Source organism: Lathyrus oleraceus, chromosome 5 (assembly GCF_024323335.1).
Source record: "Lathyrus oleraceus cultivar Zhongwan6 chromosome 5, CAAS_Psat_ZW6_1.0, whole genome shotgun sequence".
NCBI classification, from domain to species: domain Eukaryota; kingdom Viridiplantae; phylum Streptophyta; class Magnoliopsida; order Fabales; family Fabaceae; genus Lathyrus; species Lathyrus oleraceus.
The window spans coordinates 11,236,660-11,308,748 of NC_066583.1; the positions used below are offsets into that span (position 1 = coordinate 11,236,660).

Genomic DNA, 72,089 nt, shown 5'->3' on the forward strand with positions numbered 1-72,089 from the left:
CCATGGGGCACCTTCTGCTACAAGGTGATGCCGTTTGGTCTGAAAAATGCCGGAGCAACATATCAGCAAGCGATGGTGACTCTGTTCCATGATATGATTCATCATGAAATCGAGGTTTATGTTGATGATATGATTGCCAAATCTCAGACAGAAGAAGAACATTTGGTGAATTTGCAGAAACTGTTTGAGGGTTTGAGGAAATTCAAGCTGAGGCTTAATCCAGAACAAGTGTACTTTTAGGGTGAGTTCTGGAAAACTACTGGGTTTTGTTGTTAGCGAAAAAGGGATTGAGGTGGATCCGGCCAAAGTGAAAGCGATACAGGAAATGCCTGAGCCAAGAACAGAGAAACAAGTATGTGGTTTCTTAGGGAGGTTGAACTACATTGCAAGGTTCATCTCTCACCTAACAGCCACGTGTGAGCCAATATTCAAATTGTTGAGAAAAGGTCAGGCTATCAGGTGGAATGATGATTGTCAAAGGGCGTTCGAGAAGATAAAAGAGTATTTGCAGAATCCTCCTATCCTTGTGCCTCCGGTCCCAGGGAGACCGCTGATTATGTATTTGACAGTACTGGACAATTCCATGGGTTGTGTTCTCGGTCAACACGACGAGACAGGTAGGAAAGAGCATGCCATCTACTACCTGAGTAAGAAATTCACAGATTGCGAGTCGAGATACTCAATGCTTGAAAAAACATGTTGTGCACTTGCATGGGTTGCGAAGCGATTGAGACAATACATGTTGTCTCACACAACCTTACTGATCTCCAAAATGGATCCAATCAAGTATATATTTGAGAAGCCAGCTCTCACCGGAAGAGTTTCTCGTTGGCAAATGGTACTGACAGAGTACGACATCCAGTATACTTCCCAGAAAGCCATCAAGGGGAATATTCTATCAGACTATCTTGCTCAACAGCCGGTTGAAGATTATGAGCCGATGAAGTTTGATTTTCCAGATGAAGACATCATGTTCCTCAAGATGAAAGACTGTGAAGAGCCAGTTGTTGAAGAGGGACCTGATCCAGACGAAAAGTGGACTTTAATGTTTGATGGGGCCGTCAACGCCAGAGGAAGTGGAATTGGTGCTGTCATTACAACTCCGAAAGGTGCCCCCATGCCTTTCACCGCTCGTCTGACTTTCGAGTGCACCAATAATGAAGCTGAGTATGAAGCCTATATCTTGGGTATTGAGCAAGCCATTGATTTGAGAATCAAGACTTTGGACATCTTCGGAGATTCAGCTCTGGTAATCAATCAAGTGAATGGTGATTGGAATACTCTCCAGCCTAATTTGGTCCCCTACAGAGACTACACGAGAAGACTGTTGACTTTCTTCACAACAGTAAGGTTGTATCATATACCTCGTGATGAGAACCAGATGGCAGATGCTTTTGCTACTCTGTCCTCCATGATCAAGGTGATTCGTTGGAACCATGCTCCCAAGATCGACGTGATGCGCCTTGATAGGGCCGCGTATGTGTTTGCTGCTGAACTGGTAGTTGATGACAAGCCCTGGTATCACGACATCAAGTGCTTTCTGAAGAATCAAGAGTACCCTGCAGGAGCATCCAACAATGATAGAAAGACTTTGAGAAGATTGGCAGGCAGTTTCTTCTTGAACAAAGACGATGTTCTGTATAAGAGGAACTTCAACATGGTTTTGCTCAGATGCGTGGACAGACACGAAGCAGACATGTTAATGCAGGAAGTTCATGAAGGCTCCTTCGGTACTCATGCCGGCGGACATGCAATGGCTAAGAAATTGTTGAGAGCAGGTTATTATTGGATGACCATGGAATCTGATTGTTTCAAATATGCTCGGAAGTGCCATAAATGCCAGATTTATGCTGATAAGGTGCATGTGCCGCCGAATCCTTTGAATGTGATGTCTTCGTCGTGGCCTTTCGCTATGTGGGGCATCGATATGATGGGAAAGATTGAGCCGACTGCCTCCAATGGGCATCGCTTCATCCTTGTTGCCATCGACTATTTCACCAAGTGGGTCGAAGCAACGTCATTTGCGAAGGTCACCAGACATGTGGTTGCCCGATTCATCAAGAAAGAAATCATTTGTCGCTATGGGATTCCCGAAATAATCATTACTGATAATGGTTCTAATCTCAACAACAAAATGATGAAGGAGTTGTGCCAGAACTTCAACATTCAGCATCACAATTCTTCCCCTTACCGCCCTAAGATGAACGGTGTTGTTGAAGCGGCAAATAAGAACATAAAGAAGATTGTGCAGAAGATGGTTGTTACGTACAGAGATTGGCATGAGATGCTACCCTTCGCCTTGCATGGGTACCGTACTTCAGTACGTACATCGACCGGGGCAACCCCTTACTCCCTTGTGTACGGTATGGAAGCAGTCCTACCTATTGAAGTGGAGATTCCTTCTCTAAGAGTCCTGTTGGATGTCAAGTTAGACGAAGCTGAATGGATTCGGACAAGGTTTAATGAGTTGAGTCTTATCGAAGAGAATCGAATGGCAGCCATTTGTCATGGGCAGTTGTATCAAAGTCGGATGAAGAGAGCCTTTGATCAGAAAGTGCGTCCTCGATGCTTCCAGGTCGGAGATTTGGTGTTGAAAAGGATCCTTCCTCCTCAGACAGATCACAGGGGCAAGTGGACTCCTGACTATGATGGACCGTATATTGTCACCAAGGTTTTTGATGGTGGGGCCTTAATGCTTGCAACGATGGATGGTGAAAACTTCACTTCCCCGGTGAACTCAGACGCAGTTAAAAAATACTTCGCATAAAATAGGCCCGCTGGACAATAAAAAGAGTAGTCCAGGCAAAAATGGGCATCCCGGCGAACCAAGAAAATGAAAAAGGTTCGGGCAAAAATTAGGGATTAAAAGTGAAAAGATTGTACACCCGGTAAGTTGAAAACCTGAAAAGGCAACTTAGGCAAAAATGGGTATCCCGGTGGATTGAAAACCCGAAAAGGGCGATCCAGGCAAAAGTTAGGGATCAAGCGAATGACTGCGTTCTGAATCTCATCTCGTGTCAATGATTGGAAACTTTTGAAGGATAGGAAACAGTCCAATCACTCTTTCAGAAAGCTGATCATCTGGAGGATCTTGAAGACGAGCAAGTCATAGCAGAATTGGAACCCAATAGAAATCCATTTCACATTGCCATTAGATTAATGTTTGTTTTTATCTGTTGTGCGATTACCTCTTTCCAGGGATTGCTTCCTGATGTAAATGCCTATTCAGAGGCCGTTCAATCAATAAAATCATGTTATTCAGTATATCTCTGTTTTCATTTTCATTTTTCTGTTTTGTTTGCAAAAATGACGTCCGAATTTTTTGATAAACATTGCATCATGACACATAAGAGCTTTACAGGTACATGCTTAATAAACATTTAAAATTGCTGTAAATTTTAAGTGCTTTGGATCGTCTATTCAGAACAGGTACCCTCGGGGCATTTCCTTAAAATCCCCTGCAGATGATCGTGAATGTTTTCCCCAGTGAAGTCGCCAACAGACGAATTCGGTATCTTATCCCTGCAGAGCTGATCAGAGCGTTGGATTCTTCAATCCCCAGCAGGTTCTCACCACTGTACCTCCCCCCAAGCGGTGGTTTCAGATTATACACTCCCCAGTAGAGTTGACAGTGTCAGACTATATACCCCCAACGGAGTTGACAGTGCCAGACTGTATCTTCCCAGCATAAGCGGCTGCTCCTCAGAGTTCGAGGCCAGATCGATAATCCCATGCCAGATCCATGGTTTCTTTCCTTGAAGCAGAACCTCGGTACCGTATCGGTGTTTGCTTCCCCTGCTGAGTCATCTCTCGCAGATCGTGGTTGCCAGAACCACTATCGTTTTCCCCAACAACAGGTTTTCAGTGTCGTTCTCTCCCCAGTCAGAATCTCGGTATTTCGTCATTGCTAGAACACCGTGTGGCGGATCATTTCCCCACAAAATTCTTTGTGCTGTGCATCTCCAGCAGCCTTGCCAGGGTCCAGAAGATGGTGATCATTTCCCCAGCAGATCCCCTTACCTCGGCTTGACATTCTACCCAGCATTTCGCATCCCTGCATGTAGAATCATATTGCATTGCATCCTCCCAAATCGCGTAGCATTTCCATTTTCATGGAGCATTACGCCATTGAAAAATTCAAACATACGCATGTAAGCATAACACATTCTCGGTATCCCAAGTGATAAGCCAGAAGTTGTTTCCAGTACTCAGACTGAAGATTGTTCATGACTTACCTTTGTTATCCCCAGCAAGTGTCATTGGCCCATGCGCCGCTTCTATTATCGTTCCCTATTTCTGCCGATGCTGACACGCGTGAAGTTTCCGGTATTCAGACCGAAGTGGCGTTCAGGCCAGTTTTCCGATGTTCAGATCGAAGAAGTTTCCGACGTTCAGGTCGATGCAACTTGTGGCATTCAGGCCAATTTTCCGATGTTCAGATCGAAGAAGTTTCCGACGTTCAGGTCGACGCAACTTGTGGCATTCAGGCCAGCCTCTCGGTGTTCAGACCGATATTAATAATCTCATATCTCCCGATGTTCAGATCGAAGTCATTTCCAGTATTCAGACTGATGAGCGGCATTCAGGCCATGGTTATTTCTGTGTTACCATTTATTTTGGTATCCAGGTTAACATTCTTTTTCGGTATTTAGACTGATGAGCGGCATTCAGGCCATGGTTATTTCTGTGTTCCCATTTATTTTGGTATCCAGGTTAACATTCTTTTTCGGTATTCAGACTGACTCTCATCGTACCAGACGGATTCTTCTTTCAAGACCACCTCTTTGCCGATTCTGACAGGCATTGTTACTTCACTTCCCTTCAGTGCAAATTTTCGGGCTTTTATTGTATTCAATCCCTTGATACCTCGAAAGCACACGAAAACCGCTGCTATCTTCTTTCCAGATCTCCAGTTGATTGAATAGGGGCAGCTGTAATACCCCAAAATTTACCCTTCATTTTTCCTGGAAGCATACGCTTTACACCTCATGCATGCATTCATTTTTAGGTCATTTAGCATTTGCATTTCATCATGACAATCGGAATCGGATCCAAGAAGCTTGAACATCATCCAAGACACTTTGTGGGCTCTATTTAGATGATCAGTCAACACAAGGGAAAAACTTGAGTTACTTCCAACAGGGGTCTATTCGTCAGTCAAAACGTTAATCTTGAAGGAGCAAAGGTTTGTTCATGAGCTGTCATGCTCGCTAGGAGAAGCCCACGTGTTTAAAAAAATAAATTAAATAAATAAATAAATAAAAGAAAAAAATCTTGGACTTGGACCTCTCTCATTTGAGCCCACAGGTCCACAAAAATCAGGTTATAAATTCAGAGTTTCAGTGAAACAAAAATTCATTCTATTCCTATTACCCTGACTGGAAAAAGATAGTGAGAGAAGAGCTAACAGAGTTCAGAGCAGCGTCCAAACCCTGAAGGGAACTCAACTGCACAGAATCACCTCTGCCTCACATAAACCCTAAAGATTGTTTTGTAAACCTCACGGGTGCAACTCAATTTCAATCAAGCTCTCCAATCAGGTTTGCCCTTATTCCCATTACCTTTGAGCTTTGAATTTGAATACTCTGAATGTTTGAGGTATTATGGGTGAATTTGATACCCTTTTGATGCATGTCTTTTTTGTGAATTTTAATGGCATGATTCATGTGGTTACATTTTGATTTGGGGGCAACCCTTGATTACCCTATTTTTTTGTCTCTAACCTGTTTGTTGAGTTTTTGTGAGGGCTCACATGACTTTTGCAGGGATAACTTGCGTGGTTTTCCACTTTATTTGTGGGATACCCCCTAGAGGTTCATTCCGTTACCTGTACTGACCCACTTTCTTTGATGATGTTAGCTTGGAGGGATCTCAGGGTTTATCGTTCCTTTAATTGCTGTTACCTCGGATCTTCATCCGTGTGGTACCTTTTACATTTTTCCCGCATTTTACTGCTTTCCTAGCTGGAAGACCTCGATAGGAGGCAATGTTTTTGTGTTTACTTTATGCAGGTTCCTTTGTCCAGGACTCCTTTTGCAAGAGCGTTCCTATAACGCAAGCAAACCTATTGATTTTTCTTCTCCTAAGAACACGTTTACTCCTTCTACTGCAGGCGAGTAAGTGTCCAAAGGTCGAGCATCCGGTAGATTGCGTAGTAATGTCGTTCGTCCAAAACCCAATCCATAACCCCGTAGTTAGCCGAACTACGGCTTGCTCTGATTCTCATTCCAGATGAGATACGTAGGCATAAGACGCGATGTCTTAGCGAGCACACATCCCCCCAACCCATAGGTCAGCCGAGCTACGAAGACTCTGATTCTCATATTCAAATGAGATACGTATGCAGTGGATGCGACATCCGCGCGAGTCATTTTCATTTAATCCTTTTTTTAGTAAACAACACAAGATAAACTCACACCCTTTAGACAAGAACTACAAAAGTGGATCCCGTAGAGTACTACGGATGCGTAGGGGTGCTAATACCTTCCCTTCGCATAACCGACTCCCGAACCCAAGATTTGGTTGCGAGACCTTGTCTTTTCCTTTCCTCTTTTCAGGTTTACTTCGAGCATTTCCTTTCCCTCCTTTGGGATAAATAACGCACGGTGGCGACTCTTCTGTCATTTTCTTTCGCCGGTTGTTTTTTCGCACACTGTATTTTTCAGGTTGCGACAGTTAACCTGTTAACGCATTTGGTTAACCTGTTAACGCAAGACAGAATACAAATTTCTAACAGATTTTCAACAGTGTTAACCTGTTAACGCATTTGGTTAACCTGTTAACGCAAGACAGAATACAATTTTCTAACAGATTTTCAACAGTGTTAACCTGTTAACTCATTTGGTTAACCTGTTAACGCAAGACAGAATACAAATTTCTAACAGATTTTCAACAGTGTTAACCGGTTAACGCCTTTGGTTAACCGGTTAACGCAAAAACAGATTGCTATTCCTGCGTTAACACAAAACATAATGCAGAATTTTCTGCGTTTTTCATCGTTGGAAGACTTACGGACCTCCGATTTCGATTCCGTAAAAAGCCAAACGTTCAGAAAATTATAACGCATACAATACTCTAAATATATAACGTTAATTTGCAGTTTTAACACAATCAATCACCACAATCAAGCATACTCATCAAAACCGAACAATTCCAAACAACCATACAAAATTAAGGATTTTAACCTAAACATACATCTACCCATTGACCCGATCATACTAACCCATAATAATAAGGATTCCCCCCTTACCTCTTCAATCTTCTGGAAACCCTAGCTCCTCCTTACTTTTCCTCTTCTCTTTCTCTATCGCCTTCAAATGATTAAATGAATCCTAATTCTCACTCTCCTCACCTCTTATATATAGTATTCTATTTGGGCTTAAAGAGTGATACTTCTAATTTAATTATTAGGCCCAATAAGACATAATATTTAAATATCTCTAATTTAATTCAATTAAATTAAACCAACTCAACATGCACACCAAGTTAATTAATTCAATTATTCATTATATCTCATATCAACTAAATAATTAATTAACACACCAAATTAATTAATATAATCAATTGTTATACTACCTAACAACCAATTAATTAATTAACACCCAAATAAATAAAATAAAATATATTAATAATAATATACGAAATAATTACTAAAATTGGGTTGTTACAGAACTGGTCAAGAAAACTGTTTGAGCCAGGTTAGTCAATTGTAAGTGGATTTTTCAAAGTTAAGGAAGGAATCAAATGGGTGACGTAGAAGAGATACACGGCAAGATTGCTCACGAGGGGTTTCACTCAGAAAGAAGGTGCCGACTTCAATGATGTGTTATCTCCTGTTGTGAAGCACATGTCCATTAAAATGTTACTTGCCACAATGGTACAATTCAACCTAGAACTGGAACAAATGAATGTGAAAACTGCTTTCTTATATGGAGATCTAGATGAAACAATCCTAACGAGGCAACCTGAAAGGTATGCAGAAAAGGGTAAAGAAGATTATGTATGCAAGCTGAATAGATCTTTATATGGACTGAAATAATCTCCTCGACAATGGAATAGGAGATTCGACAAGTTCATAGCACACATAGGTTTCATTAGAAGTCAGCTCGACCACTGTGGTTTACTTTAGATTTCGACCTGCAAATTCATTTATATTTTTGTTGCTTTATGTGGATGATATTCTCATAGAAAGCAACAATGTCGAGGATGTAATGAAGGTGAAGGTTGAACTCAATAAGGAGTTAAATATGAAGGATCTGGGAGAATCATCCAGGATTCTTGGGATTGACATCCGAAGAGACAGAAAGCAGCGAAGTTATGCTTATCTCAAGATACATACCTATGAAAATTCTCGACAAGTTTGATATGTCGAATTCAAAGCCTGTTGTGACTCTGAAAAACCCTCAATTCAACTTGAGTACAAATCAGTGTCCCAGTATCGAGGTCGAAAGAGCTTATATGAATAGCATTCCATATGCTAACATAATAGGTTCTTTGATGTATGTTATGATATGTACTAGACCCGACATAGCATATGCAGTATGTCTTGTAAGCCGATACATGGCAAATCCTGGAAAGGCTCACTGGAAAGCATTGAACTGGATTCTAAGGTACATAAATGGGTCCCTGAACATAGTCTTGATTTATGGTGGAGCATGTGTGAAAATAGTAAAGCAGAAATTGAAAGGTATGTCGAGTCTGATTATGCAGATTGTATGGATTCCAGAAAATCTATTTTTGGATATGTGTTCTCTATGTTTGGCATAACAATTGGTTGGAAAGCAACACTTCAGAAGGTTGTTTTCTTATCAACCACTGAAGCGGAATATATCGGCCTCACTGAAGTTGTGAAAGAATCATTGTGACTTGAAGGTTTTGCTAAGGAACTAAAACTTCAAGATCGAGTAATCACTGTTAAATGTGATAGTCAAAGTTCTATACACATGTCGAAGAATTCAGTCTATCATGAGCGAACCAAGGACATCGATGTGAGGCTGCACTTCGTCAGAGGGGTAATCGTGTGTGGAGAAGTCCAAGTACTGAAGGTTTCGACAGATCACAATGTTGCTGATATGATCACCAAGACATTACCAAGTTTCAAGTTTTTCCACTATAAGCAGTTGATAAAAATGCATGAAGAAAGTTACTTAATTTCCATAATGTTATAGAGTTTGTTCCAAGGTGGAGATTTGTGATATATTGGATCGAACTTTAGTATGGTAGAAGGGTAACTTATTGGTTCGACAATTTGACAGGACCTTAGCATGCCGTCAAAATTTGTTCACATGTTGTAGTCGAAATATTCTAGGATTGTTAGCATGTCGAATTGGGTCTGTTTGTTATGCCGAAATTGTTTAAGTTAGCGTGTTCTCTAAGTTAACTTGTGTAATGACCCTGTGTGTAAAAGTCTGTTAGTTTAGTCTGTTAGTTTTCTTACAAATAATATATTAGTCTCTCATCATTGTATAACGCAAATCCTAATTAGGATGAGAGAGTTTATTTGTTATTCTATAACACTTGTAATCTTGTTTCGAAGAGAAAGTAAAGAATAATAGTTTATAACAAATTTCATTGTGTTCTTATTGTTTTTGTCTTTTCTGCCCTTATGGATTTCTTATCGATCAAGAAACCAATTATATTTTGCAATTCCTACACCGTTTTCACAACAATTAAATAATGTTAAGTTAATAGGTATATCACATATATAGTAATAAAATACTATCAAAATCTCAAATCTCAAAATATTAACTTAATTATAAAGGTAAAACATATCAAATCACCATATAAATAAAAATAACTAGTTTCTTAAGTTTCTAAAGTCATTAAAACAAAAAGTATAAATAATAATATTTAAAGTTACTCTCTTCAAAAGTTCAATTATCCTAAATGGCTACAATATCATCTTCATCGTTGTATTCATCTCCGACATCATTAAATTGTTCTATAGATGATGATGAATATTTAATATTAGAATCAAAGATAAAATTAATTCAAGATGGAACTGGATGATTTCTTAAACCAACAATTGCATGACTTGAACTCACTAGAACATTGATAGGTTGTTGTATATTCATACTAGCATCATCATCACCATTATTATGACGACAAAAAAAGGTAGTTAGAAACCCATCCATCACGAGACTCAATATCAACAAATTCAAGTGGAATCACTTAATATTTAATATTCTTTGGAGGAGTTAAGAAACTCATAGATGACAAACATAATTTTTTCCTCGAAAAATATCACTTAAAGATAAAATCGTGCAAACAAGTAAAATCAAACGATTTTATCAAATTTCACTGAGTTAAATCTGTGTGAAATTGTTTTTTCCGAGTTTACCAGAAAACAAGTTTACTATTGTTTTAATACGTTTTTCACACCTAACCACATAAAATCGTAAGATTTTATGTGTTTAAACATGATTTTGACAACAATAGTCATAACTAGTTCTCACAAAACGATATTTAAGAAGAAATTCATCAAACCGGAGATGCCACTACCTTGGGATTTGTTTCAACCCATACAAATATTTCTTCAACAAACATACCTTATATTTGTCCTCTACAAAATCTTTAGGTTGCTTTATATAAATTGTCTCTTCAAGATCTTCATGTAAGAAAGTTTTTTTTTTACGTTCATCTGTTCCAACTCAAGATCATATTGATTCACAATTTCTATAAGAACCCTTATAGAAGAATGTTTTAGCACACGAGAAAATACCTCATTGTAATAATCCCCACCATCTAAGTAAACCTTTATGCTACAAGCATTGCCTAAACCTTGGTTCTTCAATCCTTAGAAATCCTTCATTCTTTTTGAAGATCCATTTGCATTCAACCACCATTTTTTTCTTAGATAATCTCAAAAACTCCCACGTATGATTCTTCATAAGTGAACTCCCTTAACCACCTTTGACTATTTTTTCTTTTAAATCACCACTACAAAATATAACTTTGGTAACACAATATTACTACGACCGTTTAAACGTACGACCGTTTAAACAACCATAGTATTAACTCATTTTCACGCGCTTAAATTTTTATTATCTTATGGATTAAATGCACTTTTGATTCCTTTAATTTGCGCGTTTTAAACTCTCTATTATAAAATATTTTTAATTAGGTGGTAAAGATGACTAGGATAATTATTAATTAATATATTTTTAAATGAATTAATATTTTAAAAAATTAATTTAATATGTTTCTAAAGTAATTAGTTAATTCAAACTTTTAAACTTGTGTAGGACTAATCTCATTCCTTATGACCAAAACATACATGTTCAAGGGAATCATGAGATCTAACAAACACTTATGCATCAAATGATAAATTGGAGCATCAAATGATAAATGAGAGCGTGCAGAATAAGTTAAGAAGTTGATAAGTAAAAAGGAAATGAAAATTGGTCAGAATATAGTCCCACATTATTTTGGTTAGAAATAACTTTAGTGTTTATAAAGCTAATAGACACAAGTTCAAATGTACTATGTGTATTGTGTCTTGGTTGTAAATTAATGTGTTTAAGCCCAAAGACTCTAATTTTAAAAGTTTGAATTAATTAATTACTTTAGAAACATATTAACTAAACTTATTAAATATTAATTCATTTAAAAATATATTAATTAATAATTATCCTAGTCATCTTTGCCACCTAATTAGAAAATATTTTTTTATCCCAATCATTAATGTCATGTCTGCAAAATTGGAGGGGAACCACAAAAATCAAAGGCCGTCAAAATTAAAGGATCAAAATCGCAGGTTTTATAATAGGGAGACCAATTATTTAAAATGCTCAAACTAAGGGGACCAAAAGTGCATTTAAGCCTTATTTTATTAAAAGATATTTCGGCACGGGACAAAATAACAACTATGGTGATAAATAAAAGGTTAATTTCTTCGAATCCCAACACCAACAAATTTTTAATTTTTTGTTACAATAAGGGCTTGTAAGGATACTCTTATAAATATAATAAAATCAAAATATCTATTACCACGGCTAGTAACAGAAATCGTTGTAAATAGTACTTACGTTTTATCACGATTTTTGTTAACAACCGTGGTGATAATATATATATATATATATATATATATATATATATACGTCACAAAATAGACGTCTCTCTCTCTCTCGAAACAAAATCCTAACATCTCTCTCTTCGACATGCAGCAAACTCGTTTTCATACGCTTTATCTTTCTTCTTATTTTTCATAATCTTTCTTCAATGTTATTCATATGCTTTTTTCTGTGTATAGGTTCTTCCTTTTTTTTTATACACTTTCATTTGGCATGATTTTCATGTTTTCATTTGGCAGAAATCATAGGGTTTAAGGTTTTTATTTGACATTATTTTCGTATTTTTTGGGTTATCTCTACTTGAATCTCTATTTTTGAAATGAGTCTCAGTTACCATATTTGTTCCATGTATGACACTAGTTCTTCTTAAAATCTAAAAATCTTCATTACCATATATGGTCTAAGAAATGATCTTTGTTTTCGTGTTCTTCTTAAAAATCTAATTTGTGTCTAGGTCAATTTTATTACATTTAAGACACTAGTTCAATAGAGACATTGTTGTATTAGACATTACCTGGGTTTCCGTTTATGTTAACATGTTGTTAATATCATGCTAGTTTATGTTTCCAAATCAGGTTAACATGTTGTTTGTAGGATTACAATGTCATGCTAGTTTATGTTTTCAAATCAGGTTAACATGCTAATATACATTTTGACTTTTAGGTCTGGTTCACAAATTGTTTGTGTTGCGATGAAGAAAAAACACAGGGAGGACGAGGTTAATGTGAAAGCTGCAAACTTGTGTGAAAGACCGAGATCATGAGACACAAATTTGCTGCTCTCATTTCAGTTTCGTCCTCCTTTCATTGTGGATGCCATTCCGAGACAAATATATCATTTCTTCATCTTCATTCTCCACAAATATTTTCAATAAAAGGTATGTTTGTGAAACATTTTATGAGTTGATATATTTTTGTTGTTTGAAAATGTTTGCCTAATTTTTTAATTTTAGTTGAGTTTATTATACCGTATGTAGATTGCTTGTATCACTAACCCCTCACTGAACATGTATTCATTTAAATTAATTTAGAAAAGGATAATCTAAAAATTAGGTTATATTTGAAAACCAACTTAGATCAATCAATGTTTTTCGAATTGCATCCATCTTGTAATTCATCTCTCGTTCTTTAATATATAGAATTTGGTTCAATGCCCCAAGTTCTTCAAAACAACAATTCATTCTCTTCTATTTTATATTGCAAAATATCAAATTTATTGAGAAATTTTGAATCATCTTCATCATTGTCATCATTATAGTCATTCATCATTGTCATCATTTTGAATCATCTTCATCATTATAATCATTGTCATCATTATATATATATATATATATATATATATATATATATATATATATATATATATATATATATATATATATATATATATATATATATATATATATAGACGTCTCTGGTGAAAAACAACATACTTACAACCACACCCTACCTCACAACGGTTGGTCAACTGTGATGATATCTCTTTTCATACCGTTGTGAGAGGGGTTTTCCGTAGTAGTGAATGATATATTCTCTAAAAGCCTTTAGTTCTGAAGATTACAACCCTTCAACCACATTCAAATCATAACAAATAAGGTTAACATAAGCGTACCTTTGAGGTGGTGTGATCTCCTTCTTTACCATATCATGTGCAAAAAGATAGTTTGGAGCCATTGTTGGTTGTCTTCGTTAGAACTAGAAGCGACATCCTTAACTTCCTCCTCGTCTTTAGTTTTGCTAGTAGGAACCTCCACCTCAATGAAGACACACTTCACATCTCTAGCATCAAGCTTTCCTTGCTTGATATGTGCAAAAGGTAAAACGTCAAATACCTTCAAGTTAGAGTAGTCTATCATTTTCTCACTCCAAACATCCATAGATATTTTGAAGTCTATTTATGTGGATGAACATATGTTGATCATGTAAGCTGGCGTAACAACAACTTCACTCAATAAAATATTTGGTAACCTAACTCCTAACAACATGTACCTTATCCTCTCTAAAATGGTCTTAGTCATGCGCTCAACTAGACCATTTTGTAGTCAACATCTTCATTTTTTATCACGATGTTACTATTCTCAAGATTATTGATTACTTTGTTGAACTCATTCAAGTCATTGTCCTTCTTTTCCTCATTTAAACCTTTAGTCCTTAGTCCCATAAGTGGAGAAACCCTAATCAATTTCGCACATGCATGTTTCTCTCAAACCCAACCGTACACCAAAAGTACAGCTACTAACCTAAGTGTCAATCTTCCTTCCTATGAGTCACTAAAAAAATTCACATGCCTCTCTTTTCTCACAGATATTCCAACCCGCCGAAATTAATTATATAATATATCTTTAACAAAGTCATGCAACATTTGAAGTCTGGAAGCGATTTTTTTTTTTAAAATAACCATCTTTTTGAAATTAAATACGAAAATAACCAAGTTTTCAGAAAAATTTCCAAAATAACCATGTTTGGAAGAGGATGCGCCGGGGGAGTTGGCACATCCCTTAAAATTTTAGGGCAGGCGCCAGACGTATTGGCGCCAATTGCATTGGGCTCCTAAAGGAGGAGCCAATGAAATTGGCGCCTGCATATACCCCTAAGGGAGGCGCCCATGGGGTTGGGGCCCTAGTGAATCCCCTAAGGGAGGCGCCCATGGGGTTGGCGCCTTAGCCTCCTCACTAAGGGAGGCGCCCTTAGGGTTGGCACCTGTGTCTTATTTTATTTTATTTTAATTATAATTCTTTATAATATTTTTTGTTTTTAATATTTCATATTAATTATTTAATACGTAATAAATAAAAATAAAAATAAAATGACTTCATTAAATATATAATAATTGATTACATTAGAATGACCAAAACCCTAATGACCCGCCCGATTATAACGTCTCCCGGTTCCACATCCCGGTGCGTTAGGTTGTCTCCGAGGTCTCCCACGATTTTCTTGAGGTGTTTGTGGTCTTTGGGTGCTGACCTGATCGAGCGATGACTGGTTGGAAGGTCCGGCAGAGGTTTCGGCGGTATTCGACAGATGTGTCATCATTTGCTCCCAATATCCGGAGGGGCTGTGGCCAACGGCGCTTCCGTAATGGAGTTCGGTGCCCATGTCATCGTAGTTAGGGCGTTGGGGTTGGGTGAATTGGGTGAATTGGGGACGGCATAGTTGCCCAAATTGGGTCATTGAGTCGTTTTGAAAACGAAGCAATGGTTCTTGGGACGTATTATAGTTAAACAGTGGTTGGGTGTTAAATGGTGGGGGGCTACGATGACGTGACCCATATGAATCATCGGTGCTATAGACGGTTGTGGTTGCGGGGTTTGGTTCTTGGTTTTGTGTTTGGGTGGGTGGTATGAAGGGATTGCGACGTTGGATGGTTCGTTGTTGGGTGGTTGGCATGAACGGGTTGCGATGTTGGGTGTTTGGTTGGTTTGAGTATGTGGTCGGTTGATGTTGTGTGGTTGGTTGTTGGGTTTGGGTGGGTTCACATTGGTGTTGGGTGGTGAATTGATGTGGGACATACGATGACGAAGCAAGTTGGCGCGGATCCATCAAATACCGCGGCTCAGATACGAATTGCTGAGTTGTTACAAACCTAAACCATGCCATATATTGTTGAGTCGGTCTTACACCTTGGATGACTGGTTCCATCAGGATGTGTTGTCGTCGATTTCTCCATTGACGACACATGTCTTTTGCAAAGTCTCTCCAGTCAGAATAATCCCACTGTGCATCGACCCTTTTTTGATGCCAATTCCCCAAACACGTGGGAGACTCTGGAATATGTTGTAGCATTCCGAACTGCAGTTTGACCCGGTCACTTTGGTGCATTTCAACTGTAGTGAATCGGATAATTGGTGTCTTCGCTGTCCAAACTGCAGCATCGTCATGGTTCACATCATGATCCAGACCCAGATATGGCCTCCATACAAACTGGAAAAAAATACCAAATCGTTAGATGGAAAATAATTTGAGAATTATTTTAAGATTAACTATAGTTTGGTAGGAGTATTACATCATCATGTCCAATGTGATCCAATAGATTTCGATAGACTACAATAGCGTGTTTCAGACACCTATTGTAGTTCATTCCCCTTACTGACCACCTAAGATAATAAAAAGAAGTGAAAAATATTATTTACTGTTAATTAAATAATAGATATAATTAACTAAATGGTGAATGGTAAAGTGGTAGACTTACTTGGTTGCAAAGGGGAACACGAATGGACGCTTATTTTCTAGGGCGAGCGACGGCATCCTAGACCACCCCCAAGCTTGAAGCAAATAAGCACATGAAAAAAAAGTACAGGTATTCTTTTTTGCATTTTTACACAATGCACTATATAGATGGGCCAACACAGCTGAACCCCAACTATAAGTGTTTACCTTATTGATGTTGCGTAATAAAGGTAAATACATTATATTCATAGAATTACCTGTACTTTCTGGAAACAAAAAGTTACCAAATAAAATCATAATATAACACCGAGCTTTTATTATTTTCTCATACTCGGTTGAATCTTCAGACAGTACTATACTGTTATAATATTGTCTAAGGTATTTTAAATTTATACCTTGCCCCCTTGCTTGACTGGATGTGTCTCCCTCAGTTTCATCATCTAACAAAGGGGCACCCAGTAATTCATTGCATATGTTGTTGTCTTGGTTAACTTTCCCATTCACTGCCTTTCCATCTATACGAAGACCCAACAACATGTACACGTCCTCAAGTGTGACAGTACACTCACCAATCGGAAGGTGAAATGTGTGGGTCTCGGGTCTCCACCTCTCCAACAAAGCCAGGATGAACTTGTAGTCCACCGAGTACGAAACAATGTTTAGGAGATTTCCAAATCCACATCCTCTAATATATGGTTCTATTAAAGGATCGTGGGGTACATATTTATGTACACGACATCTAAACCGCTTCGGATCCTAATAACAAAAAAACAAAAATACAATTAGAAGAAGAAATACATTCTCAAGAAATATGTATTAGATATAATGCAGAAATAGAAACTAAAAAGAAAGAGATTTGAAAGGTATAACACAAAGAACATGTGTATTACAAGTAATCCATAAATAGTAACTAAAAGATAGAGATAACATACAAATGCCGAGATATTCTCGATTGTGCCTCTGTGTTCATCGCCCATAGTTAACAAAGACATGATTCGATTTTGCAAAGTTTAAGTTTGTTAGATGAAAGAAATGTGGTAGAAGGAAAGAGTGTGATGAAGATGGTTTGATAATGTTGATATGGGAGGGTATTTATAGATGAATAAGTGAGTAGGTTTAGAAACCATAAAGAATTATGATTGGTTGCATGCAAAGGCACATGACGTTGAAAAACAAGTGAATGACAAAATTGAAAGACAAATGAATGACACAAAGTGAATGACAAAAGTAGCATAGCATGGAAGGGAATCTAGTAGGCGCATGTGAAGAAATCACATGCAATAGGAAGAGGAGCCATTACCTTTGGCGCCTACATGTGATTTTTCACATGCAAGGAAGAGGCGCCCTTCCTCTTGGCGCCTTAGTGTAAGGCATTAGGAAGAGGCGCCCTTCCTAGTGGCGCCTATGTTCAATTTAAGGAAGAGGCGCCCAACCCTTTGGCGCCAATGTTACTTTATGGTGCCAAGGGAATGGGCGCCTATGTTTAATCTTAGGGCAGGGTACATTAGGGCACAGAGAAATCAGAGATTCTTGATTCCCTATGTATTGAGTATTCTTTTCACTCTTCCCTCTGTGTAATCTTTTCACTCTTCCCTCTGCGTGCAAGTATAGTCAAGTCTGTTTTCACTCTTTTCTCTGCGTGCAAGTATAGTCAAGTCTGTACAGACTATTATGAATTTATTAATGCATTGGCCAACTATTTATGTTGTGCGGTTGAACAAGATTTACAAATCATTTAGTTCAATTCCATTCAACACAATGTCTTCCACACAACAATATATGATCAGTGCACATGTTGACGGTGAAATATTTGATCATCGGTTGTTCGGTTTTTATTTTCGAGACACACAGGTGACTCGTTTTACAATAAATCGGCGATCAAATTTTTCACACCTAAAACAAAGAATAGAAAAGAAGTTGCAGTCCAATAATGTCGGTCAGATCATCTATAAAAATTCAGTTTGTTTTGCAGAAAACCAGGGAAAATTTTATCAGAAGAAGATTCGAGATGATGATGATGATGTTCAACATATGTTTGGCAGTCACGAACAATCCGGTTACAACGATATCGAGTTGTATATATTACCACATCAACAACAGGAGTCCCAGTACATTAATCAGTCACAAGTGTTTTGTGAGACTGATGACGAACAAGTTGAGGTGAATGTTCCAGACGATGAAGAAGAGGAACCTGAGATCATCGTTGATTCGATGGTGAACGCTGAAGAGGAAGAGGAGCCAATACCAGCAGGTCATGTATATTGCCCACCCCAACACATGACAAGGTTAAATTTGGGTTCGGATGAACCTTCGGGAGATGTATGGTACAATCCTTACGTGCAAATGCAAGGATCTCTGAAACAAGGAGACACATTTCGCACAAAAGAGGAATGTGTAAAAGCCATCAAAAAATTCCACATGGAACTATCAGCAGATTTCAGAGTTGACAGAACTGATGCATTGAGGTATAAAGTTTATTGTCCGAATGAGCACTGCCTTTCTAAGTTGTCAGCTTCGTACAGGAAGAGGAAGGAGTCTTGGGAGATTGGATCAATGGGTTCAGATCACACATGCATCCTGACCAACCCAATGCAGGATCATCGTAAATTAAGCTCCCAACTAATATGCGATGAAATATTGTCTGTCATTGCCGATAATCCGTCTTTAAAGGTGAGTACAATAATCTCGCATATTAGGGCAGAGTACAACTACACACCATCATATAGGAAGGCATGGATAGCTAGAACAAAAGCTGTTGAAAAAGTGTTTGGCAATTGGGAGGAATCTTACAAACAACTTCCAAAATACATGTTCGCTCTAAAACACTATGCTCCCGATACAATTTTCAAGATGGAAACATTGCCCGCATATACACCAAATGGTACATGTGCTGTTGGAAATAGAATATTTAACCGTCTATTTTGGGCGTATCAACCGTGTATCACAGGTTTTTCTTTCTGTAAACCAATTATACAAATTGATGGTACATGGTTGTATGGAAAATACAAAGGAACGTTACTGATGGCAGTGGCACAAGATGGGAACATCAATATTTTTCCAATCGCCTTTGCCTTAGTTGAAGGGGAGACAGCTGAGGGATGAAGTTTTTTCCTAAGAAATCTCCGATTGCACGTAGCACCTCAACCTAACTTGTGTTTGATCTCTGATAGACACCCCTCAATCATCAGTGCATATAATAACATTGACAATGGCTGGCAAAATCCTCATTCGACGCATGTGTTTTGTATTAGACATATTGCTCAGAATTTCATGCGAGAAATCAAAGATAAGACGTTGCGTAAGAAGGTTTTCAATGCAGGTTACGCATTGACAGAACCTTCTTTCAAACACTACCGCGAGGAAATAAGATTGTCGAACGAAGATGCGGTTCGGTGGATCGATAGTATTCCGTTGGAGAAGTGGACTGGGGCATACGACGGCGAACAACGTTGGGGCCACATGACAACAAATCTTGTGGAATCAATGAACTCTGTCTTCAAAGGAATTCGTAACCTACCAATAACCGCTTTGGTGCAAGCTACATATTTCAGGCTTGGGGCGTTGTTTGAAACCAGACGCTCAAAATGGAGTTCCGTGTTGCAATCTGAACAGTTGTTCAGTGATGCTTCAATGAAATTCATCAGACATGAAGCTGCCAAAGCAAACACACACGTGGTTACGGTATTTGACCGAACAAAAGGTTGGTTTAGTGTTGCCGAGTCCATGGATCACAATGAGGGCATGCCAATGGGACAGTACAGAGTTGAATTAGATAGAGGTTGGTGCGACTGCGGAAGGTTCCAAGCCTTCCGTACCCCCTGCTCCCATGTCATAGCGGCGTGCTCAAAGGTTCGAAGAGATCCATCCTACTTGCTATCTGAACTTTACAAAGTCGTCAGCCTTTCAAATATTTATAAAATTAGTTTTTCAGTAGTGGCAAAAGAGGATTATTGGCCAGAATATCAAGGGGACATCATCTGGCACAACGAAGTTATGCGAAGGAAGAAAAATGGTCGCCCTAACAGCACCCGAATTCGAACCGAAATGGATACGGCGAACAAAATGGTTAGACTATGTAGTTCATGCCGTTAACCAGGTCATAATCGTAATAACTGTCCTAGTGTTAGAACGAGCACAACCAGATAAATTCAGATGTACCTCTATTGCTATATATGGAAACTTAAATTTATTTCAAAGTACCTCTGTTGCAATATATGGAAAATTAATTTTACTTCATAATAGACGGCTGTGACGAAAAGACAGTTGTTCATAAAAAATAACACAAACAATTAAAACAACTAGAATACAAAAACTATGCGATTACAACCATCAAAACAATTTTGAACATGTACTGCATCATCCTACGAGCGTCTTGGTCGGTCTTAATATCCACCCATTCACGAACTTCTCCATTTTGGTTGAACGTGGACACAAGCCATTGTATTCTTCTAATCCGTTCACCCTCTCCAATTTCTCCCTCTAACCAACTATACAACGTCCGATTAAAACGTTCAAACGTATCTGTGTTCCAAAGTCGAACCTGTATTGGAGCCGCAACGACAGAAAATATTACATCAGCATTTCGTTTTTGAATATATGTAGACATTGTTAAAACAAAGAAAATTAAAATTGATGGTTGGACTAGACTAGAAGATGAATTTGAGTGAAAATATAGATTAGGAGATGAATTTGACTGAAAATTTGTATGTAAGGTGATCGTATTTATAGAGGCGATAAATCCCAACAGACACACACATAGGCGCCACAAGAAGTGACACCTAAAAAACACACACACACAGGCGCCAACCCTAGGGGCGCCACACACACACAGGCGCCAACCCTAAGGGCGCCTCCCTTAGTTGGAGGCTAAGGCGCCAACCCTTGGGGCGCCTCCCTTAGGAGGAGGCTAAGGCGCCAACCCCATGGGCGCCTGCCTTAGGGGATTTACTAGGGCGCCAACCACATGGGCGCCTCCCTTAGGGGGGTTTCACTAGGGCGCCAAACCCATGGACGCCTGCCTTAGGGGGATATGAAGGTGCCCTAAAATTTCAAGGGATGCGCCAACTCCCCCGGCGCATCCTCTCACAAACATGGTTATTTTAGAAATTTGTCTGAAAACTTGATTATTTTCATATTTAATTTCAAAAAGATGGTTATTTTAAAAAAAAAAATCTCTGGAAGCTACCTTCAGAAAATCGTATTACTCAAATGTATCAAACACTTGTAATAAACATGAGAAACCCAATCATATAGCGGTATCTAAAGATAGGACTTACATTCCAGTTAACATGTACTGGTCTAACCTATTAGTAAAAATGACAATGAGAAAATCGTGAGCTAGCAAACATATACTAAACTATTGAGTATTCCTGTTGGTGGGCAACGTATACTAAATAATTATTTCTTAAATTCTCTATACATACATATATTTTGTGACAATATGCTAAAATTGACGTGATAATCATGCAAATATTTCTTTCATCTTCAATTCTTATACTTTAAACTCTTAAGTATTAGATGTAAATGTTGTAAAAGAAAAACAATATAAATGTGTGTGCGATGAAATATAAAAAAGCAAATACAAAACAATTTCTTTTTATATTTATTTAATCTTTGGAGATAGAAACAGCCATTTCTGTCAATGCATCATAGTACTAATTAGTAAGATAAGTTTAGTGTGAGAATGACACGTAGCATTTCTGCCATTTTTTACGAATCACAAGAACCTAAGTGGTGGTGAGAGAGATCGGTAAAAAAAAATAAAGAAATACTCTAAACATGCAAAAGAAGAACAAGAAATAAAGAAGAACAAGAAACAAAGACCATGCAATCCATGCAAATAAAAGACGAGAAGAAAGAAGATAACGATGATCAGCACGTGCAAGTTGATTCTGCCTCTGCCCTCCAACAATATCTTGATCGCATACCAATTACCTCAATATCCGGCATATACAGTTTACTTGGTATTATACTAATGTTAGTTTGTTAACAACGTTGTTTTGTTTTGTTTATTCCTATGTTCCAATGCCCTCCAACGTTGTTTTGTTTCTTCCTATGTTAAGTGTTGGAAATAAAAGCTGGAGACACTGTAAGGGATGCAATTCATATGTTGTACGAAAAGGAGACCTTTGGTGCAGCCATTGTTGATGTTTTGGACACTGAAACATCCGGTGTCCGATTCTCTGATCGATATATCGGTTTCATTTCTTTTCCAAACATCGTTCTTTGGTGTCTCGAGGTATACATATTTATTACTTGTTCTTCATATATGACACAAAATTCTCATTGAGCATGTTGTATTTTCAAGGAATATGAAAATATGAAGGAAGATGCCAATGACAGATACCTTAAAGGTATTGAGAATGATGACCTTTTCTCCATTCTGGACCAGATCCCTCGGATTGGCCAAACCAAGGTTTTCCATGTTCTCATTCTTCAGCTTTCTATAAAATGGCTCATGTGTTGAATTGTAATTGGAAAATAGTAAACACCGTGAATGAAAATGTACCTGAAGTTTTGATTTACTCGTTACTAGGTTGGCGAGTTGGCTAAGTCATTCCTGTGGGAACCGTTTTTCCCGGTACACTTGGATGACACGATTCTGCATGCTTTGCTACTTCTTTCTAGGCATAGGCTGCAAGTTTTGCCTGTCGTACAACAACCTGATGCTACACTCATCGGTTTTGTTACTCAGGTACTTATCGTCGAGTTATGGATTGAAGCGCATATATGTATCTTCTTGAGAATTGATGTATATTTAGGATGAGCATTGTGTTTGCTTTTATGCTAGAATGCTCTAGTCGAACTACTTCTTCAATCAAGCGAACTAGAGTGGTTTGATAATATTGCAAACAAGAACTTGTCAGATTTCCGGTATTTAAGATCTTACCTTTTAGACTATATGCATTTATTTTGAACTATGTTCTGGTTCAGGCTCTGACCCTTTTTAGTCCTACCACAGATTTGAAGGCCAAGAACATCCTAGATGTGTATTTGGGAGCCAAACTGTTGCAGATGCTTTGAAGCTGCTCTGGCAGAACCAAAGCTGTGCAGTTGCAGTCGTGGATCGACAAACCAAGAAGCTCATCGGTAATGTGAGGAACACTGACATTTATAATCTTGTAAAGAACGATGATCTCCTTAGAAATAGAAGGTAAGTTCATAAAACTTGCCTAATCTTTCTTTTCTTTTAGCTTATGAATATATAGATAGATATAGAATAAGAGTTTAATTTTGATACAAGATCATCATACTTGTTTCTATGCAATGACAGGATTTTAACTGTTGAAGAATTTCTTCGCACAGAGACTGACACAACATACGCTGAACCAATCATTGGAAATGATCATGGTGCTGATCACACTACAGGAAGTCTCCACCTGAAAAAAAGCTTCAAATCCAGAATGGATTCGCCGGTAACCAACAAGGAAAACGACACGCTGAAGCAAGTAATGGAGCAAATGGCAAAGACTAATAGCAGTTTTAGTTTTCTGATAAATGATAACGAGCAAGTTACTGGTTTGATAACAGTGAGAGATATAATTCTGCAATTCGCACCTCCATGTGTGAATTCGAGTATCGGTGGAGGTGGATTTTTTGAATTGGCTTTGGAGCAGAGTAGATGTCATATTAGTAATGGAACTATCATTCGTAATCGTTAATCAAGGTATGTATAATGTATAATAAAATGCTTTTACTTAAAGAAAATGTGTAACAGGATTAGCCATTCGAACATGTAGAAATTATTCAGAAATTATGATTCCCTAGAGTGAAAAATGACATAACAAACGATTTTCGTTGTTGGGTCATGCTAACACGTGCCTTAAGCAGTAAACCGTGGCGGATACATATCTTGGATCATCAACAGCTTTGATTGTATAAGCAGCAATATCCTCTTCCTTGTTAAAAACAGCTGTAAATAATTAACCAAGCAAAATTCATTAGTTAGGACAGATAGATATTTAGTGAAATTTAAGGTAAACTGTGTCTCTAGTTTTCTTTCACCTTTGGGATTTCCATCTCCTAGGATAACAACTTTATCTCTTGGTGGAGCTATAGCTACAAACTGTATGGTATTGTTTGAACTTTAAAATACAAATACTGTATGTGTTTATTTCTATCTCTCTTACTTTTTATCTTCTACAACTTACACAGTTCAAAAACTCATCCCATAATCAAAATTATGATGCGAAGAAATCATTTATCTACAATTAAGTTTGGTAACTTATAGTTCTTGAGAAAACAATTTCTGCTTGAATTGTTGGTTTCCATTCAGAATTATAAACAATTTCTATTAAGAGTGTCACATTAAATGATAGATAAATTACAATCCTTATCTTTAAAACCTTTTTTTTTAAAATTTGAGTTTGACTTATTCTAAATTATAAAATGGTATTAGAGCTTATTGTGCCACCTCTACAAGGCTTCCATGTAAGTCACTCAGGTCACGCGTTATACTTAACCTCAAATTCTAAATTGGTATCGGATTATTCACCATTTATATCCATGAATCAAACTCAATAATGCTTAGCTTGGAACGTTGGAGCAATCTCAACCTTACTAGTCGGTTTTGGAGTCTCACATGGGATGAAAGACGGACTTAACTTATGTTTATAACTATGTATAAGTGGGGGCAATGATCACAATAAAAATTTGTTTCCAAATTCAAAGAACTTCTCTTTAAATCATAAAAAATTTAAATTGTAGTCTCCAACCACAATTGAAGTCGTAATATTATTAATGTTATAGTCTCCACAACCGCATCATACTGCAATTATACATTCTGCCGCATTAGGAACCCCAATAAAGTACCTTAACATTTCCGGCTACTTTAATGGCAGAAATGATTTTATCTTGATCCGCGAGGTGAGAGCGAGCCACAGTTGAAATGACAACATCAACTTGTTTTATTGCCTTCACCAAACTTTGATGATCATAGAGATCTCCCTCAATAACATATCCCAACACTCAAATTTTGACATGGATACTAAAATAAATGATTCAAACTTTGTACCCATTTTAGTACGTAGAATAACAAGATTGACAGATAAGTCTTTGAATTTGTTGATGATGGATGATTTAGCCGGATTGGTAAGAGTTGACTCCCGCGTTAGAACGAAGGCTGGGTGTCCGGCTTTGACGCTGGCTTCTGCAATGAACTTTCCGATGTAACCGGTGCCGCCGATCAACAGAATTTTGCTTAGGTTACTACCTGCCATTTCAATTGCTTTGACTGAAACTCAAATATGAATGGAAAATATGGATGGAGCGAATGAATGTGCTTGTCCTTTTATATATCTTCCGGTGGGTGCGTGGTTTACGTATTATGTTTGTTTTACTATTTTTAAAAATGATACAGCCAAGTGTTTTTAAACTTATTTATTTTTGTAAAGTATTATTGGGTTCAATCCCAACCGGGTCTCACTAATTATTTTTTTAAAAAGTTTTTATTTTATTTTTACCTTAAACATTGCTACTCTACCTATAGAAAAATCAAAATTACTTATAACATTAAAAAATTAATCTTCAAACACAATTCATTCACATACAACCTATTTGATTTTGAGTCAGATTCTAAGGTTATGCCAAAAAATAATACAAAAATACATATTGGTATATTTTACGGAGATCATCTCTAGACACATTTTTAATCAAATACGCGTCAGATTGTCTTCTCCTTCCTTATTTCACTTTTACTTTCTCAACTTACAAACTCTTAAACTCTCTCAACTCACATTCATGCTTCTACCATCAACATTCAATCAATCAAATAGCTCACAATCAAACTCAAATTTATTTCTCTAAACATTTGTATAAATTGAGCATTAGGTTATTTAGAAATGTTATTTAACTAAGCAATGTGTTTGATAGATAGTTCAAATGATCAATGCATTTTTGGATGTTGTATTCAACTGCATTTCTTCCATTTTTGTTCATCGCTGAGTTACAGAACAATACAGAAATGCACTTTCAGATTTTTTGAAATTTTGATTTCCAAAATATGAAAATGCATTTCCGTATTTAGTATGTCTATATTGTTTGGCTTTATTTGTGTTTCATTTGTATAATGCGTGTGTGGTTTAATTATAGGCATTATGGCTGATAATCAAGCTAGATTAAGGCACAACAAAGTTGTGCAACATGCATTAGTTTGAAGGGAAAGAGCCCGAGCCTCACAGACATCGGTCAGTTCTAGTTTGTTCAGGAACCCTAGGGATTTGGAGAAGGCTCATTCGACTTATCAATGATTCATCTATATTTGTACCATGTTGCCAGACATGTGTGGGATAGATAGGTAAAATTCAATTGTATTCATTCTTTAAAATACATTTGTTATACTATTCAAAATTTCTGACGATGATTTATTTTTCTGCAGGACCCTAATGCTTTAAAATGCATCAACCAAGGTGGGAAGATTGCGGGTATGTCGCAACCTCGGGGATTAACGGTTTTAGGGATGTGCTCCAACAAGTTGCGAGACTTATGCAAGACTGAGTATATTACGATTAATTATGGTATGCTTTTCGCTTTCATTGACAGATGGAATTCTGATACGTCATCTTTTCATCCTTATCATGGTAAGATGTCTATCACACTTGACGATGCCTCATCCTTATTGCATCTTCTTATTATGGGAAGACTGCTAGGCCACGACCGAATTATCAAAGATGACGCACTAGAGATGATGGTGACATATCTTGAAGCTGACCCAGGGCTTGCCCTGAAGGAAATAAAATACACTTAAGGGTATGCCCCGTGTTTTTCATATGTTCCGGCCTATGCTAAGGATATGCCACGTGCTTGTGAATTCAATCCGTTCATAGGCAATCATGCAATAGAGCCCTTCAGAGTGTATCTTGAATGCATGGTAGCAGATGATATACATTTCCAAGCATATATGGATCACCGTTAGATGTGTCCCTTGGATGACATAACCTTCTACTCTTGATGGTTGGCTTGTGGGTGATGTTGGATGTATCCACATCTTTTTGAACGCGTCATGCTCCAGTTTGGCTACATGCAGTTTGTTACTATAGACCCCTTTGATTCTGATCCTCCTATTATGGTTCGTAATGATGTGTGTTAGATGATATACCTAGATCTAGAGGGGGTGAATAGATCCCAACTAAAAAAAACATTTGAAGCTTTGATTTAGAAAATATTTGGCGTAGAAGAAAGTTTCAAATATTTTCCGGATTCAAAATTGTCTAACTGAACCTTCTATTAAAAAGTCTGGATATGCGTAATAGTACCAATATAATGATAATAATCCATAAGTTGATCAACAACTATAAGAAAAACTAATTGAATACTCTACAATACTAAAAGTCTATCTCCGACGATATTCACATACAAAAAACTAAGTCAAGCAATTTGTCGAACACTTGGTGTGCGAAAAACAAAGTTTGGAATTTTATATGGTGATTGTTGTTCTAAGAAATCGAATCATAACCAAATGGTCAATGTTCAATACAACAAACACAAAATTCAAAATATAATCAAAATTATGATCAAAACTATGTTGATCCGGTGATCAAAGCAATTGATAATTTGTGCGTCAAAAAATAAAAGAGATAGAGAGAGTACGCAAGGATTTGTTTAGACAGTTCCCCAATCGACCTCATTATGGATACGTTTTCCCTCACTTCAAATTCGAATTGAGATATTAATATAATAAATCTTACTTGCAAAAGTATCAATACAAGAGATGAGAAATCAAATCCCAAAAACCCTAGGTTTGTTCTTGACTCTAGCGCCTCCAAAAACCTTGATCAAAGATTGATCAAGTTACCAACAATGTCGCTTCAATTCACCTGTTGTTTCTACTTCCTTGCACAACCTCCATGTCTCAAGGCTTTCACCCAACTGAATTAATATCAAACGCACACTTGTTGAACCCAAGGTTTATCAAAATGATCCACCGTTTCACCCTACTCCCTTCCCGACACACATAGTCTCAAGGCTTTCACTCTATTGGATCCTAATTGAATAATATTTTCCAAAACCTTCAAACCCTAAAGATCTTGAAGGAAAACCCCACCTTGGTTTTCTTATTTAAATCCCTTAAAGATTGCAACCCAATATTCTTTGTACAACAAACCTAATTGGACGTTATCAATCTTAATTTAGATGGAACCCAATCAAAAATGATTATATGTAGTTTGATTGTGTGTATGCATAGATTGAATTGAAGATGATGAGATGCTTTGAAATCCTGGATTCATATAAGTTTTACTCACTCTAGAAACCTTACTAGAGAATGATGCATGTATGAAGTGTTTATATGCATGGGGATATTTAGGGCAAAAAGAAATGTAAAGGAGGATAAAAAAAATATGGAACTTTGAAGAAAAATGTCGGATAGGTCGACCTATACAGGTTATGTGTCGACCTGTTCGATGAATAGGTTGACCTATCCAAGGTCATGTGTCGACCTATGAAAGTCATGTGTTGCCTATGTGTCGACCTAAAGAGTTGGCACATGAAACATAGGCCACATGCTTTAATACAATAACATATGTGTCGACCAATAAACTTCATGTGTCGGCATATATCCAAGAAAGTTTTTCCAAAGATCGACTTTTAGTTCTATGTGTCAACCTATAGCCATAAACGTTTTTTCATAGGTCGACCTATAGTTCTATGTGTCGACATGTACTGCTATTTTTCACAAAAATTGATTTTTCATGCATGTTTAATGCATGAGACCTTTCCCACATTGTTTCCTAATAATTTTATGCTTCATAATGTTAAGATGCACATAGATATTCAGAGGATACCATCCAATATACATTTACGCTAAAGTATCATAGTTTTGACATCATACATAACACATCTAACGGAAGTTGCACTCACATACTCCCCCTTTTTGATGATGGCAAAACTTGCGATGATGAGTATGCGTTTAAAATGACAAGCTCCCCCTGAAGGTATGCACCCTACAACAACTTCATTCATATTCATTTTACTCCCCCCCCCCCCCCCTTGACAACATCAAAAATAAGCAAACAATGAGAAGAAACTAAAACCACGCAGAAACGAATATAACACACAAAGGCGTTTTGCAAAGATAAGAATATCAATATGATAACACTCACATAAATTAATTTTCATATTGAAAAGAGATGCATAAACATAAATACAAGACAATAATGCAATAATAGAACAAATTGTCACAATTTATGCCACATAAACAGAACACAATCATGAAAAATGAAGTATACAAAGTGAACACAAAATACTTGACATGCTACAAAGAGTGACATGATTACGTGACATACGCCTTTGGTGCTCCCAAAATGGTGCACACGCATGTGCTCTAGCAAATCGATAAACAAAGTACCACCCCATAAACCAAAAACATAGATGAAAATATAACAATGACACACAATCAAGGATATTGTTAACAATGTAACATGTTCAATCATAAATCATGAGAAAAATAGATAACAAACCGATGCACCAAATACTATATTTAAAGAAGAGTGAAGATAACATAACGTCACTATAAGCATATGAATTGACATGCATCAATTAAAAATGGTTAGAAGTATCATATATGAACTATCTTATATGTCAAGAACTGAAGCTAGTGGAAATATACCCGAACACATCGCACGCTCGGACATACAACAGATTCGCCATCGAACTTTATTTATTCCTGAAGGAAAGGGAAAACATTGATAAAACTCTGGGGAAAAAGATATGTTGGGTAAGGAAGTCAGTTATGCGCAGGGAAGGTATTAGCACCCCTAACATCCATGGTACTTCATGGGAACCATTTTGATTGTTCTTGATCAAATAAGTGTTATATCTAAAGATTACTCGCAAAAGAATGAGGGAAAAGAAAAGGAAATAGATAAAGTGCTCGGTGAGGATTGGGGCCCTCATGCCTCTGTATCCTTATAGTGCAATAAGGAATTCAGAGCTCCGTAGTTCATAAAACTAATGGTGGGAGATGAAAAGAATTATGATCAAAGTATGGTCTGAACCAAATGATTGTGTTATTTGAACTCCAACAAGGGGTGAAATATGAACCAACAAGTGAGGGGCCTACGACACGGTATCACTGTATCAGAACAACCGAAAAGAAAAGAATTAAGTGTTTGGTTTCATAGCACAAACAACTCTTGGTTCACAAGGAAATACAAGATGGAACTCAAAGAGATATTGTATTTGGCCAAAGATAATTGGTATATCACATGGAGTGAATGAAGGTAGAATATGAATGCATCATGGAGATGAATGAAATGAAGTGACCAAAGTCGCAGAATCGAGTATTTGGTAACAAATGATTGAAGAGGTATAATTTGAAACCAAGGGTCAGATATACATCGGAATCCATAAGAGAATGGAATTTGTACCATAGAGGGAGGGTGGCACAAACCACAAGTGTGGGGCCTAAGGCATGGTATCACTATATGGTTGGGTCGAAAAAGAAGAATTAAATGCCTGGGTACAAGTCAAACAACTCTAGGTACAAATGCGGATTTGCCACTATATGGTCCTAAAAGGGTATATATGGATTTCCAAAGGAAATCTGTATTTCGTTTTCAAAGAAACGGCATGTTACTAGGGTGAACGGTTTATGATCGAAGGTAGATAATGAATCATGAAATATATGAATGATGCCCTAAGGCGGGAGGAATAAATAAGTATGCTCGCAGAGGATTCAAACCCTCGTGCCTACGTATTCTCATCGTGCAATAAAAAAATCAGAGCAATCATAGTTCAGCCTACTACGACTGAAATAAAAGGGAACAAGATTGATTTTCCAGAGTACACTACCTTTAAAGGTTGAAAAAGGGGTGCCAAGATTCATAACCTTCTAGGCAAAGTATCACTACCAGAGTGTATAACTGAAGGCAAGGGACTGGATTATACTGCCAAGGTTTATCACCTTACATGGCAAAGAGAAATAGATGCCATAGTCCATGACTCTCATGGCAAATAACTGAATTGGATTGCCAAGGTTTAACACCTCTCAAGGCGAAGAGTTAGATAGCCAAGGTTTAAGACCTCTCAAGGCAAGGAACAATTGTAAAAGTTTAACACAGTACAAGGCAAAGAGTTGAATTAGACTGCCAAGGTTTATCACCTTACAAAATAAATAATTGAATTACCAAGATTTATCACCTTTCAAGGTAAAGGATTGAATTGAATGAGGGTGTACAACCACAAGTTGCTAACAACAGAAGATGCTTCTTTATTAAAGTTTGATTCTTGCTTGAAGAAGACTTGTCAATTGTATGACTCAAATTGCATTAAAGTCTATGAACAACGGCGAGTGCTTTGAATAGCTAGAGCCTACGCGCCGTATGCAAAGTCACTATAAACAAGGGTAGGAGAAACTGTGTCTCATCATTCCTGATTACTTAAGGCTCATAGTGTATATCATGATTGACAAGTGTTGTTAGAGGCTCATATTATTATCGTTTGTTACTTTGTTATTTTAATTGTATTATGGATTGATTTTTTCATATATGACATTTTTGATCTTGTGCATCGAGTGTATGGTTTAATTTATAAAAAAAACTATCATGATAGTATAATTATAATACAGAAGTATATCATCGGTGTATTTCATAGAAAAAGTCAAAATTTACAATCTAGGGTGAACACGAAAATGCATCTCCGTATTATGTGTACGGTTAATATGGAGGTGCATCTTCAGAGAAATTTATCTCAAAATAAGTGTGGCTCGGTTAGGAATATATGAGTTGCTTATAGAGTGAATCCATTAGTGAATCTCCAGACTAAATTTTGGGGGAAAATGAAGTGAGACTCATTTAGGACGTGTTTTGATGTAAAAAAAGGGTGTGTTCAAAAGTGAATTTCTGAATTCTCATGAGCATTTTCGGATTTTCATAGGGTGTTTCTCCACCACTTAAGGTGGGAGAAGCAATTCCCGAAAAAAAAGTTTGTATTGTTTTAATGGGTCAAGTCCATGTGTAAAATAGAAAGCGATTTTAGATTCATAATACGCAAAAAAGCGAAAAATAAATCCAAAAACAAGGATTTCAAAAACAATAAGAGAGACTTAGGAATAGAAAGGCATGGCAGATGCTTTTTCAGATGAAGAAAAAAATTGATTCAAATGATAGATAATTGTGTAGTAATTTTTTTCAGTTTTAACTATAAGTTTAGTATGTTATTTGTTAACTTATTTTTTATTAAGTAATTTAATGGCAGAGAGTTTCACCTTTTAAAGGTGAATAACTTAGATGTCATGAGTTCAAACTCATGCCTATGCATCTGATGTGCCTGCATAGCTAGTGACTAAACTAACTTAATGGGACAATTAAGTATGTTATTTTTATTATTTAGCTAATTATATTTATGTAACTCTTTAGTAGTTTTATATTTTCATAAAGTTGTTTCGTTATACCTATTTTTATGAAAGTGTTGTATAATAATAGTGTGTTTTATAACACTGGGGAAGGTTTGACTGGACCAGGTCTCATGATGTTTATTCTATCATTTTGCGGGAAGTTCTTCACCTTAAAAATTTGGCGTCTCTGTTATTTCATTTTCTGTTATTAGTATTGTGTTCTAAAATTGGTTTTATTTGTTGTTGATTGAATTACACAAGTGTGGGAAAATATTTCGCTTTAAAGATACTGATTTATTAGTTATTTCTCAATACATTATATTAGAGCTTTGATTGAGTTGTTTTCTAACACTAAAACAAAAAATAAATAAAAATTAAGAGCCCTATCCGATTAAGCGTGACTCTACTGATTGTACTTTATGGAAGACTCTCATTGAAGACATGTTATATAACAAATATTGTATGATCTTGTTGATAGAGAATAGCGTATATCAATTCATACGTTTGATGTCGTATGAAAGAACATGAATCGGTAAACAATTGGTATGATTAAGAAGTGCTTGAACTTAAGTCTATATCCATATGTTAAACTCAAAACTAATGAAGAGGAAATATGAAATGAATTAAAATAGTTGTATGAGCATAATAACGTGCAAAATAACATGCTTAAGTTGGACAATAAATTGCTAGACTTATTATTGCTTAGTTTTTTTCCTGATAACATTTGAGTTCTCTTTGTGACACTTACTAATCCAGTTTCGAATGGAAAGTTAGTAATATCAACAGTTAAAGATAGTATGCTTAATGAAAAAAGTAGAAGAAAATAATGCGGTTGGATTGTTACTTGTAATCAATCTAAAGATCTAGTTACATAGTTATGAGGGAGAAGTTAAACTATACATTTTCATAAGTGTGACAAACCAGAGAATTACGACAAGTCAAGAACTAGAACAAAAATTACATTTTACAATTGTGGCAAGGTGAGACACACAAAAATAAATTTTAGGTTTCTCAAAAGAGAATATTGAATGGAAAGAAGTAAGTCAATGATAATAAAAATGATAACGACACAACAATAGTTGAACTACATTATTTATGATGATATATCACACTTACTTTGATAATGGTGGCACATGTAAGATCACCAAAGAGTCACCGGTGATAGAAAAGGAGAAAATTACCATAACTCTTTATATGATGTCGGTAAAGCTATGTAAGGAGGAAGTGAATGTAGTTGAAGATAAGTCTGGTGATTTGTGATATACACACCCTGTCCACTTGAGTAAGAAAGGACTAAATATTTATGAGATATTGGATCGAACTCTAGTATGATCGAAGCGTAACTTCTTGGTTCGACAATCTGACAAGATCATTGGCATGTCGTCGAAGTCTGTTCACATGTTATAGTATACTAGGATTGTTAGCATGTCGAATTTGACCTGTTTTTTATGCCCAATTGTTTAAGTTAACTTGCTCAATTGTTTAAGCTGAATGACCAAGCGATGATTGTTCACATGAGCATCGACATCCTGTAATTTGTCGAAAAGTGTCTTCAGACGTTAAAAATAAGTACATACATTTGAAAAAGTCTCCATACGAACTCTAGAGAATTCTTGCTCAAGAATGACTAACATGTGCATTATGATTATCTTAGAAGAGATATGTGAAAACTATGTGAAAATAACACTAAAAAAATTGTATTATATAATTAAATGTTATAGTCCACATACAAATATTTTTGACAAATAATTACATGTAAAACTAAGATCCATCCAAATTAGATAATTTAACATCACACTGTATTTTTTAGATCCGTTAATATGCCAAAATTTTCGCCTTATTCTTTGATACACCATATATCTCACCTCCAACTAGGGGTGGACAACGGGCTGGTTGGGCGGGTTTGGGCCCAAAAATGTCGCCCAACCCAAATCGCGGTTGACATAAGTAAGCCCATTTTCGCTCAATTCTAACCTCGGTTTTTACGGTTTGGATTCAAACGGGTTGCGGGTTGTTGCGGACGGTTTAATCGGTTAATTATTATTATTATTTTCATAATGACTTTTCATATGATTTGAACATAAGCTCATGTCAAAACTTCTTAAATCTTAAATAAATTAAAAATTGATAAAACAACATTTTGGTGAAGAGTATCAACAACATTGGGAATGAAATCAATAAAATCTTTATTAATGAAATCAATAAAACCTTTATAAAAACAGAGAATAAACATTTCTTATGGAATATGCAGAGGCAAGAGACTGAGAAAATGAAACACGATCAAAAAATTAAAAATAAAATTGTTAGAACCCAAATCGAAAAATCTAAAAATCAAATCTCCAAATCTCCAAATCTCCAAATATGTTAAATTCTAACATTGCAAACAACAACGAGATTGAAGTATCAACATATAGAAGATGAAAGATTGAAAGATTAGTTTGATAAATGTAGATTTTGTGAGAGTGAGTGATAAAGAGAGATTGAGTGAGTAAAAATACATATGGTGTGATGGTGGTGATTGTTCATTGTGGACTTGATATGTAGGATCTGGGGATGGAAGATGGTGGCGTAGGTGTAGGGTGCTGAAGGAAGATTAGGGAAGGTTAAGATTTAGGATTTTTGAGGTAGAAGTGTGTGAAATAGAGAGAGATGTGTGTGGGAATTATGTGAATGAGTTAAGTATAAAAAAATATAAAAAACAACCTTATTTTTAATAGTTTCTACGGGTGGGTTAGGATACCCGTGGATACACTTTTCCTATCCAACCCCGCCCATTTCCATCCGGTCTAAACTGGTGGATTGGCCCGCAAAACTGTGGGCCCGTTTATAACCGTCCAATTCCATTTCTTTATCTGGTTTTTGGCGGGTTGAACTGGACCACGGATTTTTGTCCAGCCCTACCTCCGATATTCTTTTGAAAGAAAATAAATCAAAATAAATCAACCTTGAAAAGAAGAAAGTTGTTGCAATGATGAAAGTGGATGACACGCATAATAGTTGAAGGCGGCGTGCAGCTAGAAGGATTTTCTTTTGGTGAACAGAGTACATTCAATGTACATTCAAAACGCAACTTAACAGAAACAATAAAATAATAAAAATCAACACTAGTTGAACATGGTGTAACCAATGAACGTTGAACCGGTACAGGTTTTCAATTTGGACACGACAATTTTAAAGACAAAACCATAGAAAAGAAAAAGTGCCACCAACCAACAGCTTAACCTTTCTTGTTCAAAAAGAAATTCTATTCGACTACTTCTGAAAAATCTGAACTTTGAAGATTGTTAATTGATGGAGACGGTGATGGAAGATGTTGAAGAATACAATTACAGAGAAGTGAAGCTTCCATCGTTGATCCCAATAGTGCCTGAACCAGAGCTTGAGAGAGAAACAGGAGAAAGAAGAAGAGGAAGAGATATAGTTATAGGCATAGATCATGGTCCAAACAGTAAACATGCTTTCGATTGGGCTCTTATTCATCTATGCAGACTTGCTGATACCATCCACCTCGTTCATGCTGTTTCTGGTTCGTTTCTATTATACTTTCTTACCTTGTTGTTTTATTTTGTTGGATTTTTAAAATAATTGAAATTTGTGATTTTGTGAATATGTTTGTTTTGTTGATGAAATATTTTGTAGATGTGAAGAACCAGATTGTGTATGATTTGACTCAGGGGCTGATGGAGAAATTAGCTGTTGAGGCTTTTGAAGTTGCAATGGTTAGTGCCTCTCTGTTTTTTTTGTTTTCAATTCTATTTATGAAGTTGTTTAGAATAATCAATTTGACAAATAAAGTAGGATAGAGTTAGCTTATTTAATTTGACGTAATAGTCTTGATTTTCTTTAAAAAATTGCGGGTGAGTTATCCAAATTATTGATAAAAATATAGATGAACACTTGCTTCAAGTTGTTCATGACTTTGGTACATCAGTGTAACTTTATCACTGATGGTAACTAATCTCACCACAAAATATAAGTTTATTATATAACTTTTAAATATTTCAGACCAACGAATACCAAATCGAAGCAAAACACAAAACCACCTTTTAACTCTGGCCTAACCCAAGAAAAACCTCAAACAAATATAAAATTGATCTTGAAAGAGATGATGGTGCACAAGATGAAATGGATGAAGATGGAAGAAGAGAGAGAAGAGAGAATAACAAACTTTTACTACTTAGCTAAAATGGTTATAGTAAATGGTTGCACACACACATACTGCTACACAGATTACTCTTACAACTATTATATTTCTTAATAGCTAAACACACTACTACTTATATACACAAACAATAATGTCATGTAGGCGGAATATTAAAATACTGAATTACCCTTCAACAATATCCCTTAATTAAGGATTTAACTAATCAAAACTAACAACACCAATTTCATCTCTCAAATGGAGAAATTGATCAGTCTTGATCGCTTTTGTCAGAACATTTGTCAACTACTTCTGAGTACTACAGTGCATAACTTCTAGCACTCCATTCTGAATCTGACTTCTCAGAAAATGATATTTAGTCTCAGTATGCCTGCTTCTCCCATGTGGAACTGAGTTCTTGGCAAGATTGATTGCAGACTTGTTATCAATCATCAACTTCAGAGGCTTGTTTACCTTGATCTTCAGATCCTACAATATATTCAGAAGCCAAAAATAGCTCGACACACAGCCACACACCTGCAATATATTCTGCTTCACAGGTTGACAAAGCAACAACTGGTTGCTTCTTGGAACATCAAGAAATAGGACTTTCAGAAACTTAAACAAACAAGTATTCAGAAGTACTTCTCCTGTCAATGACACCTGCAATATATTCTGCTTCACATATTGACAAAGCAACAACTAGTTGCTTCTTGGAACACCAAGAAATAGGAATTCCCATAAACTTAAACAAGTATCCAGAAGTATTAATCCTGTCAACTCTGTCTCCACACCAACCAGAGTGAGTAACCCATCAGCTCTGAATTAGCATTTCCTCCAGAGGGGGAACAAAACTCCATACTTATGAGTTTCCTTTATATACCTCACAATCTTGACAACAACTTGATAATGAGACCAATTCGCTTTGCTCGTGAGCCTACTAACTATTCCAACTGCATAACAAATGTCAGGTCTGGTATTACACAAATACCACAAAGAGCCAACAAACAACTTGAAAGTTGTGGCATCTACATTATCACCTTCAGAATCAGAATTCAATTTGTGACCTGTTTTTGACGTTTGTGACAACAGCCTTACAATTCAACAGCTTGAGTCTCTTAAGAAGCTCAAGTTCATACTTCAGCTGATGCAAAATGATACCCTTCTTAGAGTAAATAAACTCCATTCCTAGGAAATATGTCATTTTTCCTAGATTAGTTATCTCAAACTCATTCATCAACACCTTCTAGAACTTAGGTATGTCATGTTCACGACTCCCTATTAGCAATATGTCATCAACATAGAGACACACCAGAATCATATTGCCTTCAAAAGTATGCTGAACATACATGTCATACTCTATCTCACACTTTATGAATCCTTGATGCTTGAAAAATGAATCAATCTTCAAATTCCAAACTCTAGGAGCTTGCTTCAGTCTATACAAAGCTGTATGCAACATGTATACCATTCCTTCCTGATTCTTTTTCTCAAATCCAAGAAGTTGTGACACATATACCTCTTCTTGTAATTGATCGTTGATAAATGCAAATTTCACATCTAAATGCATTCGAGGTCAATTCCTGTTAGCAGCTATCGTAATTACCTGTATGATTGTCTCATGTCTCGCTACACGAGAAAACACCTCAAAGTAGTCTAACCCAGGTTTCTGTAGAAAACTTCTTTCCACTAAATTTGCTTTGTGTTTGCCAATTGATCCATCTAGCTTCAGTTTCTCATTGAAAATCCATCTGACGTTGATGGCTTTCTTCTCCTTTGAAAGCTTAGTCAACTCTCAAGTCTTGTTTCTTTATGTAGCCTCAAGTTCTTCTTTCATGGCCTTCAGCCACACTTTCTTCTTGAGCGCTTCTTCAATACTTACTGGTTCAGAGTCTATTAACATGGCACATTGAACGACTTCTCCCCAAGAGTCTACTTAAGTATCTTGCAACATGTAAAACTCTACACATTTTAGTGGTGTTTGTCTGATTCTTTGTGGCCTTTGTACATGTTCAAAATCTTCTTCTGATTCTGGAACAATATCAGATGCTTGACCACCCTCAGAAGTTGGATTACCTTTAGAGGCTCCACCTTCAGAAGCTCCACCTACAGAAGCTCCATCTCTAGCGATTGGATTACCTCCAGATTTTGGATCTTCATCAGAATCTGGATCAGAATCAGATTCACTTTCAGAATTAGACTCGCCTTCAGAGTCTTCTTCATCTTCAGAGTCACCTTCAGACTCTGACTCATCTTGAGAACCCTCTGATTCTGACTCTTCTTTGGAACCTTCAGATTCTGGCACATCTTCTGATTCTGGCTCATATTCAGAATCAGACTCGACTTCAGATTCAGAGTCATCTTCTGACTCTGACTCATATTCAAAGCCTCATTCAGAATCAGAAATCGTTAATATCACATGTTCATCATCATCATCAGATTCATAAGCCATAAATAACACAGACTCATCATCAAAATCTCTTCTGGCTATGTTTGCTTCTTCTGATTTCTTTTCCTTGTTTGACCAACAATCAACAGCAAAATAGGAGAACTTCTTACAACAGTAACACTTAACTTTCTTCTTGTCATACTTCTCCTTCCCTTTATAAGCACTCTTTTTCCTCTCTGAAGTTGAGATTTCTGACTCCTGAATACCATCAGATCTCTTCATGGCTTCTGACCAAGACTGCATCTAATATTTCTTACCAAAAGTTGCTTTCAGAGCTTGCTACTCTATCTCCATTTCAAAGTTTCTCTCAGTCAGACACAACTATTGTGCCTCTAAACTTCTTTGCATCTCTTCTATCCTCATGGTGCTAAGATCCTTGGAATGTTCAATTCCTACAACAATGTAATCAAACTGAGGAGTAAGGGATCTAAGTACCTTCTCAATAATACTTTCTTCAGAGAGAGTTTCTCCATACGACTTCATCTCATTTGTGATCTGAATTACTCTGGAGATATAGTCGGGTACCTTTTTATTATTCTTCATACTGAGATTCTCATATTGCATACGTAAAGACTGAAGCTTCACCTTCTTCACTGATGCATCAGCGCCGTAGCACCATACCAATGTGTCTCATGCAGCCTTCGCCGTCGTTGAATCAACGATTTTCTCAAACATGTTCACATCCACACACTGATGGATGTAGAACAACGCCTTCTGATCCTTCTTCCTCAGATCAGGCTGAGCATTTCTCTACGCATCCGTTTCATTTTTCGGAAGTGCAACCGGAACGTAACCTTTGTTGACGAGATCAAGAACATCTAGAGCATCAAACAACACACGCATCTGAATCATGCAACGATTTTAGTTTTTGCCATCGAACACTGAAAGCTTGATACTCAGATTACCATTTTCGTTCATCTTCAACCTTGTGCAAAACTCAGATCTCACCAAACGCTAGTGTTTCCTAATCCCGCAAAATCAAGAAATGTGATTATGTTACGATTCAAATCAAAAGTTCAGCACGAACTCAAGAAACGAAATCAATCACACAACGCCTCATCGTTCACTCGTGTTTTCCTGTAGATCTGAACTGGAGCTCTAGATACCAATTGTTGGTGCACAAGGTGAAATGGATGAAGATGGAAGAAGAGATAGATGGATGAAGATGGAAGAAGAGACAAAAGAGAGAATAACAAACTTCCACTACTTAACTAAAACAATTACAGTAAATGGTTGCACATACACACTGCTACACATATTGTTCTTACAACTATTAAATTTCTTAATGGCTAAACACACTACTACTTATATACACAAACAATAATGCCACGTAGGCGAAATATTAAAATACCCTTCAACAAGAGACACATGCCTACCTATCCACCCATTTGAGAACCTTCATCCAAATAACCGAAGCAACCATACACTAAACAAACAAATGGTCCTCTGATTCCACCTAAGCCACTGAGAGCACACCTCACATTGCTTCGTCGGCGGCCTATTTTGTGATACCTTCCAAAAAAAACTACAAATTTTAACAAGCCTAACTCTTCCAAACTCTACCCAACCCGTACAACACTCTCTCCGACCTACCTTCAACCTCTCTCTCTCTCTCTCTCTATATATATATATATATATATATATATATATATATATATATATATATATATATATATATATATATATATATAAAAGATGACCTAATCAAAAACTCACGAGTGGGGTTCGGGATTCAGACCCAAGAATTCTCCTAACCGTGCTTAACTAAACCAACAAGCAAACCCACAAACTCCCCGAGATACCTTCCTTTCAAACCCGTAAAGAGCGTGTCCACTTAAAATTTCAGACCCAAACATTCTTCTCCTACACTCCCATCCTCCTACCTTTCAGGACTTATCCTATTCAAAATCGAATTCAGAGGATAATCCTCCCACCAAGATTCAGAAACCTATGCCTCTAATTGATAACCAGAACATAGAGATTTTTTGAAAAAACACAAGCTCTAATCCACCTAACATCAAAATCAAACCTCCTCAACATATAATCAAGAAAGGACCGGCTAAACGACCAACGTTATTAGTTGAATATGATGAATGATAATTCTAGCGAGTTCATCTTTTTTGAGTAACCTCTATTGATGATCAACTATTATTTCTCTATTTCTAGCGATCTAGTATTTTATTTTGCTTAATCTAAAAGACTATTATGAAGTGAAAACAGGTAAAAACAGTAGCTCGGATTGTGCAAGGCGATCCAGGAAAAGTAATTTGCTTGGAAGCAGAGAGAACTAAACCTGCCGCTGTTGTTTTGGGAACCAGAGGCAGAAGCTTGTTTCAAAGGTGTGTTTACTTTTCCATTCAATCCTCATGTAACTCTTTCTCACTCTCTTAGAATTGCAAGTAATGATGGTTCTTTTGTCTCATAAGTTACGAGACTTAACCGCACCGCAAACGCTTCTAATGCTTCGTTTTCCTATCTCTCAGTGTACTACAAGGAAGTGTTGGTGAGTACTGCTTTCACCATTGTAAAGCAGCACCTGTTGTAATTGTTCCTGGAAAAGGTGAACATTTATGTACTTAATATTCTGTTTTACTGATTTATTTCTGTTGAAATTTAGAATATTGAATGAGTTTTGTTTGTTTTATTGACAGATCTTGGTGATGCATCAATTGTCTAGTGGATTTAGGTTGTATTATTTTTGTAATTGTAATGTATCTAAAATTCACATGTTATGGTTTGTTTTTGACTCACTTTTCCGTTTGAAAATTCGTGGGAATTTTACTTGTTTTGCAAGTAATTGTAAAATATTCATTTCATGAATGTAACCATTGTTTGGCTTTCTATGAAAACGTTGTGGTTTTTAATAGAGTGGGTGTTGAGTTACATAACTATTTTGACAGTGGATAGTTAGGGCTTTTGGTTGTTAGGATAGTTTAATAGTTTGTTGTTATTTCTATTACTCGCTATGCAAGCTAACTCTTGTTATTTATATGCCTCATCAATAGAATTCAGAGTTAAGCTCAATTGTGATAATTCCAAAAATCTTATTATGGTATCAGTGGTGTGAGGAATTTGAAGATTCACTTTCTTCTTCTTTCTTTCACGGCTTCCCTTACATTTATTCTTGAGCTTCACCAACATCCTCTCTCATGGATACTCAAGATCATGAGAACTCATCAACAACCAACAACAATCCAACATAAAACAACAACAATTAAGCACTCAAGAAATCAATCACTGATCAATCCAACCCCTATTATCTCCATCCCGTGGAAAATCCAGGTGCAGTTCTTGTTTCACCATCATTATCGGAAAACAATTATGAATCTTGGAGGGCTCCATAAAACGTGCAGTCTTGAGGAAGAACAAGATTAAATTCATCAATGGCAAACTCACAACTCGATACTTGGGAAAAACTCAACACTATCGCTCTTGCATGGATTTTGGCATCCTGTTATCTCCCTCATCTCTAGAGGAAAACAGGAACGACGGGAGGTAGTCAAGTTCTCTGCACAAGTATGTGGAAGATCCAAATGGCTGGTTGAGATGGAGGACAAAAATGTGGTATGTCAAACTGCAATTGAATCGGACATGAAGCTGAAAGTTGTTTCTAGCTGGTCGGGTATCCCGAATGGTGGGGACAACGACAACGCGATGAAGAAAAATATGGTGGGCGTGGGAGAGGACGACAACAAGGAGGATACACTTCAGGTAGAGGCGAAATAGGAATGATCGAGCTAGTGCGACACGCATCAATGGAGAAATCGGTATTGCAATGGACCTTCCTAACAAGAATGCATTGCCCGAACTAAGCAATAACTAATGACAGACCTTAGTGAATCTTCTGAATAATCACAAATATTACAAGTAAATTTTTTGAATAGAACATTGGCACGTGTGCTTCCAACCACATGACACGTAATATAAAACTCTTGCACGAGATGAAGGAGATAACAGGACCCCACTTGGAATTCTAGATGGAATATAAGTGTTAGCCACTAAAGAATGGTATTTGATCCTTGATGGAGGATTGCAAATTGACAATGTGATTTATGTGCCAAAATTGAGCTGCAATTTGATATCTATTCCTCAGTTGACTGTTGAGAAAAAATGTGTTGTTCATTTCACTGATACCTTATATGCAATGCATAACCACACTTCAAATATGCTGATTAGAGCAGGTGATCAAAGAGATGGGTTTAATTCTTCAAAGGCACACAAGGCTGGTGAAATATTAATGACTTTGATTGAATGAGTTGTCGCTGAAATAATATAGATTGCATTAGGGATTTATACACGTTTAGCCGAACGATGGCCTAAACCTGTTCCCAGAGGTCTTCTTGATAGTTTGAATATAAACTTTGAGCTTTTAAAGGTTATGCCCATAAACTTTAATACAATTTTATTTTGAGATTTTTATAGGCTTATCCCCAACCAATGACAACTTTTATCTCCGGCTAAGCTAATGAATTTTTTAGATATTAATGACTTATCTCAATAACTAAAACAAAGCTTTTTATGGCAAAGCTTAAAAAACCAACCACATAGAATTTCCGATAGGATTATCTCATGAACCAAACTTAATCTCTTAAGAGAATCACACTCTTAAGAATTTAACGATGAACACAACCACTTACAAAAATGATTTCCTCACAAGAAAAACTTCACTTACAAGCACTAAGGCAATATCAAGTGAAAAATGATATTTTCTAGAGAGAAAGAGAAAGAATTTAGAGAGATAAATTCCAAAAAAAATGGTAAAATATTGAAGACGGGTGTGGTTTGAAGTGGAGGTGTGTCTTCCTTATATAGTAGTTGAAAAAAATTTGAAATAATCCATAGGCCGAATTAATGAGCCAATTGGTTGGCATAAAACTCCAATCTATTGACTAGTTCATTTATAATTGATAAACAAGCCCAAATAGGAAAGTTTGGATATAGAGCCGTTGCAAGTCATTAATGTGTTGTCCTTATTATTTAGATAATTTATTACCACTCTTCCAATCGATTGGTTGGGTCGTAAAAGTTTTGTCAATCAATTGACACAATTTACAAATAGATTGGTTTGTTCAAAAAATAGTTTGAAAAAGGTTTGAAAAATTTTTTAATCACATGGATTTGACTTAGAAAATAATCTTCAAGATAAAACTATTTTGAAGAATATTGTAGGTGTGTGTGTGAGTTGTCTTAGTACTTCTAAGCTACTTCCTTACTTTTACAATACTCGGGTCACTCAAATAGACAGACAGACATGACATAGAAAACTTTCACACTTTATCTGAGGTCTCACGATTTTTGATGGATTACTTTTGATTATATGAGCATTTTAATCTTGAACCTATTTTAGATGAGGCATGAAATGATTCTTTGGATAGATCACAATCATCAAGGTTGAAAGTTATTAACATCATTGTTGTCATCAAAACTTTAGATAGATCTTCGATGATATTTTTAACTTTATACCTTCAAGCTCATAAAATCCACATAATATGTCATCTTAATTTGTGGCATCAATGAATGGGATATCCTTCTTTGAAGATCACTCACTTTGCCTGTAATATAGGGAATAAGAGAAGTGAGTTGGAAAATAAATCTTTGATGTATGTTTTCAAGCTAACCAAACTGGAGGTGTTTTTACATTAAGTACTCATAATGTTGTTAGTAGTTTTGATTTGAATGACTTTGATTTATGGGGGCCTTATCAGACTCCCTCTTCTTGTGGCACATCATTTTTTTTTACAATAATGGATGGTTTCTCTCGTGCCATATAGGTTTATCTATTGATTGATAAAAGGGAAGTGTCACACACATTGAAAGTTTTTTTTATTTGTTTGAAAGACAATTTGATAAGAGAGTTAAAATGATACGTAGTAATAATAGAACTGAATGCATATGTTTGAAAAATTATTTTTATGAGCATGTAATCGCCTTTCAAGCCTCTTGTTCGGAAACACCACAACATAATGGATGGGTAGAAAGGAAACACCGACACATCCTTAATATTACTCGTGCCCTACAATTTCAAGGTAACCTTCCTATCTTTATTTAGGGAGAGTGTATCTTAACTTCTGGATACTTAATTAACCACACACTTACACCAGTGTTGCAAGTTAAAACACCATATGAAAAGTTGTGTGGATAGGTCCCCTCATATGATCATTTGAAGGTTTTTGGTTGCTTGTTTTATGCTTACAACTAGGAAAAAGTGGTGATAAATTTTTTATTTGAATCCTAAAATTTATTTATGTTATATATCTTTGTGGTAAAAAGGGGTGGAAATTGTTTGATTTAGACACTCAACATTACTTTGTATCACTCGTTGTTAAATTTTTTAGTCTAAATTTCCTTATGCTAACACAAACGAGAAAGAAACTACCACCTCTATGGAACAACCGTTATTTTTTCACAATGATGTTGAGGCAAACAATAAAGTTGGAAAAACTGTTATTTTTTTATTATTTTAATTTTTTTATTCTCTATTTTAAAAATCAATTTTTTTATTCTTAAATTTCTATTTTTCTTGAGTTTTGGTTCCTCACTCCGTTCTATGGTTAATTTTGCTTATGTTGTATCGGATTGTTGAAAAAAATTTAATATTCATGTTGTTGATGGGTAATTCAGTATTTTAGTATGTTGCCTACATGACATTATTTTTTGTGTATATAAACTAGTGTAGTTGTCAATAGTAGCAAGCGCAGTTTGTGTACAACACTGTGTGTGTAACCATTTGTTGTAACCGTTTTAAAAGAGTAATGGAAGTTTGTTATTCTCTCTTATATTTGTTCTTCCATCTTCATCTTGTGCACCAACAATTGGGTTCTAGAGCTCCACTTCAGATTCACAGGGAAACACGAGTGAATAATGAGGTGTTGTATGATTGATTTCGTTTCTTGAATTCGTGTTGAATTTTTGAATCGAAATCGTAACAGAATCACATTTATTGATTATGCAGGATTGGGAAACACTAGTGTTTGGTGAGATCTGAGTGATTTGCACAAAGTTGAAGATGAACAGAAACAATAATTTGAGTACTAAGCTTCCAGTGTTCGATAGAAAGAATTGGAATCGATGGATGATTCAGATGCATGTGTTGTTTGGTGTTCAAGATGTTCTTGATCTCGTCAACGACGATTACATTCTGGTTGCACTTCCAGAAAATGCAACACATGCGTAGAGAAATGTTCATCATGATTTGAGGAAGAAGGATCAGAAGGCGTTGTTCTACATCCATCAGTGTGTGGATGTGAACGTCTTTGAGAAAATCAATTATTCGACGACAGTGAAGGCTGCGTGGGACAAACTGGTGCGGTGCTACAACGATGATGCATCAGTGAAGAAGGTAAAGTTTCAGTCTCTATGTAAGCAATATGAGACTCTCATCATGAAGAACAATGAGAAGGTACCTGACTACATCTCTAGAGTGATTTTGATCACAAATAAGATAAAGTCGTGTGGAGAAACTCTCTCTGAATAAAGTATCATTGATAAGGTACTTAGATCTCTTCCTCCTCAGTTTGATTACATTCTGGTAGCAATTGAACATCCTCAGGATCTTATCACCATGAGAATTGAAGAGCTATAAAGCAGTCTAGAGGCACAAGAGTTGCATCTGATTGAGAGAAACTCTGAAATGGAGGTAGAGCAGTAGGCTTTGAAAGCAGCTTCTGGTAAGAAATATCAGAAGCAGTCTTGGTCAAAAGCTAGGAAGAGATATGATGATGTTCAGAAGTCAGAAACCTCAACTTATGAAAGGAAGAAGATTACTCATAAGGGGAAGGAGAAGTATGACAAGAGGAAAGTTTAGTGCTACTGTTGTAAGAAGTTTGGCCACTTCTCTACTAATTGTTTATCAAACAAGGAAAGGAATTAAGAAGAAGCAAATATAGCCAAAGGAGATTCAGATGATGAATATGTGCTATTGATGGCTTCTAAATCTGATGATGCATATTTGGAAGACTGGTGGTATATGGACACTGGTTGATCAAATCATCTTACTGGAAATAAGAAATGTCTGGTTGAATTTGACTCTGGTAAGAGGACAAAAATAAGATATGTGCTGATGATAAATACCTCAATATTGAAGGTATGGGAAATGTCAAAGTAGTTTTGAATAATGGTAAAACATCATTGATTCAGAATGTGTGGTATGTTCCTGGCATGAAAAGAAATCTGATGAGTATAGGTCAATTAATTGAGAAAAGATTTTCAGTTACCATGAAGGAAAATCTTTTGAAGTTGTATGACTGTAACCAGAAGCTAATTATAAAGTCAGAATAGGGGAGGAATAGAACATTCAAAGTGAATGTTAAAATTATAGACTCTGAATTCCTTAGTGCAACAAGTGTTGTGAAGGAAAATGAGTTATGGTACAAAAGATTTGGTCATCTAAACTTCAGAAGCTTAGGGCATATGAATTCAAAGAAGTCGGTACATAAAATTCCTGCAACTAAGAATCCAGAGAAGTCATAAAATGTGTTCATGAGAGGGAAGCAACCAAGACTGCCATTTGCATTTGAAATTCCTCCAAGAGCAAAGCATGCTCTGGGTGTGGTGCATTCTGATGTGTGTGGACCATTTCCAGTACCTTCACTTAGAGGGAATAAATACTTTGTGTCATTTTTTGATGATTTCACAAGAATGACATGGATATCCCTTATAATGTTCAAACACGAGGTGTTTGCTGAATTTGAGAAATTCATAATCAAGGCTGAGAATCAGAGTGGTCAGAAGCTAAAAATTCTCAGAACTGGTGGTGGGGGTGAGTATAACTCTACAGAGTTTAGAAAGTTCTTTGAGGAGAATGGAATTGAGCATGAGGTGACTGCTTCATACAATCTTCAAAATAATGATATTGCTAAAAGAAGAAATTGAACTTTGCTTGATATGACAAGGAGCATACTGAAGGAGAATGAGCTAACTCACACCCTGTAGGGAGAAGTTGTTGCCACTACAACATATGTGCTCAACAGGTGTCCAACTAAAAAGTTGAACGAAATTGTTCCTTTATAGAAGTGGACTGGAGATAAGCAAAGTGTGAGCCATCTGAAGGTGTTTGGTTCAGTTTGTTACAAACACGTCCTAGATTCTAAGAGAAGGAAGTTGGATGACATAAGCAGAGTTATGTTGCCTGTATGGTACCACAGTACAGGTGCTTATAAGCTCTATTGTCCTATCACTAACAAGGTTGAATTCAACAGAGATGACATTGTGAAGGAATGAGAAGCGTGAGATTATAGTAAATCTCACTTCAACTCTGGTGTAGAGTTAACTTCTGAAGATACTTCAGAATTTGAAGATTCCGAAGATGAGTCAGAATTAGAAAATGATTTTGAAGGTGACTCTGAAGGTGAGATTGACTCTAAAGACGAGTATAACTTTGAAGGTGAATCTGATTTTGATCCAGATTCTAATGGTGATTCAGACTCTGGTGGAGATCCAGACTCTTGGAGTATTCAAGCCTCTAAAGGTGGTACTTCTAGGATTCCAGCATCTGATACTGTTCCAGCGTCCGAAGAAGATTTTTAACAATTTCAGAGGCCACAAAGAATCATACAAATACCAAGAAGGTTTGCAGAGTTTGACATGCTGCAAGATACTGAAGTAGACTCTGAAGAAGAAGTCATTCAATGTGCCATGTTAGTAGATTCTGAACCAGCAAGTATAGAAGAAATACTCAAGAAGAAAGTGTGGTTGAAGGCTATTAAATAAGAACTTGAGGCTATAGAAAGAAACAAGACTTGGAAGTTGACTGAGCTTCCAAAGAACAAGAAAGTCATCAGTGTCAGATGGGTTTTCAAGGTGCAACTTGAGCCAGATGGATCAATTGGAAAACACAAAGCAATGTTAATAGCAAGAGGTTTCCTACAGAAACCTGGGTTAGATTAGTTTGAAGTGTTTGCTATTGTGGTAAGACATGTGACAATCATACAGTGATTGCGATAACAACTAACATGAATTGGCCTCTGATGCATTTAGATGTGAAATCTGCATTTTTGAATGGTTCATTGCAAGAAGAGGTATATGTGTCACAACCTGCTGGACTTTTGAAAAACAATCAGGAAGGGATGATGTACAAGTTAAATAAAGCCTTGTATGGAATAAAGCAAGGTCCTAGAGTTTGGAATCTGAAAATTGATTCATTTTTCAAGCTCTAAGGATTCAGAAAGTGTGAGATGGAGTATGGCGTTTATGTTCAGCATGCTTCTGAAGGCAATATGATTCTGGTGTGTCTCTATGTTGATGACATATTGCTAACAGGGAGTTGTGAACATGAGATAGCTAAGTTCAAGAAGGTGCTGATGAATGAGTTTGAGATAATTGATATATGAAAGATGAAATATTTCCTAGAGATGGAGTTTATGTACTCTGAGAAGGATATCATTTTGTATTAGCTGAAGTATGAACTTGAGCTTTTGAAGAGATTTGACATGTTGAATTGTAAGGTTGTGGCCACACCGTCAGAAATAAATCACAAATTAGATTCTGATTCTGAAGGTGATGATGTAGATGCTATAACTTTCAAGCAGTTGGTTGGCTCTCTGAGGTATTTGCGTAATACCAGACCTGACATTTGATATGCAGTTGGATGGTTAGTAGGTTCATGAGTAAACCGAAGTGGTCTCATTACCAAACTGTTGTCAGGATTCTGAGGTATATTAAGAGGACTCTGAATTATAGAGTTGTTCCTTTATGGTGAAAAGGCTAATTCAAAGTTGATGTGTTACTCAGACTCTGATTGTTGTGGAGAGTTGACAGAAGAAGTACTTTTGGATATTTGTTTAAATATCTGGGAGGTCATATTTCTTGGTGTTCCAAGAAGCAACCAATTATTGCTTTGTCAACTTGTGAAGCTGAATATATTATAGGTGTTATGGTTGCATATCAAGTTGTTTGGCTTCTGAATTTACTGCAGGATCTGAAGCTAATGATTGATGACAAGTCTGTAATCAATCTTGCCAAGAACCTAGTGCTGCATGGGAGAAGCAAACATATTGAGACTAAGTATCATTTTCTGAGAAGTCGGGTTCAAAATGGAGTGCTAGAAGGTATGCACTGTAGCACCCAGAAGCAACTGGAAGACGTTTTGACGAAAGCAATCAACACTGGTAAATTTTTCCACTTGATGGATGTAATTGCTGCTATTAGTTTTGATTAGTTAAGTCATGAATTAATGGATGATGTTGAGTGGTAATTCAGTATTTTAATATGTTACATACGTGATATCATTGTTTTTGTATATAAACTAGTGTAGTTGTCAATAGTAGCAAGCGCAATCTGTGTGCAACCATTTGCTATAACCGTTTTAACAAAGTAGTGAAAGTTTGTTACTTTCTCTTCTCTCTCTTCTATCTTTATCTTCTTAATCCCGTGCACCAACTCATGTTATATTTTAAAAACAACTTTGTTAACTTATCAAATTTAAATTTATCCAGTGAGACAATAAAATTAATGAAATTTAAAATTTTTGGAAAATTAAAACTTAAGAATCAATATTTAAAATAGAAGAATTAATTTTTTATTTATAAAAATAAAGAGACCACAAATAAATTTAAATCTTATTTTTATCTACTAGTAATGTTATAAAAAAGTGGAAGTTAACATTGATTTTTTGCTTTCGAACTTTTTATAATATTTTATGCTACTAACAATGGAATCTGTGTTGATTTTATTCCCAATAGTCTCTGATGTGAATGAAAGGGTAGAGAAAAAAAGAAAGAAAAAAAAAAGCTAAAAATGGACCAATCGAAAACAAATATGAGATGAAATCTAATTTTCTATCTATCATGAGGAACAGAGAATCAACAAAATCTTCCCTATGAAGTAGACAGATGCAAAGATGTCACAATTATAAATGAGTTGAAAATGAAAGATGGCTATATATATATATATATATATATATATATATATATATATATATATATATATATATATATATATATATATATATATATATATATATATATATATATATATATATATATATATATATATATATATATATATATATATATATATATATATATATATATATATATATATATATATATATATAAAAGAAGCAATAGTTTAGGATTAAATGTCGATACAACCAAATTTGGAAAATGAGAAGCTCCCTTCATGCATATTAGTACAGCAACAGTAGTATGCTGATTATTTGTTATTTCATATGTTAATGATTTGGGAATATACGTGAAAAATGAATAAATTGGTAATTAATATATTTGATTCATATTGAATCAAGGACATTGATTTTTATTGACCTAGATATCTTTTATAACAATTAGATTATCATTTGATTTAAATTTTGGTAAAAGAAATAAAACTATATTAATCATATATAAAAAAAAAGTAAAGTATATAGTATTAGTGTGTGAATCATTTTTATGAAGAGAGAAAGAGAGATAATAAGAAAATAAAAATTGTATTATTAAATGATATAAAATACACTACATGATATGTATTTATATATAACTAACTAACTTGTGTAATAAGTAACAAACCATAAATCCTAATTAACTGTAGACATGATACACACAACTTGGATTATATTACTTATATCTCAACATACCTCCCTATAATCCAAGTTGTTGAACAAACGTTAATTATAGTCGATTTGAACTATTCATAATTTCTTTCTCAAATTCAGGAATCTATCGATCTTCAATTCTTTCGTGAAATGTTGGTCAACTGTGCTTCACTTGAGAAATGTTTCACTTCAAGTTCACCTCAATTTACCTTCTCCCTAAGGAAATGAAATTTCACCTCAATGTGCTTACTCCTTCCATGTAAAAATGGATTGTTTGCAAGATTTATGGCTGACTTGTTGTCAATCTGCAGCACCGAAAGTTTCTTCACTTCGACCTCCATTTCTTCAAGCACATATCTGATCCAAATTGTTTAACGCGCAGCATATGATCCTGCTATATATTCAGCCTCACACGATGACAATGCCACCACATGTTTCTTTCTCGGACACCATGAGATTAAGACACCAAAGACTTGAAAGAAATAACCAGTTGTGCTTCTTCGATCTTCCTTGTCTCCACATCAATTAACACGTGAATAACAATTAATCACAAATTCTTTTCTTTTAGAATTTCGTTGAAATAGAATTCCATAGTTTATCGATCCTTTTAAGTATCTCAGGATTCTTCTTGCAGCCTTCATGTGTGACACCCTTGGTTGACTCATGTATCGACTAACTTATCTGACTGAGAAATCTATATCAGGTCGACTGTTTCACACATGTCTCAGAGATCTAACAATTTGTTTGAACAAAGTTGCGTCGACCCTTTCTTCTTTTCCATGCTTCTCTAGTTTCAAATTTTGGTTCGATAGGTGATATGTGCTTTCCGCAAGTATATAGAATACATCAGAGTAATATAAAAGATTATCGATCCCACAGAGACCAATGTCAATCTATCGATTACTATCGTTATAGTGTTTATCTAAGGCTAATCAAACAGGTGTATATAGTGCACTTGAATTAAAAATAGTGAAGATAAGTTCAGAGAAAATGACAATGGAATGTAATTCACATCGATTAAACAGTACTCCTATTGTTTCTAAGTAGAATTACTTATGGGGCAATATTTTCTTCCTTGAAAAAGAGTTAATTAAAAAGGAACCGTCACGTTAGCGTAATCGAAACCGGACCTAACCTCTAATTTATACCATCCACTCACGCTGCACCGATCGCATATTGCGTTAAAGTGAAAAAAATCCTTTTTTTTATATAATTACCTCTAAGGCTCAGTTGAAAAGTGCTTTTGATTGGAAACTTTTAACATTAAAAGGGTTTCCGGCATATGCTCGGCCAACCGGATCCTAAACGTATAAACACGTTCGAAAATAGTTTTAAAATCACTTTCTAATAATATTAAAATCTCCTAAATAATTTATCAAATCACTTTCGTTGTTTTTATATATTAAAAACTAACCAAGTTTTATCTTAAATGTTGGACGACTTTCGATCTTACCCGACTTAATCACGGATCTACTTTCCTAGTAACCGATCAAATTAAACCCAAAAAACTTGTATTAAAATCAAAACAACCCCTAAAGTATTCCTACAGATACAACATGTGGAGTATCATCGAAACGATGGTCCTCACATTCCAGCACTGAGGATTTAGCTGGACATGGTTACGTTAGACAACATAGCATATAATTGATTTATGGAATAAGTCATATAGGGAAATAAAGTTCTAAGTATGCAAATGGTTTTAAAAGTGAACAACGGGAATGATACATTCAAAGTATGGTTTAAAAATGAATCTTTTACGATGATAAATCTGACAAGCAATCGTGCAAGGAAAATTAACAATTTTAAAGCGGAGCAATAAAATAAATAATTTAAAAGTGAAGAGATGAAATAAAAAAATTAAAGGTAGTGCGAGGAAATAAACAAATTAAAAGTAAAGCGAGAAATAAACAAATTAAAGGCAGTGTGAGGAAATAAACAAATTAAAAGCAAAGCGAGAAATAAATAATAATAATAATAATAATGCGAATTGTATTAAAAATCTACTCCAAATTGGAGAATTAAATCTAGTACAAACTTGAAATAAATCTGACTTGAAAGTAAAATGACGACAAAATTAACTTCTACTCTACAATGCTCCAAACCTGATTACAACAATGGTGCAATAATCCTCTGATGTGAAGAATTATTTCTTTAACGGTGTAATTCTATGGCCTATGCTGCAACTAGACTTGGATACCTACAACTAAAGACCTAAGTCCTATTTATAGTGTAACAATGCCTTGGAAGTTACATAGCACTTTCAAAATTTGTGTGGAGGAAAAATTTATAGTCATGGCCGCTTCCTACAACCGCCCTTGACTGGACGCGAAATGGGAAGATGGCGTCCACCATCTAGGCATGGTGTCCGCCATGTGTGAAAGGGGGTGGAAGATGTGGTCTTATGACCGTTGGAACGTGGGTAAGTGCTTACACATCATGGCTACCCCCATGGCCAACGCCATGTGTGTATTTTCCACTAAAAGTCTCTGGTTTTTGCTCTTTTCGCTTCCTTTTTTCGTGAAAGACAAGCATAACGCAAGAAAATAACAATAAAACTATAATAATCATGTGCAATCTGAGCCAAATACGCAATGTGTTTCAGTGTTATCAAATTCTCCCACATTTAAACCTTTCCTTGTCCTAAAGCAAACTCTTATGAGCATAAAAGAAAAAGCAGCAACACATAAGTATCAAATTCAGGCTAAAGACTTTTAGTTCGATCAAGGTTGTGTAGATAGGCGCTAACTCGTGAACTAAGGATATCGTAGTAACACATTTTGTGGTTTGCGGTCATAAGTTTCCTTCCTATAAAAACCAATCCACATCATGTTATTTTACCTATGCCTAACTTACTCATCTCCTTTTCATCCTTTTTTCATTCAGGGGCATCACATTAAGCCCGTTATCTTGTACTCACATGGTGAACGAACCTGTTGGTGACCATGATCCAAATTTGTGTCAACATTTAATAATTTTGCTATTTAGCATATACATATAAGCATTAGTTTCAGAAGTTTCTCTATCGTTGGGTTAAATAATCGGGTGAGGGTTACCTAACTTAGAGGGCGGATCCTTTTTCAAATTCTTAGCTTTTTCTACATGTATTTTTTTTTCTTTTTCTTTCTTTTTACTGGGTCATTCACCTATTTGCATCGGCTTGTTCACGTAGTGGTAACTAAGATGGTGTTGACTTCTAAAATAAACTACTTAAGGATTAATTCAAGGGTGAGATTTCAAGGCCATAACATAATAAGTATTTAGATCGGTTCTTATAATTAAGAAACTTACGGTGTTAGAACGATATCGATTTTTCAAAAAATTTCCCAATTCTCTGCAACTTATCCTAAACTTGTCTAACATCCCAAATTTTAAAAATAACAATTGTTTTTTGATTCAAAATTTTTTTATGGCTCAAGAAATGGGGGAAAATAGACAAACTACACATACAACTCATCAAACACATGTAGTTATTAAAAAACAAACTAGAAGCATAGTTAAAACTAACTAGAAAGCAATAAAATTAGAAAACATAAATAAAAATAAAAATAGTAAATATCTCCTCCCACACTTAAACCAAACATTGTCCCTAATGTTTCGATAAAAGGTGAAAACCAATAGGTAAAACCTCGATAACGCTACTGCTGACCACTGGTACCCTCTCCTCTCAGAACTCAACGTCGAGGATGACGACTCCTACTGCAGTGACAGGCACTCTGTGAAATCTCGAGTTGCTCAACCCATGTTGTGAGTGCGGTGTTTGACTCTTGAAGTCTTCTGATGTTCGCTAGTTTAGAAGCTTGGTTCATCTCTACAAGGTTGAAGTGACTGGCCATGTAAGCTTGTTGGCACTGCTGTTGAGAAGCAATGTGTGTTTTGAGATTCTAGGATGGTCTGTATAAATCGCTTAGCCTATCTCTGAGACCATCGCGTCCCGTTGATGCTCATACATGGCATACAACAGACCATCGTGTTCTTCTTCACGAGCTCGTTGCTCTCTTAGCATTTCTTCAGTGAAGTAGTGACCAATGGACGTACCTGCAAAAGGGTGAGTAGAAGGTGGTGTGTGTGCAGGTGATGCATGAGGTGGAGGTACATTATGAACCGGAGACTTGTTCCTCCACTCATATGTATCATCAATTCCATTACCTTCGTCCGCCGGGACATTTGGTGGTAACAGACCGACAAAGGATGGAGCCTGTAGGTCATAGGTCCAGTTTCTTTCAAGTCGCACATCGGTATGACGAGAACAGGGTAAGACAACACTTGGGATAGCCACATTATGAACCATGAGGTGATAACCTCCCGTTTTCCTTACCTTGCACAATCACATGCCTCTTAGAAATTTTAAATTAATTATGCGGTGCGGTAATGGTTCTAATGTAGCTAGCTCAGTGTGTACCTCTAAAGCTCGTGCAATGGAGGTAATCAATCCTCTAAATGATATGGTCCCCTTCTTTGTCACAACAACACACATGTGTGCTATCATAAAAGGGACGGAATTTAACCTTCTCTGTGTGAGGGCAGCCTGTAAAAAGAGAAATTCTTTGGCCTTCAATTTATATGAAGTCTCCCGGCCAAAAATAGTGCATGCCAACAAAAGTCAAAAACCACGTATGGTCGGGTTATGGATATCTGAGGCCAAGTTTCCTTCGAAGGAAACATTGTTGTGGCCTGACAGATTTCTCCACAGTTAGAATGCCTCAGTTGACCAATTAGAATCTATGGGTGCCTCATAAACAACACTTTCCCCATGAGGGAATCCTAACAGACTTGCAAGGTAGTCGGTAGTGTACTCATATTCCACGTTAAACATTCTAAATTGCATCGTGTCGGTAGTGCTAGCAGTGTCAGGACTGATATTATAAATTAGGGAACTCAAGAATTCCCGGGTCAACCTCTCATAGGTAGGTTCTTTACGCTCGAAAATATCATGCAATCCTAAGTTATCAAGCATGTAGAAAACACTATGGTAAATACCTAAGCTATACAGACAGTTATCATCGATATACCTCGTAGAAAAAATTTGGCGTGTTTGCAACTCTTCAAACTGTCGCCTCTACCTATTCCCAGCTTTTCCCTCGCGAAAAATAACTTCTCTGTCTCCAATTTCTGCCATTATTGATGTTTGTTAAAGAAGAATGGAAGTTTTAGTGAGAGATGGTGAAATGGGGGTTTTGTGGATTTTGGGTGAAATGTGAGGTTTTTATAGATGGAAAGTGAGTGGGGTAGTGGAAATGGTAATGGGTTAGTGAGTAGATGAGTGCTAATGAGGTTGAGTGGGTTTTGAAGTTGGTTAACGGTGGAGGAAATGGGGTTTGGAGAGGTTGAAGATGAAAGGAATTGGGGCAAATACGGTGTTTTTTCGAATCTGTCCCGAATTTAGGCTCTAGATCCCATGGTGTTCGCCAAGGGGTAGGTGGCGTTTGCCATCTTCACAAAATGGTTATTGGGCCATATTTTCCTTACGGATTTTGGGCTTTGGCTTGGTTTGGTTCCTTATCCGGGGGGTATGTATCATCTTCTGAATTTTCTTCGTATTTGTATATGCATGAAACATCGATGACATTTTGACATAATAAAAAAATGATGCTTAATATAAATAATGACATATAAAAAAATTAAATTTCACCGGTAAATGCATAATACTGATATAATTGCATAATAAGTGTATTATATGCAAAGTACCGAGATAACTGCATGAATAAGTGTGTCTAATATTGAATACGGGAAATTAAATCTAATTTGTGGAAAAATAATCAATAATGGAAATATGTCTAATAATGGTGAATCGGATAATAGTAATAAAATGGTAAATCTCCCCCACACGTAATGTGAGCAGTGTCCTCAATGCTTCAGTAACTCCTCTAAAGTGATATGTGTTTGTACTAGTTGGCGCCGGAGACTATAAATTACCTGATAAAGGTAATCTGTCTCTGTGACATGTGTAGCATCTGAGACCTGCACCTGTAAAGTTAGTTCAGTAAGATCTTCTCGTAGGGAAACCATCTCTTTATGCATAGTGTCGAGCTCATAGTCAACATCGCACCGCTGCGAATTAACATTAGAGGAATAAACTGTGGTCCTTTCTGGGAGAGGTGTAAGGTAGTATTCAGGAACATGAGGGTTCTTGGGTCTATCAGGTGTCTCATCCTGGGCTTCTAAGGCATATGACCAACTTTCTTTGTTATGATATTTGTTCTTGTTGGGTGTGGTAAACCAAAGTAGTGGATAATTTCATTATCTATTAGGAGCCTATAATGGACGGGACTGAAAAAGACCACCCTCACTAGGCCACGGTCCAAGCAATGGTTCAGGTCAATTAGGGTATAACCACAATAGGAAGTTAAGTGATATAGTTTGCTAATGAGACCTAATGCCTATGTTATGTGGGTCATTGTTCCTCTTACATGTATAGGTTCCTCGGAGGATCTGGAAGTAAGGTTAAGGTTATCAATTAGGAAATTTCTGGAGGCTACAGGACGTGACTGGGTGGTACAAAAGAGCATAAAGATCTCCTTAAAGAACTAACATGGTCATCAATCTCACTCTTCCCAAAGAAGGTCTGGGCTAAGATCATCTGGAAGTATCTAAAAGGTGGGTTATGGATGCGGTTTGAAAGTTGGGTGGATGGGTCAGGGCTTCCCCCACCTGTGATATCACTCCAAAACTTATCAAGCTCATCTTGCATGAAATTACCAACAGGAAGTTCAGGCATAACATCAAGGCCACACTGAAATCCTAGCAGGTTAGCAAAATCCCTATGGTTAAAGGTGTACTAATTTGCAAACAGTCTAAAGTTGATACGACCTCTTTTGAATCCTCTACCAATGTAAGGTTCATAGATGAGTGAGATAAGAAATTCTAGGGTGAGGTGTCTGTAGGTAACATTTATGGCACCAGAAAATTCCTCCCATTGAAGTTGGTGGCAAAGGTATCTCACACTTGCTTCAAGACCTAAGGCTTCTAGGGAGTAGGGGTCAGAATATCTGGTTGGTAACAATGGTAGCTCAGAAAGGACCACATATCGTTTCCTCTGAGTATCATCTCTGAACACAACATGCATATCTTCGAAGCTTTGCATCATGAAAAATATGGTTATGGAGAATGTGCAATGGAGAGGGATGGATCTGAAACCTGAAACATAAACATCACACAAGTCAATCTTGTTAAGCAAATAATAAATTAAATAATTCACCTTTTGAAAATAATGGAAAATAAGACAAAAATAATAAAGTAATAAGTATAGAATGGTCGTGGGTTTCCTCCCACGTAGCGCTTGTTTAACATCGTTAGCTCAACGATTATAGAACTCACATCATAAAAGTAGCAATTGATAGTTCGGTCAGAGTATGGCCAGAGTAATAGGTAGCGATGTCACCTCCACTATAATGTTTCAACCTTTGTCCATTTAATATGAAAGGACTACATGAATGGTTTCAGATTTCTACTACCCCAGGCTTTAGGACTTTAGTGACCTCATAGGGGTCGGTCTATCTTGAGCGTAACTTACCAGGGAAAATCCATAATCTAGAATTAAAGATAAGTACATGGTCTCCTACATTAAATTCTTTTTTAACAACTCTCTTGTCATGCCATGCTTTTGTTCTTTCTTTATAAATAATGGAATTTTCATAAGCATCGTGATGTAGTTCTTTTAACCTATGAATGTCAAGAATGCTATTATCACCATCTTCTGAGTAATCCATATTAAGGGTTCTGATGGATGTAGCGGTAAATTCATGACCACTGAGCTATTGGTAAACTCAACATCAATAAAACCAGAGTCGCCACCGCGCTTTCATTGTTTCCAAAGGAAAAAGGCAAAAGTACGAACAAAACCCAAAGATAGGAAGTTTTCAAATTAAAACTAATAAAATGTCAGAGATTACAGGTAAGGGGGTTGGTTACACAGAGGGAAGGTATTAGCACCCAAAGTGTCATAGGTACTCCTAGGGAGCCCTTTTTGTGTGCAAGTGTTTTAGTTGAAAAAGATGTTTGCTAAAAAATTGAATGAGGGGATGATAAAAGAATTCATTATTATAGTTTTGTGTTTGACAAGACCTTCGGTCTTATGCCTACGTACCAACATAAAAATGAGGGATCAAAACCTCGTAGTTCATGGTAAAAATTTCAAATATGGATGGATTGATTTTAACAAAAGCTTAAAGATCTTTTGTTATCAAAGGGAGAATACTCAACCAAACATCCACCGATAATGAGGGCTTTATAACATTTAAGAGGGAGGGCTCCAACTTGGATTCAATCAACAATTATGCCATTAACCTCTAATAAATGGAAAGACTTACAATAAACATACCATGGAATGGGAGAATTATATCTCAACCAAAGATAACTCAAATCTAAATGCTCTCTTTTGAAAAGTTTAAAAGGAAAAGGCACAAAGTGGCCAAAATGATTAGGTGAGGTTGTTAATTATTTTTTTATCCTTTTGAAAATAAAGTCAATATGATTAAGTTTATTTACAAATTTGATTAAGAAAATATTTTGAAAAATTTAATGGCATAAGGTCAAAGGTTTCTAACCATTAAAACATGTCTAAGTTGAAAATAACAAGCAAAGAAGGTTTTTAAATGAGGGAGAGATTTTGAAATTAAATAAGTGGGAGGAGATGAAGAGACTATCCTAGACAGAAATTTAAATTTTTGAGTTGAAAAGATCGTACAAATGGGATGCAATCCATAAGACAAGAATGTCAGATAGAAACCCATTACCTTTGGACTTTTAAGCAAGCAATAAGCATAACCACCCAAGCAATTAATATGAAGATCAGAGACATCAAATAAAGATGGCCAACATCCAAGCAAGGACTCCACAAGCAAACAGTCTTCAGTGTCTTCAAAATGTATCAGATGAAATATTCGTTGTGGAAAAATCATAGAAACAATCATCAGATATACACAACATGATTAAAATAATAGCTTAAACACAAAGATAAAGTAATAGATAAACCAATGGGGAAGTTCCAGGCTTGTATCAGATAAGTGGCATTGGCCAAGATAACTCAGTCTCAAATAATGGCATTGGCCAAGTCCTTCAGAGCATAGGGATGTTGCCTACTCTAAGTCCAAAAGTTCAGATCAAGTCAAGGGCAGAGGTCCAACAGTCCATCAACATATTTTTAGGGTTTTTTGTTATTATTAGGTATTTTAAGGTCATAAGACCCCAAACAAAATAAAATCACAAGCACATAATATATACAAGTACAAAGATATGGCTCAAGTGAGAAAAGTGAAGATGACTGAAACATAAACAAGTTTCATGAAATATAAACGACAATGAATGATAAAGGTACTAAAATTTAAATTTCATTAAGCAAATGACATTTAAAGATAAAACAATAATAAATAAATGTTAGTGAAATGTTAGTAAAGGATTCAATTGTTTAAGTCATTCTTTGGAGAACACTTAACCATCCACTCACAAGCATGAAGACATGAACCAAGACATCATCTATGAGAAAGGCTCCAGCTTGGATAAATCAACAATATTCCACTAGCTCTCACAAATGGAAAAAAAGGTTAAGTCTCCATACAATACCATGAGGAATGAGAGACTTACAATCTCACTTACAAGAATGCTATGCCTTTTGGGACATATTTAGCTCCATGTTAAGCAATCGTAATTGGACTTATGTAGAAGTCACAACTATCTGAGGTTGGGCAATAAAAATATTGGTCTTAATGCATGCTAGAGACATGGTACAAAGAACCAAGCTCCTAAAGCATACCACAAAAAAGGGATGGACCTATCTCAATCAAGCTCATATTGATTCATCTGACACAAGGTCATTGATGAATCAACTAGCATTTGATTTGTAGAGAAAGCATTGGTCAATGATGGATTGAGAAAGAAGAGGGATGAAGATGAAGGGAAATGGAAATGGGAACCCAAATTGATCATGAGAGGAATTTCATCTGATCAATATTATCCATTCATCTTGAGGGATGAAGTTTACATTTCATCAACCCCCTAAATCCAATAGTATTGATCAAATGGAAGTTCAAGTCAACCATGATCAAGGCCAAACAGAAGATGAAACAATACAAGGTCAACCAAATGGCTCAACGTGATTTTTAAACAATTAATCAATTAAAAACAATTTTAAAATGAATATAAATTCATTTTTAAATGGGAAAAACCTCAAATCCCCTCAAATCACTAAATAACTGGCCAAAGGATTTATCCTAGGTCAAACAAGGTCAGAGGACCTTAGGCAAAAAAATTGGGAATTTTTAGAAAGACAGAAGCATTTAAAAATATTTAAAAACAAGTCAAAAACTATTCAATTCACAAAAAATATCAACTCTAATCCAAAAAATGATTTTAATTCAAAATATGGAAGAATAAATTATTTAAAGATTTTTGGTGAAAGTCCCATTTTTTTGGATCAAAATTGAAATTATTATGAATTTAACAAAATAAGCTATTTAAAATATTAATAAAAAAATAAAATAAAATATAAAAAACAAGGGCCATAAGATCTCCCTCATTGATTGAGGTGGCAGATATGATGGCCACGCACATCATGTCCATGTTGCACCACAGTCAATGCGTAGCAAATGTGGTAATTAAAACCAAAGGCCAGGATTAGAAGACATGGACCAGATTAGATGGCTTGGATCTTACCAGTGCATCACCGGAGCCCTAGCTCCGGTCATCTTCTCCGATGGCTTCCATCGGACTAGTTGTAATACCCTAATTTTGACCCTAAGATCCCTCATGCTATCTCATCATAAGCATTAGCTTTGGGATCACACATTGGCATCCTCCTTACCCCTCATTCATTGGGTTTGGATTGGGAGAGATCACCAAGCACATTTGATTGTATCATACTTTGTTTTTCATTATTTACTAACCAAAATGCCAAAAATATGTCTATGTATAGTTTGTTACTTTTGTAGGTAGTGTGTGTGTGTGTGTGTTCACCCATGCTCCATCAAGCTCATATCTAGGGTTTAAGATCCTCAATGCAAGGAGATCAATCAAGATATGGTTTAAATTTGTTCTAGATATCATATATGGATCCCCATGGTCTTCACATATCATTTTGATCAAGAATTCATCAAGAGTTTGAAGCTTGTTTGCCTTGGAAGCCCTAATTCATCTGGGTATCTTGTATGACTTCCTCAACAAGTTTATTCATTATTTGATCAAATATTTTAAGGGGTACTTCATTATACATCATCTTACACATATATGATTCTCCATGAGTCCCAAAGGTCAATAGAATGTCAAGTTTGCAAGTTAGTTCATGGTGGTTGACCAGAGAAAGTCAACTGGTCAAAACTGGGGTTCCCTAGACCCTATCTCCTACAATTTTTATCATATGAAAATGATTCCAAGAGAAAAGTTACTCATTATGACATTCCAAACAACTTTCATGTTGAAGTAAAGAGCTTGTTTGGCTTGGAAAGTCACTTTTTATGGTGAAAGATTATAGGTCATTTAGTTTGAACCATAGTTAGGAGGTCAACTTCCAAAGACCATAACTTGCTCAATTTTTATGAGATGAAAGCCATTGAAGTTCCATGATCAAATTCAAGATGTCCTTTTCAACTTTTATGTTTGGGATAAGTTCAAGTTCAACTTTAAAATGCATGTGCCAAGAGGAAATATTATAGGTCATTTTGGGACATTACCATTGAACAAGTGATTTTCCTCAACTTCTAAAATGCATACATACTTCATGCCAAATCCATTTGAGGTAAAATTTGTGACCAAATTTAATAGGTTTCAAATATCTACAACGTTTATGAAGGAACTTTTTCCATTTGAAGTCCATAGCAAAAGTTATTCAAGATAGAAGAAGTGAACATTTGACTTGGTACTTAGAAAATTTTCAAATATGTTTGATTTTTCAAACTTCCACCTCAAAATTCATCATGGTCCAATATTCAAATGGAAAAGTGTTCAACATTAAAGTTGTTCCCCTTGATCTAACCTTTCCAAGAAGTCCAAGATCATCCCATTTGGATCAACATTGAAGGACTTGTGCATGGCTCCTTTGTTGGGTTTGTTTTGGCAAGATTTGGATTCAAATGCTCATTCTTTTTTGCATGCTTCCATATGATGACTTCAGTACACTTTGTGCATGAATTGGAGATGGATTGCATCACTCTTTAGGCCCAAACCATTGCCCATGCATCCATGCAACCTAGTTTCCAATTTTGGAAAAATTTCAAGTGGTGCAAAAATCAATTCCATTGCTTATTTAAACAAGCTCATGGCCTCAGAATCAACATCAACACCTTGCCTAAGATTTTCCAAGAGAACTCAGACCCTCACACCATATAACTTCTTGAGGATTTCTTTGAAATCGAGTTTGAATTTCACTTTCTGTTTTGAAGTTCAAACTCCAAGAATTCATTGCCTTTTCCATCTCAATTGATTACTGCAAGCAAGAGGAGGAAGAATCAAGCAAATCCAGATCAAGATCAAGCTGAATTAAAGCTACTCGAAGGTGAAATTTTAGAAACTTCTCTTCTTCGATTCTCCCTCATTTCTCAATTATTTTGATTGATTTTTGGTTGACTGAAGTCCTACCAATGTAGGCAACAAGATTGAGTTGCTTTAAGGTTAAATCTAAGCAACTCAGTTCATGATCCTCAAAATTCAAATCCATGTATCTTTTTATATACTTGGAATTGGAGAAAATTGAGGCCAGATTCGAGCTCCTGAGCATTTTCTCTTTGAAATAATGTCCTTATTTTTCATTTTTCATGAAGTTGAGGTTGGACCAGTCCGGTAGTGACCACCAGAGAAGATGACCGGAGCTAGGGCTCCGGTGGTGCGTTGGCAAGTCCCAAGCCATCTGATTTGATTCCAACATTTTAATCTTAGCCATTGCTTTTGCATACTACGTGTGTACACACGTTGACTGAAGTGTTGATGGAATGTGCGCTTCTGGCCATCATATATGCCACCTCAATTAATGAGGGAGATCTGATGACCCTTGTTTTTTGTATTTTCTGATTTTTTTTCATTTAATTGCTTTATTTTGTTTAATTCATAATATTTCATTTTTAATCCAAAAAATATGGGACTTTCACCAAAAATATTTAAATATTTTCCTCTTTCATTTTCTGAATTAAAATTATTTTTTGAATTAATTTTCATATTTTTCATGAATTAAATGTTTTTGTGTATATTTTTAATTGTTTAAAAATACTTATGACTTTTCAAAAATCATGATTTTTTTTGTCTAAGGTTCTTTGACCTTGTTTGACCTAGGATAAATCTCTTGGCCATTTATTTGGTGTTTTGAAGAGGTTTTAGGTTTTGGCCAAATTAAATTGTATTTTAATGCGTTTTTTAATTGATTTTTAATTGATTAATTGTGTAAAAAATATGTTGAGCCATTTTTATGATCTTGTGATGTTTGACTATTTGTTTGAGCCTTGGTCAAGGTTGATTTGACTTTTGCTGAATTAAAATCATTGGATTTATGGGATTGATGAAATGTACATTTCATCTCCCAAAATGAATGAATGATTTTAATTTGATAAAATTCCTCCCATGACCCATTTGTGTTTCTCTCATTCCCTTTCCCCTTAAGTTTCATCCCCATTATTCCCCATTCCTTTCATTGACCAATGAAATCTCAAATATCCTAAGACTATTGGTTCATCAATGACCTTGTGTCAGATGAATCAATACAAGTATGGATGAGATAGGTCCATCCCTCTTGATCTTTTCTTTTAGTGTGTGGTATGTTTTAGGAGTTTGGTTTATCATACCAAATCTCTAACATGCATTAACACCTAAATTTTTATTGCCCGACCTCAGATAGTTGTGACTTCTACATAAGTTTAATTACGATTGCTTAACATAGAGCTAAATTCGACCCTAAAGGCATATCATTCTAGTAAGTGAGATTGTAAGTCTCCCATCCTTCATGGTATTGTGTGGAAACTTGAACTTTTTTTCCTTCCTATGGAAGATGTCTTGGTTCAATGATCCATGCTTGTGAATGGATGGTTGAGTGTTCTCCAAAGAATGACTTAATCAATTAAAAGGCAAAACCACTACTAACATTCAATTAACCTTGACTAACATTTGACTAACTCTTATTAATGTTGCTTTAATTTCAAGTCATTTACTTTATGCAATTTAATTTCTAGTCATTTATTATTCATTGTCATTTACATTTCATTAAGCTTGTTTATGTTTATGCTATTTTTGCTTTGCTCATTTGAGCCATATCTTATGATTGTATATATTGTTTGTTCATTTTGATTTTGTTTATGGTCTTAGGACCTTAAAACACCTAATAAACAACAAAAACCCTAAAAAAATGTTTGTTGGACTATTGATCTTTGAAATTCTAGTTAACAGACTTTCGATGTCACAAGGGATGTTATGACATCCAATTCTGCACAGACAAGAATTATGCAGAACTTAAAAAGTAAGTGCAGTAAATAACACAAGGAATTGTTTACCCAATTCGGTGTCACACACACCTACGTCTGGGGGCTACCAAGCCAGGGAGGAAATCCACTATTAGTAGTATTAATTCAGACCTTAAACCAACTGTTTAACCCTATCACTTAATACCTACCCAATGCAATTTCAATCTTACTCTAAGATCAGAGTTCCTACTCACTCCCCCTCAATCACCTCAGTGATTACAACCTTTAATTAGATTAAAGTTTATAGTGAAGTCACACTTCAAACAACTCTTGATTATGCTTAACAACTTTAATCAAGATACACAACACTCACGCTTAAAAGCTTAGAGTGACACAACACTTACAACTCAATGAACACCCTAGTCCAATGCAATCATCTAGGTGATAATTGCTTGGCTCACAAGATACACCTAATACAAGAGACACACAAAAATACAGCAGTGAAGTATATGGAACAATAAAATCTTCACGCCTAAAAATCCCAGAGTCCTGAATGAAGGATTGCCATCCTTTTATATTGCAGCACTTGGGCCTTGTACTTGTATTTCCTGAAATTAAGGTCAAGCAAGTTAACCTAATTTCCACATATTAGGGTACTAACAAATAGGCTATTTGTTAGGTTCATTAATTGTAGCTCAGTTGTTAGTTTCCTGGATTTTAGCTCAGCTGTTGAATTCCTGAAGAATAGCCTGAGAAAATGCTGAAACAGAAAAACTAACCAACATATAATTTTGTATATGCTGTCTGGAATGAATGTCACAACATTCAGTTTGACGTCCAAATCATAGACCATATGCTAAGTCTATTCTTTTCCTGAAAACAGACTCTACAAAATTGCTGTACTGTAGAGGACCAACCCGTTCATACTTCAGTATCAGCTTACATTAATAAATGTCAAAACATCCAATTTGACATTTACACATAGAGCCTTATGCCATGGTCTGTTGTTCTCCTGAAGAACAGACTGAGATACATACTGAAATGTAGCAGAAAACCAACCTGCCTATTATTCAGTATATGCTGTCAATGATGAATGTCATAATATCCAGTTTGACATTTAGACAGTAGGCCTTGTGCCAGGTCTGTTATTCCCTTGATAAACAGACTGAAAATAAATACTGAGTTATAACAGAACACCAACTGTTCTATTCCTCAGTATCTGCTGTCAGGGATGAATGTCATAACATCTAGTTTGACATTCAGTAGATCATGTATTAGCTAAACCTGCAGCATACTACTCAAGTATGTCATGATATCAGTCAAGATATCAGAGTACAGTTAGATGATCTAACACAAAATGCAGCCAATCAAACATCTCTACAGCATGTCATAACATCGGTCAAGACATTAGAGTCCAGCTAGTGTTTTAACATAAAATGCAGCCAATCAAACATCTACAAACTCCCCCTTTGGAAATTTTTTGGCTAAAACAGCTTGGCACCACAACTGAGTTCACAGCAGCGGAAAACACACATCTAGCAGGGAAAAACCTAGCTAATACACTCAGAGCAGCATCACACTCAACACACAGATAGAAGTTAAATAAGAACTTCACAAATCAACACACATACAGAAGTTAAATAAAAACTTCCACCAGCATCACACACATAGAAGTTAAATAAAGACTTCTAATAGCAACACACACAAACACACTCACACTCATAGAAGTGGAACATCAGCTGCAGCACAACCTCTGGATTAGAGGATCTTCAATATCTGTTTAATTAATCTGTTGTCCTGGGGCATCACAGGTGTTACTCCCCCTTTTTGTCAAAAATGTTGCCAAAGCAATACTTTAAATTACAGATCAAAAAAAAGAATTACACAATGACAGAAATACAGTCTTGATTTTACTTCACAGTTTCAATCAAGACACCACCCACTTGATCTTGCTTCACAGCTTTGATCAAGTAGTCACACACTCTTGCTTTACAGCAGGTACACCCATATCAGATGCCATAAATTTGATATGGGTGTACCAGATCCTTTGTGAATATGTCAGCAAGTTGTAGTTCAGTGGCTACATGTTCCAAGGTAATCACTTTGTCTTCCACCAGATCTCTGATGAAGTGATGTCTAATGTCAATATGTTTGGTCCTGCTGTGTTGGATGGGATTCTTGGAAATATTGACGGCACTGAGATTGTCACAGTACAAGGTCATGACATTTTGAGAGACATTGTACTCAGTAAGCATCTGTTTCATCCACACCAGTTGGGAACAACTGCTTCCAGCTGCTATGTATTCAGCCTCTGCAGTGGACAGAGATACACAGTTCTGTTTCTTGCTGAACCATGATATGAGATTGTTTCCCAAGAAGAAACATCCTCCTGAGGTGCTTTTTCTGTCATCTGCACTCCCAGCCCAATCAGCATCACAATATCCAGATAGGACAGGCTCAGAGCCATGAGAGTATAGCATACCATAGTCACAAGTCCCATTGACATACTTGAGAATCCTCTTGACTTGATTTAAGTGGCTCACTTTGGGTTCTACTTGGTATCTACCACACACTCTAACTGCATAGGAAATATCAGGTCTACTTGCAGTTAGATATAGTAGACTACCTATCATGCTTCTATACAAGCATTGATCAACACTGGGACCTCCATCATCTTTGGTTAACTTTAGATGAGTAGGTGCAGGAGTTCTCTTGTGCCTAGCATTATCCATACCAAACTTCTTAACTATGTTTTTGGCATATTTGCTTTGGGAGAGAAACATAGAATCCTCCATTTGGTTAACTTGCATTCCAAGAAAATAAGTCAATTCCCCAACCAGACTCATTTCAAACTCAGATTGCATCTGGTGAACAAAATGTTTCACCATTTGCTCTGACATTCCACCAAAGACAATATCATCCACATAAATTTGGGCAATCATGATTTTGCCATCTTCATCCTTCACAAACAAGGTCTTATCTATCCCACCTTTTCTGTACCCATGAGAGGTCAGAAATTCAGTCAACCTTTCATACCAAGCTCTAGGTGCTTGCTTCAACCCATACAAGGCATTCCTCAACTTGTACACATGTTTAGGTTGGTTAGGATCACAGAACCCTTTAGGTTGTTCCACATAGGATTCTTCATTTAAGTAGCCATTTAAAAATGCACTCTTCACATCCATTTGGAACAATTTGAACTTCAGAATGCAAGCCACACCTAACAGCAATCTGATTGACTCAAGTCTAGCAACAGGTGCAAACGTCTCATCAAAATCAACCCCTTCAACTTGAGTATATCCTTGAGCCACTAGTCTTGCTTTATTCCTAGTGATTACTCCTTTCTCATCAGACTTGTTCTTGTAAATCCACTTGGTACCAATGATGTTAGTCCCTTCAGGTCGTGGAACTAGCTCCCATACTTCATTCCTTTTAAACTGCTCCAGTTTATCTTGCATGGCATTGATCCAATATTCATCAGTCAGGGCTTATTTCACATTTTTTGGTTCAACCTTGGATACAAAACAGGAATTTGAGCTAATTTCCCTTGACCTGGTAGTCACACCACTATAGGGATCCCCTATGATAAGATCCTTAGGGTGGTCTTTCTGAATTCTGATAGACGACACTTTGGTGGATGCATCTACCTCACATTCAGGAGGAGTCTTTTGTACTTCTTCAGACTTGACTGGTATGTCTGTTGAAGTATCAAGGAATGTTCCAACATCCTCTATGACATCGACTCCTTCCTCTTTATCATCCACAATAACATTTATGGATTCCATTAGGACATTGGTCCTGGAGTTGAATACTCTGTAGGCTCTGCTGTTAGTTGAGTATCCTAGGAATATACCCTCATCACTTTTGGGGTCCATTTTCCTTCTTTGTTCACGATCTGCAAGAATGTAACATCTGCTTCCAAAGATATGAAAGTACTTCACAGTGGGTTTTCTGCCTTTCCATATTTCATACAGAGTGGACGAGGTTCCTTTTCTCAAGGTAACTCTATTGTGAACATAGCAAGCTATATTCATAGCTTCAGCCCAAAAGTGCATAGGAAGCTTCTTTGCATGAATCATAGCTCTGGCGGATTCTTGAATGGTTCTGTTTTTCCTTTCAACTATCCCATTTTGCTGAGGAGTTATAGGAGAGGAAAACTCATGACTTATCCCTTCAGACGAGCAAAACTCATCAAACTTGGAATTTTTAAACTCAGTCACATGGTCACTCCTAATTCGTACCACACAACTGTCCTTTTCCCTTTGAAGTCTGATGCACAGTTCCTTGAAGACGTCAAATGCATCTGATTTTTCTCTGATGAAGCTTATCCAAGTGTATCTGGAATGGTCATCAACAACCACATAGGCATATCTCTTTCCACCCAGACTTTCAACCTCCATAGGTCCCATTAAGTTCATGTGCAAAAGTTCCAGGGTTTTGGATATTGTAGGATGTCCCAACTTAGGATGTGACATCTTGGTTTGCTTGCCAACCTGGCATTCTCCACAGACTCTTCCTTCATCAATAAGCAGCTTTGGGATTCCTCTAACTGCTTCCTTGGATATGATCTTTTTCATTCCCCTTAAATGAAGATGACCAAGACGTCTATGCCACAGCTTCACCTCTTGTTCTTCCTTGGCTGAGGAGCAAATAGTGGAGTAGTTTGAGAATTTAGGTTCCCATAGATAGCGGTTATCTTTGGATCTGGATCCTCTCATAACTTCCTGATTATCTCCATTCGTCACAACACATAGCTCCTTAGTGAACTGAACATAGAACCCTTGATCACACAGCTGACTTATGCTGATGAGATTAGCGGTTAGTCCTTTTACTAACAACACATTATTCAGTTCTGGAACTCCTGAGTTGTCCAGTTTACCCACACCTTTGATTTTTCCTTTAGCACCATCACCAAAGGTCACATAACTGGTAGTGTGAGGTTGTATATCTACCAATAAATTCTCCATACCAGTCATATGTCTTGAGCAACCACTATCAAAGTACCAGTCTTCTCTGGTAGATGCCCTTAGAGCTGAGTGAGCTAACCTAGCAACCCATTGACGTTTCTTAATGGGGGAATTGTGCTTATATGCCTTATGCTTAGGTCTGACATGAGAGGTTTGGTTAGGATAACCATGCAGCCTGTAGCAGAAGGCTTTTATATGGCCAAATCTACCACAGTAGTGACATCTCCATATCTGAAATTTCTTCTTCTGATGGTTATTCATCCTGGTTCCCTGATGTTGAGACATTGGTTGTGACTTCTGCTTGAACTTCTGAACTTTAGCCTTTGAGCGTTTGAGTTCAGTTGAGGATTTCTTCACAAAGCCTAAAACAGACATGGCTCCTGACTTCTGTCCCACCTTTAGGATCTCTTCCAATGTGTCTGTTCCTTTATTTAGCATTCTGATGGATTTTGTCATTTGATCTAGTTTGGAGGTCAGCAAGGTTATCTCACCATTTAGACCATCTATGACTGTCAGATGCTTCTGTTTCTCACCCTCCAGCTACTTGATGAGTTTCTTCTGCTTTTCTCCTTGTACACGCACTTCTGCACTTGTGACACATAGCTCCTTATATGATGCAGCAAGTTCCTTAAAGGTCAGTTCATCTGTACTTGAGTCATCATCAGTGGCACAAACACTAGTTGGTGCAGTGACATGTTTAGCAGATTCTCCTTCAGATTCACTCTCAGAATCTCCTTCAGACCATGTGACAGATAGCCCCTTCCTTTGCATCTTGAGGTAAGTAGGACATTCAGCTCTAACGTGTCCAAAACCTTCACATCCATGACACTGGATTCCCTTGCCTTGGTTGAACTTTTCTTCAGAAGTTGATCTTTTCCTGATGTCAGACGAGATGTTCTTGACATTTGGTCTACCTTTTTGATCAATCTTCTTTACGAACTTGTTGAACTGTCTCCCAAGCAGGGCTATGGCTTCTGATATGCTTTCATCACCTCCAGTACTTCCTGCTTCTGAATCCTCTTCAGTGTTTGATACAAAATCTACGCTTTTGTTCTTCTTTTCACCAT

The 72,089-nt window shown here is 36.4% G+C and overlaps 3 protein-coding genes across 3 annotated transcripts; 2 read left to right on the forward strand and 1 right to left on the reverse strand.

Annotated features, from left to right (window-relative positions):
* Positions 1-22,011: 22,011 nt before the first annotated feature.
* LOC127078444 (SNF1-related protein kinase regulatory subunit gamma-1) lies at positions 22,012-23,940 on the forward strand. The gene is made up of 7 exons (XM_051018899.1): positions 22,012-22,203; positions 22,303-22,497; positions 22,531-22,655; positions 22,776-22,934; positions 23,031-23,113; positions 23,202-23,393; positions 23,514-23,940. Exons 1-7 carry the CDS (start codon positions 22,065-22,067, stop codon positions 23,899-23,901), a joined length of 1,281 nt encoding a protein of 426 aa, XP_050874856.1. The 5' UTR covers positions 22,012-22,064; the 3' UTR covers positions 23,902-23,940.
* A 105-nt stretch (positions 23,941-24,045) lies between these two features.
* On the reverse strand, positions 24,046-25,458 carry LOC127078445 (eugenol synthase 2). The gene is made up of 4 exons (XM_051018900.1): positions 25,254-25,458; positions 25,052-25,206; positions 24,245-24,305; positions 24,046-24,152 (listed from the first exon to the last, which is right to left on the reverse strand). The coding sequence occupies exons 1-4, from the start codon at positions 25,456-25,458 to the stop codon at positions 24,046-24,048; spliced, it is 528 nt and encodes a 175-aa protein (XP_050874857.1).
* Positions 25,459-35,537: 10,079 nt separating this feature from the next.
* On the forward strand, positions 35,538-42,026 carry LOC127085360 (universal stress protein PHOS32). The gene is made up of 5 exons (XM_051025876.1): positions 35,538-36,096; positions 36,210-36,289; positions 41,381-41,499; positions 41,644-41,720; positions 41,812-42,026. The coding sequence occupies exons 1-5, from the start codon at positions 35,862-35,864 to the stop codon at positions 41,835-41,837; spliced, it is 537 nt and encodes a 178-aa protein (XP_050881833.1). The 5' UTR covers positions 35,538-35,861; the 3' UTR covers positions 41,838-42,026.
* The last annotated feature ends 30,063 nt before the right edge of the window (positions 42,027-72,089 follow it).

Bases quoted from the DNA above. Each gene is read 5' to 3' on its own strand.
- LOC127078444 (XM_051018899.1), top strand. From the start codon at position 22,065: ATGCAATCCATGCAAATAAAAGACGAGAAGAAAGAAGATAACGATGAT. The intron at 22,498-22,530 runs GTTCTTCATATA...ATTCTCATTGAG, and splicing joins GGTATACATATTTATTACTT to CATGTTGTATTTTCAAGGAA. The intron at 23,114-23,201 runs GTATTTAAGATC...GTCCTACCACAG, and splicing joins AAGAACTTGTCAGATTTCCG to ATTTGAAGGCCAAGAACATC.
- LOC127078445 (XM_051018900.1), bottom strand. From the start codon at position 25,458: ATGGCAGGTAGTAACCTAAGCAAAATTCTGTTGATCGGCGGCACCGGT. The intron at 24,306-25,051 runs GTACTTTATTGG...AATACCATACAG, and splicing joins AAGTAGCCGGAAATGTTAAG to TTTGTAGCTATAGCTCCACC. The intron at 24,153-24,244 runs GTGAAAGAAAAC...AATTATTTACAG, and splicing joins AGGAGATGGAAATCCCAAAG to CTGTTTTTAACAAGGAAGAG.
- LOC127085360 (XM_051025876.1), top strand. From the start codon at position 35,862: ATGGAGACGGTGATGGAAGATGTTGAAGAATACAATTACAGAGAAGTG. The intron at 36,290-41,380 runs GTTAGTGCCTCT...AAGTGAAAACAG, and splicing joins AGGCTTTTGAAGTTGCAATG to GTAAAAACAGTAGCTCGGAT. The intron at 41,721-41,811 runs GTGAACATTTAT...TTTTATTGACAG, and splicing joins TGTAATTGTTCCTGGAAAAG to ATCTTGGTGATGCATCAATT.